The sequence below is a fragment of the Nicotiana tomentosiformis genome, chromosome 4, assembly GCF_000390325.3.
Source record: "Nicotiana tomentosiformis chromosome 4, ASM39032v3, whole genome shotgun sequence".
In the NCBI taxonomy this organism is placed as follows: domain Eukaryota; kingdom Viridiplantae; phylum Streptophyta; class Magnoliopsida; order Solanales; family Solanaceae; genus Nicotiana; species Nicotiana tomentosiformis.
The window spans coordinates 98364040-98429172 of NC_090815.1; the positions used below are offsets into that span (position 1 = coordinate 98364040).

The window sequence follows — 65133 nt, forward strand, 5'->3', positions numbered from 1 at the left end:
AAACATTGGGGTTTGAAGTACCGCTACACCAGTGTGTAATTCGTTCTATCCTGGGAGGAAATAATCCATAACCTTGGGTACTATGAGGGGATTAAATTCCTTAAGGAAACACTGTGAATTCAGTGGGCTCGAATTAATTACTGTTTCATTACGATAACTTATATTTCCCAGAATTATTATTTACAAATACAGCAATATTGGCGGGACTAGCACGATCAAGCTAGGCATAAATATATTTAAATAATGATGAAGGACGAGCATTATATGGAATGTTGATGTATCACATAGACGGACGAAAGTAAAAGATTGTGATCAGATTCCTTTTCATAAACGAACGAGGCGTTTTACCAAAAATCCCTAAGCCCTAAAAGAAAGGAAAAGAAAACCTTTCAGAAATCTCATCCTACAATACTAGATTTAGTACTCTATTTACATAATTGAAACATCACCTAAAATGGGGAAAATTGAGCCCCATTGCCATTAGTATATCCTATAATTATTCAAAATACTTACTATTCTTGTAAATCGTGATTAACAACAAGCTTATAATTTATATCAAGTTGGTAGTGTTTGTTGTTAAAAGAGTTATGCAGGCATAACTTGGTAATGAATTTTGATTACTTTAAGGTTCTATGCTCTCGAAGATTTCAGTCATCATATGAATATTAAGATGTCAATGTCCCACATTTCACGTGAGATTAAATTTTATTGACACTAAAACTAGGATTCCACTAGTTTTATACATTAGCATGCATGATCATTTAATTTAAAATTAAAATTTAAATATTCAAAAATTATACAAAAAGTACAAGTTACAATTCTTCTCATATATTAATATAAAAAGGAAACACATTTTAAAATATTTGTCAAAGTTCACATCATTTGACTCTCGAGAAGCGAAATATGACAATTAATTTGGAATATGGGGAGTAAGATGCTTGAGCAACTTTACTCATTTGGCAGTTATCTACTGTAATAAAGCATGGGGAAATAAAATTGCTACAACTTAGCTACATTGTCAAGCAATGAACGAATAAACTCTCGGACAAATTCATATAACTTTAAACACCATATAAATTCGTTGATGATAGTAATGAACTTCATCATAAACGATACATTTGTGTATAAAATTATCCTAAAGATGTAATTGAGCTTCAACAGGAAACAAGTTGTTCCGTAAGAGAAAGGCCATCAAGTCACTGTCCCAGAATACAGAAGCCTATCATACACAAAATTCAATGTTCTATACAACCAACGATAGCTCGTGCCTCTTTCAGCAACATCCAAGTGCGTCTGAACTAAAGTCTAGGATATTTAAACATTCAGGACTATAGACAACCCCGAGATAAGGACAGTTCATCGAAGTATTGAGATTGAACCTATCAGCTTTATGTTCAATTCTGCGATGCAATCATGTGGTCACTGCATCTGGAGCTGGGACATATGTTTACGGATGTTGATGGGCACGCTGATGAATCTGGCACTGGCAGCAGTCTCGTAGCTATTTAAAAGCAAACAAATGCTCACATGAAGTTATCTAGGATCAACTTCTTTAATTCCTCCATTTTCTGAATTATTTTAGGGTTCATCAAGTCTCTGGCTTCTTTTATAAGTGTGCCTTCTCTACTGAAATGATATGCATCCACCACTGTCCCAATCCAGTTGTATAGCTGCTCTGGGGTCCTGTAAGGAGTTAAAAGTGAATATGGAAAAGAAACCAAAAATGAAAGTGAAAGGCAAAGCCTCCAAAACATGTAAAATTTCAGAGTGATATACATCTGATAGAGAGGAAATGATCAAAATGGTCCTTAATGTATAGGGGTTGGATTATTTTGGTCCTTATTATATATCAAGTGATAGTAATAGTCCTTAATGTATACAAAAGATGTATGGTTTTAGTCCCAGCCCTAAAAACTAATGGTACAAAGCAAATATACTGTTAAACTTAGCTCCTCTCCTCTGCTGCTTTCTTTCACCGTTTTTCTGAAACAAATTTCTGTTAGCATCAAATTTGATAATCATCTAATCCCTCTTGCCCCCCTCCCCCAGGCTAGCTTGTTGGGGTGAGTATTATCCGAGTTTTGTCTTCTCTTGCAACACAAACTAATTCTAGTCTCAGATTCTTGATTTAACTTAGTGGGTTACCAAGTATTAAAATTTGCTTCACATGTACTCGCATTATATGCTTGAAATTTCTTCTACCAAATGCACTGGTTAACAGGCCATCTTCTTAAACTCAGGGGGACATGGTCTAAACACCCAGTTAAGAAATTTTCCCGGTCAAGTTCCTCGGCATAGAAACGATCACTCAGCCATTACACAATCGACTTGACTCAGTGTCATGTACTTTACTGAAATTTCTCCGTATTTTGCGACCCACTATGGGCTCGGCACTTTCATTCGCTTTCTTACTGAAATCAAGAATTAGTTCATGTCAAAAGTAGATATTGCTTTATTTTCTCAGTAGCTTTGAAAGAGTTTCAAGAGCGGGTTGTTCTCTTCAGCAATTTTTATTATAAAAATAAATAGACTTTGACAGAAATATGAATAGAAGGTTGGATTTTGAGGTGAGTTGGAACCTAGAAGAGTCTGCTGAATAATTTGAGTTGATGGACAGTAACATTTTCAACTACATGAACCACAATGAGATCGTTCATGGCTCTGGTGCTTCTTTTGTATAGGGAGCTCGATCGCTCTTTCTTTGCAATGCATGTAGAAATAAAAATTTGGATTTGTATGGCACGAATTAGTGGGAGAAGAAAGGGGTTTTTTGGAAGGGAAGTGATGAGAACACACCAACAGGGGGACTGTAAGACGATTCACTTTGATCTAATTTGCTTTCTACGCTAGCTGGAGTGTTTTCAAAGCTTTGTGAATGCTGAAAGAGAGAAGAAGAGGGGTCTGTCAGGCTTTTCTTTTGATGGGTCCAGAACCTCTAGGTTAAGTTTAACAGTATATTTGCTTTGTACCGTTAGTTTTTAGGGCTGGGACTAAAACCATACACCTTTTGTATACATTAAGGACTATTACTATCACTTGATATATAATAAGGACCAAAATAATCCAACCCCTATACATTAAGGACCATTTTGATCATTTCCTCTCTGATAGAAGTGCTTCGATGTCAAGGCAACGGGTTAAAGATAGAATGCTGCGAGAAATTCTACGTAAAGAGAACAATGATTAAATATTAGATTTAATACATACGTGTATAAGCAATCTACATCTTTCCCTTCAAGTTCTTCCCCCGGTGTGAAGGCGTCTTTCAAAGTGCACAGTCGCTCCTCAGGATCCTCAATTGTGAGTAGATATTTCAGAATTCTGATTTCTTTTGGCATAAGCCTCTGAAGATTTCCTCTTGCTGTCGTATACAAGTGATAAAGAACATCCTTTACCTGAAAAAGCCAGAAAAGATTTGAAAAGCCTAACCATTTGCATGTTAGAAAAATGAATTCCTCGTTGGTGAGACGGAGAAAGAGGAGGGGGGGGGGGGGAAGCTGTGGTGAAATACCATACTTATAAAGAACTGCGTATGGCCTTGTGAAAGTTTCATCAAAACACTAGAGATTGAAACATGAAGTCATGTAGTAACTTAGATAAGAACAGAACAGCCAAATGAATATTATCTTTTACCCCTACAGCTAGGTCTATCTGTCCTGAAATCCTAAGGCATAAAACTACCACATCTAAGTTGCAGACCCTGCTATACTACCTGTAAAATTCCAATAGTAACTTCAACATAAAGGCATTCCAACAATAAGTTCTCTTCAAATGCAAGATCAAATAAGCTACGTCACAAGAGTAACGCAGTTTGGTGCATGAGCTCACAGAAGCTACTAACTATGCACTATCTTAAGAGTTTAAAATGGACATAAGCATTTTAGTCAACTTGGAGAATAACAATCACTATTCCACTATACCGACATTTGCTAAACATCATCAGTAGCACTATTGTATAAAATAATGAGAGAAATTCCCATCATTCATATCAATTAGTCATAAATATTCTGTCCCCTTTGCCTCAAACTTCTTTGTTTCTATAGTCTCACAAGTGGAGAACCAAAGAAACTTCAGAGCTGAGAGGAAAAATTTCCAACAAAATCTCAAATAGCTCCAAAAAAAAAAAAATTGTTTGGATATCACTAAAAATTGTGTCATTTCGAATACCATCACTTCGGTAAGCATCCCTCTTCTTAATTAAGTTAATGCTAAGACAAAGAAAAATTGCTGCAATAAGTGAGATGCGGATGTGTGTCTGAAGAAAAGAATGATCTTGCCTCATCTTTTGTCATGTCCGACTCCTTGGCTGCTGACCATGCTTTTGTAATCATGAGCACCAATGCTGAATCAAGTTGATTTTTCTGGGCCAGATCATCTATTTTCTTGCAAGCCGCATCCACTGACGGAGAATTTATTATATCTTGGAATTTCAACTCTGCGGCATTTAACGCTTCTATACTTTCAGTTGCCGTATCATAAGCTTGCACAGCTGCCAAACACGTATTCCCTAGTTTTGCCACAGCTAATTATTAAGAAAAAGGAAGATCTTGTCAGTGAAACCTATCAAATGCAGATAAATTATTATGAAAATCAAGGAAGTGATGTTTATTGAACTCGTGGATTTTAATTTCTAAATTTACAGTAAGAGAAACTTCATACTCCCAAAGTCAAAGGTTCTACAAAGCTTCTTCTATCTCATTAACCTATCAAATGCAGATAATTATTATGAAAATCAAGGAAGTGATGTTTATTGAACTCGTGGATTTTAATTTCTAAATTTACAGTAAGAGAAACTTCATACTCCCAAAGTCAAAGGTTCTACAAAGCTTCTTCTATCTCATTGTATATTATATTGTAGCATTTGTTTACCAAAGCAAAAAAGATTTTTTTAGTTGATATTATATTCACTTCTTTCGGTTGGAACTTTGGGGTAATTTCACATGTGGCAAGGTTGTGGGGAAGAGTAAACGAGTTGATATATGGGAAGCAACATTTCTAGAATGTATATATTGCAAAAGAGTGTCTTAATGCAAAAACTAAACTGAAAGTAGTCAGCAGTACGATCGCAAAAATTATAGGAAACAGAAGAACCACATTATTTATTTTCCAGGCAGAAGGTACCATTCTGTTCCGCTACATCATCATAATAGGATTCTGCTACGGTGTGAAGATGAGCAAAAAACTCTTTTGTAAAATCTTTACGACGCCTGGCAACAATATCACCAACCTCGGATGGTGACCGCCTGATTACCTCAAGAAGTTCATTATGCCTCTTAACATCATCATCGACCTAGAAAAGAAAGTTACTGGTTGAAGTTCAATAAAAAACATACCAAGCTCAAACAAAATCCAAAAACTGTATCTTAACACGAGAAAAATATTGCAAGAAATCCTCTAATAATCCTTAATCATCCTCAATCCTTTGACCTGTAATATGTAAATTGATCATAGAAGTTCACCTCAGCCCAATGTACTGCAATTAGCAGCAACTAGACAAAAAATAATTGACTAAGTTGAGTATTTATGATTCAACTGAGCCCTTGCTTGGACTTACTTAAAGAGGAACCTCACTAAATACAAAAGAATAAGGTCTGGTCTATCATGGAATTGAAACTATTCCAAGACGAGTTTGGCATAATTGGGTCTCTTTGGAAATTGAAAGCAGTTACTAAATCATGATCTGGCATGTAGAGAATGAAAACTTCATGCTCGCTAAGGAAGCTAGCTACCTCTCTCATCTTTCTTTGAAGCCTGAGTAGCTTGTGCTTCATTCCAGGATCACTCTCACTGTCTGCTCGGTTCTGACACCGGTTATAGAAGTGGGGTCGGATATTGTTCCATTCTTTACTGAATGCTAGTAATCTTCTCCAATCAGTAGGATTGGGCTTGTCAACCAAGAAGACCTCAATTAACTTGTCGCATACTCTGATCATTTTATTCTCATCCAACCCTTCAGAAGAATCTTTCCCGTCTTCTCCATTTTCCATATCAGTTTCTTGACTAGTAACTGAATCAGACAGCTTCACAGAGGGAATTTGCTCGTTAACAGCACCATTTGGTACTGCAGTTGTATCACCCATTACAGCGCCAAGACATGACAGTCGCAACCTCACTCCATTCAGAGATAAGACAGAACCTAAAAGTTTCACAGACATCATTATTATCCAAATGGCTTCACAGAACCAATAAGAAAATTCTACTACTCCTTCTATCCCATTTTATATGAAGTTTGACTACTCACAGCGTTTAAGCTGTTAATCTGACTTATTTATTATATTAGTGATAGTGGAAGGAAATTATTAAGGGCTCGTTAGTTGCAAATAATCTTACATAATTTTGCAAGTTGAAGTGTGTTTCATAAGTTTAGGAAAGAATTTGAACCCAGTGGCTCGAATGTATATTTCAACTCAAATAAAGTTTTCCCAACTTCCATTCACAAATGTGCAACTTTTGCGAACCTCTTTTTTTTTGCAACTATCCGAACACAACTTCAACTTCCGCAAAGTTTTTTCAACTTCAACTCGAATTTTGTCCAAGGGAATACTAATTACAAGTTCAAAAACTTAGTTTGACAGAAATAAATTACATCTAAGCTAAAATTTTAAATAGCTAGATGAATTAGAGTTCTGGAAGTTATATAAATAATATAAAATAACATTCGTAATAGAAATTTTTACGTGCATTTTTGGTACTCCTTTCAATGGAAAGAGTGTCAGGAGTAATTAGCTAACAGAAATCAATTGACAAATTCTCCAAGTTGCAGAAGCACAAAAAAAAAAACAGAGATAAAATAAATGGTAACATTTGGCAGAAATAAGTATCGGTGGCTGGAAGAAAGTTTCTTACCTACGGAATTAGCTCCGGCGAGGTGCAGTTGACGATGTCGTTGTCGTTGAATTGGATATTGGATAAGCGAAAGTGGCGGAAGAGGAGAGAAGTTTCTAGAAGTAGAAGTGGACGGCCGTACAGAGAAGGCATAGCAAGGGCTAATACAAGCTGCTAACTCCATTCAACAATACAATCCCCAGTTCCTTTTTCTGTTAGATATTTTAGGGTTTAAAAAATTTAGAGGGAATGCTCAACTTGCGTACAAGGAACAAGTTTTCCTAATAAGAAAGCAGGAGAAAGAACCAGAAAATGACCAAAACTACGGACGCCGTCTGTGGTATGTCATAATTCGTACAAATATATGTTCATGTTCCTATTAATAAGAGCTGCCTCCGGTTAGAAGAAAGCTGCATCCGGTTATTCGGGTCAAAAAGGGTAACTAAGAATAAAATGATTGTATTGGCTGGCAAACGGACTTAGAAGTTGTTTGGCTAAGATTATAAACGGATGAAACTAGCTTATAAGTACTTTTCGGCTTATCTATGCATTTGGTAAAGTTAAAAGTGTTTATAAGTCAAGTGATTATAAGCCAGAAATAAATTAAAAGCCATAAACTGATCACCCCCACCTTATGGATTTTTAGTTCATAAGCACTTTAAGTTTGACCAAAATTTTTACTATTTTATCCCTAAAATATTCTTTTTCAAAACAAAACTGCTACATCGATACTCATTGTCTCACGTATTTTTTCAACCTAAATCCCACGTCTCTTCAGGTCTGCAATTCTCATTGGCTATTTGAGGTAAGCAAATTCTCTATTCCTTTGCATATTTGTATCTATGTGATTTTGTGTTAATTTTTGAACTGTATATAATAAACGATGACATATCAAATTTTTGGTGTATTGGTTTCAAAGGGTTGTGGTGATGAAGATAGTGTTTCTCTTCAAATATATTATCCTATTTAGATTTTTTGTTTTTACTGAGAAACTTTTGTAAATTTATTAATTACTATAATTTATGATTATATGCTTATCATAAAATAAATTATATTTATCATAAAAATTATCTTATTTAATTACAGTTGCATTTAAAATAAAATAATAAATATAATATTTTGTATTTGAATCGATATGGAATCTAAAATTTTGAAGAGATTACGCCCTTATAAGTGTAAACATTTCTAAGGTTATTCAAGTCATTTTAACAGAAAAGGAGCTTATCAACACTTTTTTATCAAATATTGCAGCAGTTTATTATCAATTTCAGCACTTGTATCCAAACATGTAACTTTTATTTATTAAATATATTTCAGCACTTAAAAATACTTTTCAGAATGTTTATCAGCTACTTCAAATCAGCTAATCCAAATGGGCTCTTACTGTAGCCACTAGTTAAAAATTAATGGGAAAAGGGCCAAATATAACCCTTTACTTTCATATATTGTTTACATTTAACCTCTGTTATACTGTCGGACCAAATTTACCCCTGTCGTTATACTATCTTTCCAAATTTACCCCTACAATCAGCAAACTTTTAAAAATACTCCTTGATCTGTTAAGTAATCCAAAATCTTCCAAATTTCTTTTATTTAAATCATTTGTTATTCTTCTTGGTCCACTATTTTTAAAAATTACTATTGATGTGAATGCTAAAGTTACTAGACTAAACAAATTATTCATAATTTTTGTTAATTATCAATGCACCCATTTCTCTTTTTGTAATAAATAAAATTGGTTTAAAATTTAATTTATTTTTCAATCATGTACACACTATAGAATTTAGTGGGTCTATTTATTGTGTATTATATGCAGCTGATCATCATATATGTACATGTATATTCAAATATATTTTGTCATTGCATGGTTAGTATAGAGTTCGAACGACTAACTTAAGAGTGCACAATGTGTAGGCATTTAATTAAAGCAAAGTTGAATTAGACAATGTAAAGTCTTTGAGGAACTTCAACTTCAATCACTAATACTTGCAAAGTTTTCATACATTTGATGCAACGAATTCATTAAAATTAGGATGTTGTAAATACTTTTAGAACTTAGAAAAGCTACCTAATTTAGATTTTTCAATTTATTATATTCTGTTTATTCGATTGTATTATTTAATATTTTTTTCTTTTATTTTTTTCTCTAATTCGGAAAGTAGGTAAATGCCAATTATTTCAAAAATAGTGGACCAAGAAGAACAATAAGTAATTTAAATAAAGTAAATTTGGGAGATTTTGGATTACTTAACAGATCAATGAGTATTTTTTAAAGTTCTGTGATTGTAAGGGTAAATTTGACCCTATAATATAATGATAGAGATAAATTTTGTCCGAAAATATAACGAAGGTTAAATGTAGATAATATATGAAAGTAAAAAAATATATTTGACCATTTTCCCAAAATTAATTTGGGTGTGCTGACCAATGAGCCTTGCATTAACTTTTTGCGGGTAACGTGAGTGTGATATGATCTTTTTTGTGAGTCCATTATTGTCCTTATCTTATTTATTAATTAAGTTGGTCCATGCAATATGGTAAATACAATGAACTTTATGGTCTTATGATATAATGCACTAGCTCTTTTGTAACATGGACCATGTTTGCCTCATTTATTTGGATGAATCCTAATTATTCAGATCTCATACATCAATTGCTTTATTTTTAAAATCTGAATCGTAATTATTCGGATTTTAATCATTAAGTATATTTATTTATTTTTACTTCACAATCACTTAATGAGTCCGAATATATCTGTATGATTAAGATCTATAATAAAGATTTAATTTCATTAAGATGTTATCATCCACATTTATTATTAATTGTTGTCATTACCTACCATTATCAACTACCATCACAACTATCCTTTACCATAGCCGCCACCACTACCACCACCCATCACCCTTACCACCATCATCCTCAACCATAATCACACAATCACTCGCCTCAACTACCATCACTAGCCACCCCATCACTATCAATAACTATAGTCGGCACCAATCACCTTATATATATATATATATATATATATATATATATATATATATATATATATATATATATATATATATATATATATATATATATTTAAATTAATATTTATTAGTTTTAAAATAAAGATAAATTCTATATATTCAGATGTTTAAAAAACAAACAGTCTTAATTATTTAATATTCAAATCTTAAAATATATTTTAATATTTAGATGTGTATTCAGATATATTAATCTTAAAACATATTTTGATATTCAAATGTATATTCACATTCATACGTCTTAATTATAAAAAAAAAAATGAGACCTAACTCTTCATTTGAGATATTGCTATCAATTTGCTCGGTTTGATAGACACGTTTCCTAATAAATATGGGTAACAGCAAAAGTTGAAGTATTTATTTTCTTGCTTCTTTTTATTGGGTTTCACTTGTTCTTATATTTGTAAGAGTATGAAAATATTTGCATTTCCAACTTAATAAAATAAAAATAAATGTAAATAATTTCAACGGAATATACTATTGCAAGAGCTTTTATGAAAATTTTCATAAAGTGAAGAAAAAGAAATAGTAAGGATTTTGAAAATTTTTACATAGTGAATTAAAGAAAAAAAGCTAGCAGATGCTTTACTTCATTCAGTTTTCAAAGAAAATGAATCATAAATAAAAAGAAGAGGAAAAAAAAAAACGTAATTTGAGTAATTAAACTGACAGAAAATAAATTCAAATCACAATATATACATGAAGTTTTTTCCCAAGTTGTCAACCAATGCTTTGTTGTTGTGAAGAATTATTTGGAATTATTTTTAACGTAGCTGAACTAATTGTCTACATATAGAACTTAGTCTCATATTACTATTTCAAAAACTATATAGATTAGTTATAAGAAAAAGAAAAGTAATTGAAGCCTTTAGTTTCTTTGAAAATATCTTGTAGATATAAGCAACCTTTTTGGTTAAGAAATTGTTATATCATTTTTTGAGATTACTTATACACAAACTTTTACCATGGTTGAAATGAATAAAAAATATTCCATTCATAAAATTGTTAAAATGAGATCAGGAATCAATTTGGAAAAGGGAGATTATCATAAAATAGTATCGCAGAAGACTATTCCTCTTTTTTAACGTATTCACTAAAATTGAAAGGGGTTAGAGTATTACGGTTTCAATTTTTAATGTAATTTTATCTTTATTATTTTTTGTTGAGTTAGTAATTAATAAAGGTCATTATTATTAATATTATTTATCCGTAAAACGTTACAGTTGAATTTATATGTGGTTTTAGATAAGTGAATTAATTTGATCCTGAAATAAATAAATAATTGAAGAGTTACGCAATACTTAGCCTTAAGATATAGACGAAACAACAGAAGCAACAATTCCAGGAATAAGGTTTCCGGGCACAACAACAGAAGAATCGAGAAATCAGAAGATAAAATTAGATTGAGCTTTGTATAAAATATAGTATAAGTTTGCCGAAAAATTCCCCTCTTACAATGACAACTAAGCTCACTATTTATAGCTATGAAGAAAGTCTTAGGCTCGTGCCCTTCTTTAATGTCAATTATGAGGGACATTTATGAAGATGTAACCGTGAACATAAATGTCAAATTCCTTATAACGGATAACTGCTCTTAATGCTATGAATATTCTCTGTTGAATGCTACCGGGAGAAGAGCATTTATTACATCTTTATGAGCATTATTCTTCCTAGTGACAAACGAAACAATTGTCTTCAGTCTTCAGTTATCTCTCTGTCTTGGGCTTCATGTATCCTTTCTCGGACGGCCACGTGTCATAACATATTTTACCCAATACAAATAGTCCATCTGCTTTCCGGTGACAAAACTTTGTGCTAGCGGGAAGTTGGTAGAAACACTTTTTGGTGGGAATTACTATAATTTCATCTGAAGGCTTCTGACAGTTGATTAGACGCATATCTCTCCGCATTTAATGCCCCGAACACGTGTCTTCCCATACATTTTTTGCCGATTATCGAGGTAATTCTGTCCATGAATTTAGCCGCTAAAACTTTTACTTATATGTATCAACTTCCACCCTTATATTTCATAATTGTTCGAACTCTCTTCATCTAACTTGCATATTGTTTCTTCGTCTTTTTTCTAATTCTCTTCAAAAAAAAACCCTTCTTTCCTACAATGGCTTCTTCTTCGAAATGTACCGGTTCCTCAAAAAACAAAAACAAAGCCGAGGAGATTGCTCCTCCAACAGTGGGCTCCATCATCCCTAGAAGTCTTATTACCACAGAAGACTTCGAAGAGAAATTCCCTAATGCTAATTCTCGTACATGGGCCGTTAGCAGGTATCCTTCTTCTATATGTCCTTCGAGCATTCCTGCTGTGAAGGAAGACTGTCGCTGTCATGACTTAGAAATTATCGCATTTTATCTATCGGAGTGAGTCACCCTTCCCAATGAGGGTTTTACATATGTTTACACGTATCCCTTTACTTTGGGTATATTTTTTTTTAGCGGAGAGCTTGACTCCATGATTGCGGATTTTTGCCTCCGTTACTAGATGTGCTTGGCACAAGTAAGTCCTTCTGTGTGGAGGACGGTTGCTTGCCTTCGACGTTTGTTCCAGGAAACTGGAGAGGAATTATCCTTAGCTCACATGATGAATCTTTGTTCTCCCAAAATCTTCCGCGGGGAATGATAAATCTCTACAAGCGTGGCCACCATGTTTTATTGTCTAGCATGGATGATGACAACGATCGTCGGTGGATGGAATGATTCGTTGCAATTGCCACCGATGATATCATTCCAAAAACGACTTCATCCTTTCCAGCCGCTTGGAACCGCACTCGTAAGCTCTTTGTTTAGTATTTCCTTTGACTAAAAATTTTTTATGGTCATATTGATCCTTCATCCTTCGTTTGTTTCAGCAACTCGATGGGTCCCATATGTGATTGAAGATTTGTACCGGTGGGTACAAAAAATCTTGGATGTTACGACGTCCGAGATTCTTTTGTGGAAAGAACTGGCCCCTAAATATGGGTGGAAGGCCAAGAATCATGGTAATTCAAACCCATCTTATTTCAATTTTTCATGTAAAGAACTTTATTAATATCTTCTAACCTGTCTATGAAATTAGGTCTACCCGCATGCTCTGTTACTGTTCCCGAGGAGGATGTCTTGGCTGACCCTACTGATGCGGCGAGGCTGCTTCAGTAGGCGCTTACTCGAACAGGTGGATCCGGGCCTGCTTCGAGAGCAAATACTTCTTTTTGGAGTCCTCGACTGGAAGACAAATAACCAAAGAGAAGACGCTCTTATGCAGCCGGGGAAAAGAATAAAAGGGCGAGGACCGATGCCCCCGAGTCATCTCCAGTAGCGATGGTGACTGACCCTCATTCCGGGCCGGTCATAGACTCCGTGTTGATCGATGATGATGAAGAAGCTAGTGATGAGGGAGCTTCTCTACATAGAAGACGATGATCTTCATTATCTCAACAGGATGCTCAACCTGTTGAGAGAGTTACACCATCCGAGGACGATGTCTCGGTACTTTGGGGAGAATTTGATTTAGTAGATAATGTCGACTCCTATTTTTGGGCCCCAATTATTATGTCCGGTACTGCGGAGTTGAGTACCGGACCCTTGTCGTCTTTGGTTTGCGAGCATCCAACAACCAGTACTACACTTGACGCAGCTTCTTCTCACTTTTCAACTCTATCAGCTTTATCTCCATCTTCACCAACACCAGCAACTGCTATATCATCTCCGTCGTCTGCGTCTGACCACGAAGAAGATGTTCCTCTTCCACAGTCCTCAATTCATGGGAATTTGGGGCAAAATTATGCTGCCCCTTCTGAAGATCCACAAAGGAGGAGGAACGTTACTCTTTCGGTCTCTACCGGATGCAACTTTCTATCCCGGACGGTGGAAATTGCTAATTATCTGAAGTCTTTGACTTCAGAGAAAGACTGGGAAAAGATTCAAGCACTCTCGGGAGAGTGTTTGTTGAACAACGTTATGCATAACACCGCATCGGTACGTTCATTTCTTCCTTTATTATTTCTTCTATTTTTGGATGTGAACTTCTCTTGAATTTTACCCTTATTTCTTTGTAGGCCAACTTTCTTGCTTCTGAGGGCCTTCAGAGGTTGATACATGAAAAAGAAGAGATTATCTCTGCACGCGATCAGCTTTTGGCAGAGCAAGAACAACATGTCGCTCGCCTTTCGGAACTGGAAGCCAAAGCTGTTGAGGTTGTTGTATTGGAAGCTTGTTTGCGGCAGAGTGAACAAGAAGTAGTAACCCTTAGCCAAGAGATTGGCCCTCTAAGGGTTAGATTTGACGAAGCCAGGGCCAAATGGGTTGAAGTCCATAACGACGTTCTTGCTGCAACCAAATGTGAGGCTGCCTCTACTGAAAGAGTGATTAACTTAGAGGCAGCCTTGAACTCCAAAATTGAAGAGCTTGCTGTAGTGGGAACGAGACATGCCCAGCTGGAAGAGAAGTACAAAAAAACTATCGAGCATAGTAGGCTATTTAGTTCAACTGTTCGCGACCTTGATGTCAGCCTCAAATCTGTTAGGTCTGCTTAGGAAAACCATTCTACCGAGGTAACCCAACTCAAAGAAGAACTCAAGCGTCGATCGACTTCCCTCGTTGATGAAAAAACTTATGTCATGTACAACATGAGGAGAAAAACCTTGGAAGAGGCCAAAGCTGGTGTCATTGATTTTGATGCCAAAATTGCTAAGGCCCGCGAACTTGAGTTAGCTGCTAAAAGTGAACTCCCATCGAGGTCTGATGCACCTGGTCCTTTTGGTTCCGGTTCCGAGTTTTCGGGAACTGAAGAAGAATCGGAGGATGATGATGCTGAAGGCCAAACTGGTAAAAATATTGAGCCATCAGTGGATCCATCTACTTCTTCCGAAGGCGCGGACACTTCTCTTCCTCATGGTTCCGGAGACAATGCAGTTTAGCTTTTCTTTTCTTTTTCCAGTTCTCCTATCTATGCCATTTTGTCATATTTTTGTAAATAAAAACATCTTTTGCTCAAGTATTGTTTGAGTCTTCTCATTGTTAGAATATTCATACAAGCCTTTAATCTTTGCATTTTCTTTAAGAATTTTGCACAAACTTTTTTGCATCTTATTATGTGAAACTTTTGTGTGTATTCTCCCCGAAAGCATATTTGGCTCCGGGCATCAGCCTTTTCCGTGAGAGCTTTGATAAGTATTTTCGCAAGTTTACTTTTTGCGTCCTTTTCGTGGCGGCTTCGGGTGTATTTTTTTCCGATGGTATTTTTGATTTCGGGCATAAATTCTTCCAGAACTAGCCCTTTACCATGAGGGTTTTTATAAGAGAGGACCCTTTTATGTTTACGGTGCTCTTGAAGCGGACGTCTCCTATTTTATTACGACACTAGCATTTAAAGTACTTGTTAATGACAAAGTTAATTCATCGTTCAGACAAGAAACAAGATAAAAATAAAATAATTTTATTTTATTCCTTCTATTTTCAAAAAATACATAAGCATTTGCTATGCTGAAAAGAAATTGCCATTACTTGTGGCTAACTTGTACAACTTGTTTCTACGGGGTTGTTCACACATTCCCCGGTCCCAATGATATAATTACATTTTCGGTTTTTTGTTCTCGGTCGATGTGGCAGTCATTGTTGTCGTATCCTCATTTCATTCCCCCCAAGTGTTCGAATGCGAATTGGAACACTAGAAGTCTTGTATCTTCGAAGATTTCACTAATGCATTGCTAGATAATCCTTGACTTGGTAACACACTTTACTTCCCCTTAGGAATTTATGCTATCGAGCGAAGAGCTATCTAACAACCCTCTAGTGGTTTGTGCTCGTGTATGATCAGATAACCTTTGCTCAATAGCAAACTTAACTTCCCGGTGGGAATTTGCTATAGAGTAAAAGATTATCTAACCATCCCCAAGTGGATCTCTTATTGTGTTCCTTTCTATTAAAGGTCTTATTGTTGCTGTCTTCGTAGTATGCTTTCTTTTGCTGCCTCATTAAAAACCTTGCTAGAAAGACCCAATTGGGACAAAAACTGAACGAAGGGAAAAATAGTGCAACACATACTTTCTGATCGGATAATATTGATCAGCAATAGTATCTTTCGCGGTGTATCGTGTTCCAATTGTTGGGCAACTTCTCTCCATTTTGGTTTTCCAACTCGTATGAACCTTTTTCGAAGATAGATGAAACCCGGTAGGGGCCTTCCCACGTTAGACCTAGCTTCCCCGTGTTGAGCTCCCGGGTATTGTGAGTTACTTTCCTTAGGATCAAGTCACCTACTTTGAAATAACGGAGGTTGACTCTTCGATTATACCACTCCATTCTTTGCTTTTGAGCTGCCATTCTTACATATGCCAATTCCCTGCGTTCATCGAGCAGTTCCAAGTTGACAAGCATTGCTTCGTTGTTCGATTTTTCTTCTGCCTGGAAGTATCTCCAGGTCAGTTCCCCTACTTCCACTAGGATTAAAGCTTTTGCACTGTACACGAGGGAAAATGGGATTTCCCTTGTGCTCGACTTGGCCATAGTTTGGAATGCCCATAGAACTTCGGGTAATTCCTCGGGTCAATTTCCTTTAGTCGCTTCCAACCTTTTCTTGAGGCTTTGAATAATTACTTTGTTCGTCGACTCCGCTTGACCGTTTGCACTCGGATGATAAGGGGAAGATATGATCCTCTTTGTTTTCAGATCTTGGAGGAACTTTGTAACTTTTGCACCGATAAATTGTGGCCCATTGTCACATGCTATCTCTTTTGGTATTCCGAACCTGCAAATTATATTTTTCCACAAAAAATCCACCACTTCGCGTTCTCTGATTTTCTGATAAGGACCTGCTTCCACCCACTTAGAACAATAGTCAGATAAAATTAAAAAAAATCTTACCTTTCTGGGAGCCGGTGGTAATGGTCCGACGATGTCCATTCTCCATTTCATGAACGACCACTGAGATAGGACCGAATGCAAGGGTTCTGCTGGTTGATGCACTAGTGGCGCGTAACGTTGACACTTATCATATTGCCGTACGAAGTCCTTGGCGTCTTGTTCCATGCGGGGCCAGTAATATCCTGCCCTTATCAACTTCAACACCAAGGAATCTGCGCCCGAGTAGTTGCCGCATATCCCTTCGTGAACCTCTTTCGTGACATAGTTAGCTTCAGACGCTCCTAATCATCGAGCCAGCGGGGCTTGAAAATTTTTTCTATACAATTGGCCGACCTTGAATCTATATCGAGTTGCTTTGGCACGCAACGCTTGGGATATTTTGGGGTGTTTAGGTAGCTTCCCATGTTCGAGATAATAGATAATTTCATTCCTCGAGTCCCAGACTAGACTAGTTGAATTTGCCTCGTAGTAACCATTTGTATCCAGGACTGAGTTCGTCAGTTATACTATCGAGCCAGACTCCGATCCCTTTGTTTCTGTTGATGATCCTAGGTTTGCCAACGCGTCTGTTTCTACATTTTCTTCCCTTGGGATATGGGTAAATGACCACTTTCGGAATCGCGCAAGTAGAGCTTGAACCTTTACCACAAATTGTTGCATGTGCTCTTATTTGGTCTTGAAGATCCCGTAGACCTGATTTACCACCAGTTTTGAGTCACATTTGATTTCTATGACCTCGGAGTCAAGTCCCCAGGCCAACTCGAGTCCTGCATTCAAAGCTTCATATGCTGCTTCATTGTTAGTTAAGTGGACCGTCCTGGTGGCTTGCCTCAGGGTTTCCCCCGAAGGTCTGATTAAGACTATACCGAGCCCGGAACCTTTCACGTTGGAAGCTTCGTCATTAAATAAGGTCCAAACCCCTGATATCGATTCTGATATCATCATTGCTTCATTGGTTTCCTGAGGCAATAATCCCGAACTGAAATCGGCCGCTAAGTTAGCCAAGACTTGCGATTTAATTGCAGTCCTCAGCTTATATTCTATGTCAAACTCACTCATTTCGACGGCCCATTTGGCCAATCTACCTGAGAGCTCGAGTTTATGGAAGATATTTCGCAAAGGGAAAGTAGACACCATGGCTATCACGTGGCATTGGAAATAGGGCCTCAACTTTCGAGCGGCGACTACGAGAGCTAAGGCCAGTTTTCCAAAAGTGCGTAATGAGTTTATGCTCCCGCTAAAACTTTACTAACATAATAAATGAGAGATTGCGTACCTTCGCCTTCTCAGACTAAAACCGCACTTACCGCAACTTCCGAGACCGCGAGGTAAACCAACAACGTTTACCCTTCTTTTGGTTTTGAAAGCAATGGAGGGCTTGACAAGTACTTATTTAAATCCCTCAAAGCCTGCTGGCACTCCGAAGTCCATTCGAAATTATTTTTCTTTTTGAGCAATGCGAAGAAACGATGACACTTTTCTGACGATCGAGAAATGAATCTGCTCAAAGCTGTCAATATCCCCATAAGCCTTTGGACTTCCTTCACGCTTGTCAGTTGGTCCGGGATATCCTATATGGCCTTGATCTTATCATGGTTTACTTTAATCCCCCTTTGTGATACCATAAATCCCAGAAACTTACCAGAGCTGACCCCATACGCGTATTTCTCGGGATTAAGCTTCATATTATGCTTCCTTAAAATGTCGAAATCCTCTTGCAAATGTTAAAGATGATCACCTGCATTTGAAGACTTAACGAGCATATCGTTTATATAAACTTCCATAGTTTTTCCTATTTGATTTTCAAATATTTTGTTCACGAGTCGTTGATAAGTGGCTCCAGCGTTTTTCAAACCGAAGGGCATCACATTGTAACAATATATACCGAAACTCGTTATAAACAAAGTTTTTTCCTGATCTTCCGGGTTCATCTTAATTTAGTTGTACCCGGAATAAGCATCGAGGGAACTCATTAACTCGTGCCCGTCTGTGGCATCAATCATTTGATCGATGTTTGACAGTGGGAATAAGTCTTTCGGGCACGCCTTATTAAGATCTTTATAATCTACGCACATGCGAAAGTTATTGTTCTTTTTAAGATCTACTACTACATTAGCTAGCCAGTCTGGATATCTTACCTCCCGGATCGAACCAATATTAAGTACACGAGTTACCTCTTCTTTGACGAATATATTCCAAGCTTCGGCGATCGGGCGCTTCTTTTATCTTATCAGAGGTATGTTAGGATCCAAGCTTAACTTGTGTACGGCTACCTCTGTCGGGATACCTGTCATATCCTCATGCGACCATGCAAAATAATCAGCGTTAGATTTAAGGAATTTAATAAAGTCAGACCTGAGTTCCGAGTGCAGTCCTGTCCCCAGGTGGAATTTTCTTTCTAGGAATTCCTTGAACAATGCCACTTGCTCCAGCTCTTCCGTTGTGGACTTCGTCGCATCGGTCTCTTCTGAAACTTGGAAATATCTCGGCACCTGATTATCTTCCGACGCTTGGCTAATTTCATCTAGTTCAAGAGTAGGTATCGGGCCATGTAATTGCTATGCCACGTGTTCCCTTCCTTTGATACTGGAGACCAAAATTGCATTCATCTCCCTTGCCACCGATTGGTCACCCCTTATCTGCTTGATTCCCTAGGTGTTGGAAACTTCAGCAATTGATGGTATGTTGATGGTACAACTTTCATCTCGCGCAACCATGGCCTTCCCAGAATGGTGTTGTATCCCATATCACCATCTACCACTTTGAAAAGAGTTATTTTCATTACTACTTACGCATTTGTGAGTAATAAAATTTCTCCCTAAGTTGTCACACTTGCGAGGTTGAATCCGATGAGGAGCTTTGTGGCCGGAATAATGCTTCCGGTGAGTTTAGCTTTGCTCCAATACTCTCAATTGTATGATATTAGCTGAACTCCTTGGATCTACTAAAACATGTTTAATCTTAAAATCTAGCACATTTAAATAAATTACAATGCGTCATTGTATGGTAGCAGCAATCTGTCTGCGTCCTCCTTCGTAAAAGTAATGTCGTCTTCCCGGATCCTTTTGCTATGCGTTATTGATATTTTTGTCTTCTTTGCTGCTGAAAAGGTAACCCCCTTAATCTCGTTCCCTCCGACGATCATGTTGATTGTTTGACGCAGGGGATATTCTCCCTCTTTCAAGGGGTTCATGTTGTCTCGGTTACGACCATAATTGTTCTTAGCTTGGTCACTCAAGAATTCTCTGAGGTGATCATTCTTTAGTAACGTTTCCACTTCCTCCCGGAGATGTCGACAGTCCCCTGTCCGGTGGCCATTCGTCCCGTGGTATTCACACCACAAGTTGGGATCCCTCTGGTTAGAATTAGATCTTATCGGTCTTATGAACCATGCTTCTTTTATGTTTCTCATGGCCAATACCAGTTCCACTATACTAACGTTGAAGTTGTATTCTGATAATTTGGGGTAGGAAGGATCCGTGATCCTGCTACTTCTTTATCTTATAATGATCGATTATTCCGACTGTGATCGGTTCTCATGTCGATTGCGAACCTATCCATTGTCCCAAAACCTCTTCTACGGCCTTCGGTTCGTTCGTAAGGCAAGAACCGGCCCCTCGAATTCCGCATGTCCGCGTCATAATCATCTTTTGATTTTTTCTTATTCTTTTCCCGTCCTTTGGTCGACGATGGAAAACCAATATGATCATTTTTATCCTTATTTTTTATTCATACTGGTTGTGGACGTCCGCCCAGGTCGTTGCTTGAAACTCGAGTAGGCTCTCTTTAAATTTCTGGGAAGCGTCTGAACTCCTCTGATTCAATCCTTTGGTGAACGCCTTAGCCGCCTATTCATACGGGGCAACTGGGAGAAACCTTCTCTAATTCTGGAATTGGGTAGCGAACTCTCGTAGCAGCTCGGACTCTCCTTGCGCTATCCTAAATATGTCAGTCTTTCGGGTCTTTACTTTTCTTGCCCCGACATGAGCCTTGATGAAAGAATCCGCAAGCATTTTGAAAGAATCTATGGAATGCTCAGGTAATAGTGAATACCACGTCAAGGCCCCCCTCGTGAGGGTTTCTCCAAATTTCTTGAGCAACATAGATTCAATTTCACGAGGAGCTAAATCATTCCCTTTTATCGTTGTTGTGTAGGTGGTAATATGCTCATGGGGGTCTGAAGTTCTATCATACTTTGGCATTTCAGGCATTTTGAACCGCTTCGGGATTAACTCTAGTGCCACACTTGGCTTGTACGGCAATTGAGTACACTTCTTCGAGTCTGGGCCTTTCAGCACTGCTGGTGCGCCCGGGATCTAGTCCATACGGGCGTTTACCTCCCTCATGAACTGTAAAAGTTCATTCTTTAAAGAATCGTTCTCGTTGTTGAGACCGGATCCGTTCCCCCTACCCCACCAGAGCCAATTTCACCCCTAAGAGTGTTGTTGTCGATCATCCGCGTTGTTTGATTCGTGGGAATCCCGGGAGGAATCAGATCTCGTCTGTTTGCATTATTTGAAGCTCCCGACAGCTTGCTTCAAATCCGTCATAACTCTATCTTGTCGCGTGAGGTGGTCTAGAATGATCGCTTGTTGCTCTTGCAAGACCCTTACCGCGTCGACAACATGCTCTTCATCAGTGTCATCGGGAGTGGTTCCCCGAACTTATCGAGGATATTGCATGTCATGCACTGGTGTAGCGTCACTCCCTTTGTTATAGGTATCACTGATTGAGTCCTCGGAATGAGGCTGATCCCCTCAAATCTCGGGGTTGTGAATGTCGTTAACAGTATTATCTGCCATTTCTTATGATTTTTTCAAAGAAAAACGATCTAAACACGTTAGTAAAAAATGCAAGGGTCAATTTAATTACACGACTATCTAGTCCCCACAGTGGGGGTCAAACTGTTTACCCGTAAAATAATATAGTTGAATTTATACGTGGTTTCTAGATAAGTGAATTAATTTGATCCTGAAATAAATAAATAATTGAAGAGTTACGCAATACTTAGCCTTAAGATATAGACGAAACAAGAAAAGCAACAATTTCGGGAATAAGGTTTTCGGGCACAACAACAAAAGAATCAAGAAATGAGAAGATAAAATTGGATTGAGCTTTGTATAAAATATAGTATAAGTTTGCCAGAAAATTCCCCCTTACAATGACAACTGAGCTCACTATTTATAGTTATGAAGAAAGTCCTAGGGTCTTGCCTTTCTTTAATGTCAATTATGAGGGGCATTTATGAAGATGTAAAGGTGAACATAAATGTCAAATTCCTTGTAACGGATAACTGCTCTTAATGCTATGAATATTCTGTATTGAATGCCACCGGAAGAAGAGCATTTATCACATCTTTATGAGCATTATTCTTCCTGGTGACAAACGAAACAGTTGTCTTCAGTCTTCAGCCATCTCCCTGTCTTGAACTCCACGTATCCCTTTCTCGGACGGCCACATGTCATAACTTATTTTACATAATACAAATATTCTTTGACGAAGGAGCTATAATACCCTAAGTTTGACATAACGAATATTAGAAGCTGTAATTTATATACCTTATATTTTTCTTGATTGCCGGAATATATTTGTAGAAAAATTAACTAATTGATGTTGGATTAATTAGTTCATAAAAGAATCTTAGTATTATACTAAATGATATAACTTAATTTTTAGCTTCAAGAGAATTGTCGTAGATTACAATAGCATTTTTAAAGAGATTTTGTTTCATGAAAAGAATACAAAAGAAAAAAGCAAGACCCGGAAAAAGCAACAAAATATTACTCTATCGATTTTAACTTATATAAATGACCTAGTTGACTTGCCATAAAGGTTAAAAAAGTCTTCTGAAGCTTAAATATGCTACTCCATGTGTCCTTAAATATTTCATTAAGGGTACACTAAATAATTTATTGTTAAATTATTAGTACTAAATATAAAAAGATGTGATTCTTTTTTGAACTGATTAAAAAAAAAGAATATTCATATAAATTAAGACGACAAGAGTATAACTTTTGTGTAACTATAGAAATTTTTGAAACTTATGGTCTTGTGATATCATTCGTATGTTTATAAAAAAAATTCATTAAAGTTAAAATGAAAAGTTAAAGTTAAATTTGTTTTAAATATAAAATATGTCATCTGTTTAAAATCAAGTAATAAAAAAACTTTGCTGCAACAATTATTTTATCAGATTTCTGATATTTATTCTCAAATAAAATGAGATATGTGTTAAGCTTGCGCTAGTGCTAGCATAGCACGGGCCAGCCTCTTACTAGTAGAATTATAATATCGAAATTGTTTTTATTAGATTTGATCTTTTGTATTCAAAATTAGTACAGCGTGTGATTAAAATAGGTTTTCTAACACTCTACTTTTTTAACCCCCCAAAAAGATTAATTACTGTTTACTTTAAAATATATATATTTTTCAATTTAGTTATTTAATTCATATACTACTAAAATTTCTTTTTTTATTTCACATATTATATTCTGCATGAATAAATATTACTCTCTTCGTCCACTTTTATTTGTCCACAATGGATAAGAAATAATAGATGAAATACATATTTTACTATATTACCCATAATAATGATAGTATTTTGAGATTGAGCTTTTTTCACTTTTAGCCCGCGCTAGAAACTATTTATATTCGGTAGCCAAAAAAATGTATAATTTTTGTATATAATATATATAATATATATATTCGGTTATTATTTTGAGATCAACTATACAATGTCATTTTTTCAAAATAGATTTGTGAAATGAGTAATTAATGATAAGGGTAAAATAAGAAAAAAAATATGATCTTCTCTTGATTTGTTAATTTTGACAAGTAAAAGTAAAAATAAATGTTAATTATGAACAATACATAAATGTTCACCCAATTTATGAACAATATTAATTATGCCAAAAAGACAAACAAGAATCAAACAATGTATTAACGATGCTAAGTTTAGAATAACTACCAACCAAGCGTCGCCGATGGTTGGAATAAATTTATTTCTCAGGTATTACAATAACTATAAAACATCCTCCAAACATGAAATTTTTGTTCATTTAACATCATTTCCCTGCTTCCCCACATCAATCTTCTACAAAAACAATTACTGTTCAATGTGAAATACGGCTCTTTATTCTCACTTGAAACTTTGAAGTCCAAAGCTATGACTTCACCAGAACTGAGACCTTATGCTCAAGTCTTTCCTATTAATTTAATCACCATCTATCTATCTCCTACATTTTTTTCTCTTTAATAGTGATTGTGCCGGGTCAGCTCTATTCCACTGAATACATGTTACCTTTTACCAGCACAAATACAGATAATTCTATCAATCACGAATTAGGTATATGGAAAGAAATCATTATTTTTTTTTTGTCGTTGCTAGAATTTGTACCTCGGTTTCCAAATAGTATAGTTACTTCATTGATTACTAAACCACTCTTTTGGGTGCATCTTTCTTTGCTTACTTTTGAAGAGGTGACTAATAATGTTATGTATTTGAAAAAAGCCTAAAACCAAAATAACACTCTACGACTTCTCATTTGCTTATGGGAAGATAGATAAAAGTAGAATGCAAAATTGCCTGGTACTCAACTGGACTGAAAAATGTCAAAAGAATTTACATGTAGAAACTTTAATAGTTGGACAAAAAGTCTAAAGTGCTAAATTGCTTACTTGGAGAACATTTTATGATTACTGTAATATTTTAGGAGTGAGTTTAGTCCAACCCGTAAACTTGAGGGATGGTTTTTATGGTCAGTAATGAATTCAGCTAAGTGTTGTGAAATGCATTCAGTTCCCTTAAAAACATAGCCATAAATTTATTCAAGAGAATGTTATCTCCTAAAACTGAAGTAACTATTGGGATATCAAACCCCTTGTTCTCAGGCCTGTCACCCAAAATCTTTAAAAAAGAATTGCATTTTACAAGATACTGTCATACATAACCACATCAGGCACGTGATAACACCAGGAATCCAGGATGAGAGATACAGGCAACAACCGAGCGAGCAGCGGAGAATGAAAAACTAGACATATGTTTCTGTTGATAACCTCCATAATCTGTAGAATACAATCATTTGAAAAGATTTGACTTCGCCAAATGGAAGTGCAAGAATCATTTGAAAAGTTCAACACTATCACGATGTTTTCTCAAGAATGACGCACCAATTTGATTTGTCATAGAATCTATCAACGAGAATGGCATTATCCAGACCAGACACCAACCTATCGAAGAACAGAACATGTCAACTAGTGCAGCTCATTGTTACAAATTGGTCAAACTTCTAATTTTGCGAAACTACATAACAGAGAAGTACTGCCTCATCTTGCCACTCCCCACCCCCCACCCCAAATACTCAAAAGCCTTTCCCTTCAGTCCATAAGGGGGTATGAAAGAAGCAATAAAAGAACTTCAGAAATGACTCAGAGACAAACAAGCACAACCTATTTTTACTTATCAAGAAAAGCTGATCAACTGGATTTGTTTTGTTTCATTCATTCATCTATATGCACGCACTTCAGTTTATTGGGAGAGAACAGTAACACGTCAAAATTACTTCTGAATAAGGATGAAAGAGACTCCTAGCATCGCCTATAATCAGATAATCAGAACTCTAAAACTCATTGCTCTTTTGAGGTCAATACAATTTCAAAAGCTCACATGTGACCTCCCAAATATCATATGTTTTTAAGAGATTCAAACTCTATGAACATATTATTGCCAGAGCATTGATTGTACACTAAATTTCTACTCAAAGAATGACACAAACTGTTTACACTTTCCTAGCCACAAAAAAAAAACATAATGGAACAATTGCGAGAAGTGTAACGACATTCAGTCATCATGTTATAGATTATAAAATTTAACAACCATGATATGCATTTGTTAACATATAGCGACTTGACAGAATGAAATCAGTCAAACAAGAAAATTAGGGGAAATTCTTTACTTTTCTTATATAAAATAGAAAAGGAATTACCTTTCAAGTTCACCTTCACTAAAAACATGGTAATATCTATTATACACCACAGAGCCCTTCTTATCATCTTTCTTTGCCAAACCACTAGCTAAGGCAACAGCTGAAGCCCCACTTACTTCAGCTCTATGATAAGGTAAGTGCCAAGGAACAAAGAATTCCTGTTGCTCTGCATAACCTTTTCCAGATCCAGTAAGCAAAGAACGGCCTTTATCCTGAGAGGTTGAGTCCATAACTTCAGCTGATTTTACTTTTGAAGACTTTGCATATTGTAGGTCTTTCAACTGCTCCCCAGCACCATTTTCCTCTGCCTCTGGGATGCTTTCAAGGGTGCGAGGAGATGAAGGGTTGCGAACTCGAGGACTTCCTGGTCCTATCCACTCTGCTATATACCTTTGGTTAAGTGGTGTCCATTTTTCAACTAACGACGTGTCTTCTTGTTCCCTGGCCCAGACTGTAATTAAAATACACCCACCCTTTTTAACAACACGGACGAGCTCCTCCACCGCTTTCCTCCTCCTATCTTCAGTACTTAAGTGATGCAACACAGCAATAGAAATCGCTGCATCACCATAACCAGTCCTATATGGTAGGTTCACAGCGTCTGCAACCAAAACTTCATGTCCTCTATCTGCACATATATTAATAAGAGCAGCACTAATGTCACAGCCAATAAAGAAACAATCAGGATTTAACCCCAAGTATTTCCCATTTCCACATCCAGCATCTAAGATGAGTGAACCGGGAGATAATGAGTTCAAGAAAGCTGACACTTTAGGCCACTTTGCAAACCGAGTGGAACTGAAATGGGGAGCAATGGCATCATAAACACCATGGACATACTTCTTTTCGATTTCTGGGGTTGATTGAACATTTGAAGAACATTTTGCTCTGACAGACACATGACGTAGAACAGGAGCCTCTCCCACAGATTCCGATGTAAGCAAACTCGAGGCATTATCAGTTCCAACTTCTTTCATTGTACTAAAACTTCTTCTACTGAAAATATTACCAACTATAATAGTAGAGTTAATATATACTCCTTTGAAACAAAATGACCTTGCCGTTCCAACACCAAAGAGCATCAGCTACAGAAATAGTACATAACAATAATCTGTTCAGACAAACGAAGAAAAGCAATAGCAGCTGAGGTTCACAACAAAGAAATTTATCAACCAAGTAATCTTTCAATACATAAATGGAATATTTTCTTCACTCGGCTTACACTCTTAATATAATTAAAGCATCTTTCTTTCTTTTTGTTTCTTTTCATTTCTAAGTTTGAAACCTATACAAAAACATTCTAATCCATGGCATAATAACATTTAACTCAAAGGACCTACTGCATACACTAACTAGGACAGGATTTAACCTAATGGAGCAATTCAGATTACAGTAATTAGGATTAGAAAAGGGTATTTCTCTAATAAATTGACTTAAAACTGTAACGAGAAAAGAAAATCCCTTTTAGTATATTAGGATTATTTGGTGGATGTATTGAAACTAAAGACTTAAGTCCCAAGAACTAGAACTCCTAATTCTATCATATATATTTGTCTTTAATGAAATAAACATACAAAAATCATTGAAAAAGTATTTGGGAAAAAGGGAATTTAGGGTTATTACACAGAAATAAAGAGAGAAATTAGGAACTTACACAGCTGGGGATATTGGTCAGAGAGGAGAAGAGCAAGTGGTGGTGGTAACTCAATCGATTTTGAAATTGGCGGGCGGGCCGAATATCCGCTACTTGGGCTTTTTAGTCTCAACTGGGTTGCTATTCTAAGCATTTCTGTCTTAATCTACTAACAATGGAAACCCTAATTCAATGATTTTAGTAATTTTTAGCAACGACTTGAATTATACATACATATTTTATTATTCTTTTTATGTCATCTCCATCATATTGTGACAATGATTATATTTTCATTTTTAATGGGGTCACAATTTGTTAGGTGGGGTTTGGGAATTTGTTTCATCCTCTTTTAAAAATGTTTGCAAAGTAAAACCTACTTAGAAAAAAAAAACTTTATATTTTATCATTTGTGTCTTTTTTTTTTCTTTTTTTCTTTTTGCTGTTGCACATTCACCGAAGTTCCAAACTTTTTAAGTGTAAAAGCTGGTCTAATGTCATTTTCGTTAAATGAGTACTCCTACGGTCCTACTAAGTACTAATAAGTAGTTCAATGTCATTCTTGTTAAATAAGTCTACAACCGACAGATAACCAGAAAATGATAATGAAGTAATTGATTATCATCAGTTGAGGTTTCTTCCATATTTGGTTATCATGTTATAACATCGGTTAGTTTCAAAAAATAGATAAACAGCCCATCATTCTATCAGTTTTCGATGTTCTAGTTTCACACTTGATGACAACCGCTCTTTGTTTTCTATTATACTAACACTTGTCAAGCAATCACATACTGTGTAACGCCTAAATAAATAAATCAAACTGGAAACTTTTTAACTTAAACCTAGCAGCAGTATATACTAAAGATATAATTCTTCAAAGCTAGAATTTTGTATACGGTCGAAATAAATTTCGGCCTTCATATGATTGATCGAGCTCGAAACATAATGGATCGAAGAAAGGTTTCGTAATATCAAGATGGGTTCCGAAGATGGTATAAACGAGTTTTGGATTTCAGGTATAGGTCAAACACCGAGTTCGAAGTCGTTATCGAGCTCGGGTACGAATCGAACTATGATGAGATGATCTCGAGCTTAAGAGGCAGAGGTCAACCGATACCGAGCTTGAATCATCATCTGATTCCGAGTCCACATCGAGCTCTAGAAGCAATACCGACCGGTATCGAAGCCAATCGAGTTCGAGCTCACAGACAAGAGCCGTTGCAAACAATCTCGGCGGAAACTAAGGAAAAACTGATTTATCATGGGTTCTCCACTATGTATTTTTAAATATATCTAAAGTAGGATCCTCCACTATAAAGAGGATGGCTACATTTTTGTACAGTGGAGTTTTTTAGTTTACATTGTAATTCAAACACCATTTTCTCATATAGAGAAGAGTTGTTCTTCTAAGCTTCATAAATTGGTTCAACCCGTTCATTCCTAAAAATCATCTTCTTTACAACCGTATTTATTTTGTACTATTTGCAATTCATATTTGATATTTCTATTTATCCTTGCGGTTTGTATTAAGCTATACCACATATCCTTAGAACTACGTACAAATTTAACTCTATCCGTTTTTCGGGTGAAACAGTTTGGCGCCCACTGTGGGGCTAAGGATAACAGTGGTTATTTGATACGAATCTACAAAAACACACCGTGTTGCGCTTGTTTCCGAAAGTATCTTGGATTTCGAATTAGCAACGGCTAATTACCAATCAAATGGCCTCACCTATCGACAACGAAGTCGGTCTTCAAGATGAGAACAACAACTTGACACCCGGTACCGAAAGACCACTTGTCAACGCCGTTGGAGCTTGAATCGAAGTGCCGATAGATATCAATTCGCATGTGGCCATTAAGGCGAACCTACATTCTGAACCTGAAAATAGCATTCATGGTGACGCTCGGTCTGCAGCCCGAGATACCCATAACGTCGAGGAAAACGGCGTCAGCTTGCGTATGATTTTCGAAATGTTGCAAGCTCAACAGGCAACAATAACTCAGTTGCAGAGCCAAACCCAGCTACCGAGCAGGCCGAAGCTCAGTCCACTTCGAGAAATCGCCCACAGAACGGAGCCAACCATAGTGAGGTCAAATGAGCAAGAATCGGGGACTAATTCAGGAGTTGTTAAGATGTTCGAAGAACTGACAAAACGGATCGAAGAAAACAACAAAAAGGTAGAAGCATACAACTCCAGGGATGATCAAATCCCGGGGGCACCCCCGATATTGAAAGGTTTAGATTCCAAAAAATTCGTACAAAAGCCTTTCCCCCAAGCGCGGCCCCTAAACCAATCCCAAAGAAGTTTCGCATGCTCGAAATTCCTAAGTATAATGGGACGACCGACCCCAACGAACATGTCACCTCTTACACATGTGCCATTAAAGAAAACGATCTAGAACATGATGAGATCAAATCTGTATTATTGAAAAAATTCAGTGAAACTCTGTCAAAAAGGGCAATGATATGTTATCATAATTTACCATCTAACTCTATTGATTCTTTTGCTATGCTTGTAGATTGCTTCGTAAAATCACATGCCGAGGCCATAAAGGCCGAGACTAGAAAGTCATACTTGTTCGAGGTAATACAAAAGGATAACGAGACGCTAAGGAAGTTCGTATCTCGTTTTCAAATGGAACGAATGGATCTGCCACCAGTCATAAACGATTGGGCTATTCAAGCTTTCACTCAAGGTCTAAACGAACGAAGCTCGATGGCTTCACGGCGGCTGAAGCATAATCTGATCAAGTACCCAGCTATTACTTAGACCGATGTGCACAATCGATATCAATCCAAAATAAGAGTCAAAGACGACCAGTTGGTTTCTAGGTCCGTTACTAAAAGAACTACCAACCAAAGGTCGACCAGAGACCGATACCGGTCATATAGCAAAAATCCTACAAGCTCGGTCTGATAAAATGGCAATCAACTACCAAGCAATTGGAACGTGTAATGCCTAAAACGATACTACTGCTAAGGCACCCCCCCTCCCCCTCCCCCTTCAATCATATTTCGAAACTAACCCTTGCAAGTGTTCGACCAAAGATGGACAGATTATTCAACTCGAAGCCTTTAGGCCAGAGAGCATGGTTTTGTCCCAAATAGGTTTTTTGGCAAGATTTTTAATGAGACAACCATTGATCGTGCTAACCTAGAACAATTCAACAGTATCCGAGGCCTCCTTACAATCAACCTCGGATACTGGGGGGCATTGCCATTGAACATATCTGCGATGATTATCAAGTTTAGCGCAAAGGAAGTTACTTCGTTATTTCTTGGCAATAGTGTCTCGACATGAAAAATTGTAAGGGCCAAATGGTCAAACGAGCCATGCCCATATAGTTGGCCTGAGCCTTGACACAAAACATGAATACATGTATAATGATTTACAAAGAAAAATTTCTTCTTTACCAATATCTTATATCCTAGAAACAATCCTCTATTTTCGAGATCTATTATACTAAGCCTACGGGCTACTTTTATTTCGAGTTAGAGCAATCACTCACTCTACCATTACGCCTACGGGCTACATTACTTCGAGTTCGAATCATTCACTCGACTACTAAGCCTACGGGCTACTTTTATTTCGAGTTCGAGCAAGCACTCACTCGACCATTACGCCTACGGGGTTCATTACTTCGAGTTCGAATCATTCACTCGACTACTAAGTCTATGAGCTACTTTTATTTCAAGTTCGAGCAAGTACTCACTCGAACATTATGCCTATGGGCTACATTACGTCGAGTTCAAATCATTCACTCGACTACTAAGCCTACAAGCTACTTTTATTTCGAGTTCGAGCAAGCACTCACTCGACCATTACGCCTACGGGCTACATTACTTCGAGTTCGAATCATTCACTCGACTACTAAGCCTACATGCTACTTTTATTTCGAGTTCGAGCAAGCACTCACTCGACCATTACGCCTACGGGCTACATTACGTCGAGTTCGAATCATTCACTCGACTACTAAGCCGACATGCTACTTTTATTTCGAGTTCGAAACATTCACTAGACTACTAAGCCTACGGGCTACTTTTATTTCGAGTTCGAGTAAACACTCACTCGACCATTATGCCTACGGGCTACATTACTTCGAGTTTGAATCATTCACTTGACTACTAAGCCCACGAGCTACTTTTATTTCGAGTTCGAGCAAGCATTCACTCGACCATTATGCCTACGGGCCACATTACTTCGAGTAAGTTACTCATTACTTCGAGTTCAAATGAACACTCGACTGTTTAAGGCTGAAGACTGTTCGAGCTAAGGGGACTACCCACAAAGCCTGAAGGCAACAATGATCATAAAAAACTATCTATTTAGCTTAAAAGGCCATTTTGCTTCAAAAGGAAGAAAGATTTATATTTACAAATTTTTGTACAAAGGCAACTCAACCAAAAGGAAGTTCTTTATACAAAGACCGGAAGCAGTATCAAAAGAACGCAACAAACTACCCAAGGCCCTAAAAGGCACAATCTTCATCAGAGGCCGTGTTCTCGGTATCTTCCTCATCTTCAGACTCACCCGAGTCATCGGTGTCCTCCTCAGGAAAGGCCAACTTTCGAGCTTTGTTCTCCTCCGCCTTGGCGACTTCAATCTCGGCCCCAATATCGAAGCCCTGAGCTCTGACCTCCTCGAGAGCTTCTCTCCGAGCTTGCCATTTTGCATGTTCGACTATGCTCTTAGCTTTGGCTTGGCTAACCTCAACATCGATCCTGAACTGAGCCACTTTGGCATCGGCTCTTGTATTGGCCTCGATCACCTCAGATCTGGCCACTTCAAGTTCATTAGCCAAATCTGCTTTGTCTGAAGTGGCCAAATCCAACTGATGCTGAAGCTCTTTCATCTTTTTGATCAGCCCCGAAGCATTTTCTTTCGCAGATCAAAGTTGGGCATCAGACAGCTCCAACTGAGCTTGAACGACTTCCTTTTTCGAGGCAAGGATATCCATACACTTTTTAAATTCTTCTGCCTCGGCCAGTAGCGCATCTACCTATGAGTTAAGGCGTCCAATCTGCTCGATCCTCTGCCGAACCTGCAGAATCGGATCGTTAGTGGTTATCACTTTTTCATCTTCACTATCATGGAACATTCGGAATACCTGCTCAGCCATCTCCTCGTGTTCTTCTCGAGCTGCTGTCAAATTTGCTCGAAGTTTTTCACTAAGGAGCTTGTACGAATCACTCTTCTCAGTAAGACTCTGAAACTCGGCATCTTGCTCCTCCTGGATTCGAAGAAAGGCCTCGTGATGCAACACCGAAGCCTACAAACAGAAGGAGAAATGTTAGAATTACCTACAACTCTAAGTATAAAAGAAGCGGCAAAAATACCATCAGTGTTACCCGATTCAAAACATGTTAGGCCTCGTTGAAGAGACAAGCGGACCCCACCGCATTCATTACCGATTGATCTTCTTCGGTCACCAAGGACCGAAGGTAACTAGCAATTCCCACAGGGGGAGAAAAAATTCGGGTATCCTCAGGTACGGAGAGCACTATCTTCCGCCTACGATCGGGATCGACACTCGGGGCTGGGAATCGGTCCACCAGTTTGTGAACCGATGAAGGCTCGGTAGAACCCGACCATGATGCTTTTTTGGGTACCGGCATTCCACCAAAACCGGTAACCTCCTCTGAGGCACCTGACTCAAGCCCCTCCAGAAAACCGTGAATATCCGCCGACTCCTGAATGCCCTCACAGGACCAATTCTCCAACATGCTGGCCTCTCGAATCATGGCGTCCGAAATTTGAGGGGATCCGCAAATATCAACTATCCCGAACTCATCCTTTGAAATATCTTCTACTGCCCGAGAAGACCCACCCTCGGTATCCCTTTCAATCATCCTAGATCGAGGAGGGATAATCTCGGTTTCTTCTTATTCTGGGATTATGGCCAGGGTTCCCTAATTTGCTTCCACCAAATTGGAAGACTATTGAATCACAACATTAGCCCGTACACAGGCTAAATTGTCCTCTCCTTCTTCGGGCTCGTCCCTTAAATGGCGGACCACTTCCGAAGACATAACATCAGATCCCCATTCGGCTTTCGAGATCTCTTAGCTGGTTTCTTCTTTTCCGAGCTCGGGGAGCCCGGTACGCCTTTTCTCTTCCTTTCTTTTACCTGTTTCAGGGCAGGAACTTCTTCACCACCAGATGAGGGCCTCATGACTACATCTTTCCCGAGTCCTACAAAGGAGAAAATGGGAGATTTACCAGACAAACCAATAAAGAGACAAATCGATAAAAAGATTTACCATGACTGCGGGCCTTCCATCGGCCCTTTGATAATTCAACCCAAGCACACTTAGAGTACGGTCTTTGCAACACCAGACCTTCGACCCATTGTTTAAGATCCGGGATCGGTTCCGGCATCCGAGCTACGGCTGCGATAAGAAAAGAAAAATGGATCAACAAAATGAAAGGCAATCACAAAATCAAAACGGGCAAAGAGAAACGTTTACTCATAGCTCATATTCCATTTCTCGGGAAATGGCAAGTCATCGGCATGGATCAGGTCCGAGGTTTTGATTCGAACAAAACAACCCATCCAACCCCGATCCTAAGTCTCGTCTATGCTCGAGAATGGCTTTTGGTTGCTCGGCGAGCAAGATTGATCAACCCTCCTTGATAAAGTCGGAGACTATAAAGGCACATAAGATGATCGATGGTAAAGATACGCCCTTCGACCTTGCTCGAGAAAAATCGACAAAGAATCACTATCCTCCAAAAAGAAGGGTGGATCTGGCCGAGGGTCACATCGTACCTCTTACAGAAGGCAACGATGACAGGGTCTAGAGGGCCCAACGTGAAAGGATAAGTGTAAACACTTAAGAACCCTTCGACGTGGGTAGTAATTGATTCATCAAGTGTTGGGATTACTACGGGTTTATTATCCCAGTTGCATTCTTGTATGAATTTCTCGACAACTTTCTCGGTAATTGAACATTGGTACCTCGACATCGGCTCACATCTACCCGGTATCGGAGAAGGCTTTTCAATTTTAAAATCGCCTACGGTCGAGCATCCTACCGAAGCGAATTCCTCAGGGCGGGGCTCTTTCACATCCTCGCCGCTGGCGGGTCGAGATGAAGAAGCGGTCTCTTTTTGCGGAACAATTTTAAACGTTTTTGCCATCTAAAAATTCCGTGAACAAAGAAAGGGAGTATTTGATGTTTTAAGAAAGAATTTGCAGTAAAATTCACAGATTTGCAGACGGAAAACTCAGAAAAAATTAAAAGGAACTTAGAAAATTTGGAGGTTGAAGACGTGAAAGTGATGAATGATGGAAGGAAGGGCTATTTATAGATTGAAGCAATGACAGTTCAATATCAGCGGTGGCCAACCACCGTCTGACACACATTAAATGCCTTGGTAAAACTGAACCGATGGGACATCTATCACTTACGTCATGGTCGGGATCAATGCAAATGTCAGCGTATATCTGATCGAGCTGTTGGAAAATCATATCATTTCTCGCCACATCCTTTCCCGAGAAACGAGGGGACTATCTCTATACGGTCGAAATAGATTTCGGCCTTCATATGATTGATCGAGGTCGAAACATAATGGATCGAAGAAAGGCTTCATAATATCAAGATGGGTTCCGAAGATGGTATGAACGAGCTTCATATTTCAGGTATAGGTCAAACACCGAGTTTGAAGTCGTTATCCTGCTCGGGTACGAATCGAACTATGATGAGATGATCTCGAGCTTAAGAGGCAGAGGTCAACCGATACCGAGCCTGAATCATCATCTGATTCCGAGTCTACATCGAGCTCTAGAAGCAATACCGACCGGCATCGAAGCCAATCGAGTTCGAGCTCACAGACAATAGCCGTTACAAACACACTAAGGGAGCACTAAGGGAGAGAATCTCGGCGAAAACTAGGGAAAAGTTGATTTATCATGGGTTCTCCACTATGTATTTTTGAATATATCTAAAGTAGGATCCTCCACTATAAAGAGGATGACTACATTTCTGTACAACGAAGTTTTTTAGTTTACATTGTAATTCAAGCACCATATTCTCATATAGAGAAGAGTTGTTCTTCTAAGCTTCATAAATTGGTTCAGCCCGTTCATTCCTAAAAATCTTCTTTACAACCGTGTTTACTTTGTACTCTTTGCAATCCCTATTTGATATTTCTATTTATCCTTCCGGTTTGTATTAAGCTATACCACATATCCTTAGAACTACGTACAAATTTAACTCTGTTTTTCGGGTAAAACAAATTTAAAGCTTATGAGTTCAAGATTTTGATCATTTTAAGTTACCGAATTTTAAATGAATAATTTGTATATATTCGATAGATTTAAGACAAATACAAGGTTTAAACCAAAATTACTGTTTTTGACCAAACCCGCAACACAAGAGCTAGCTCTGCCCCGTCTCCAACCAAATAGCTAAACTCAGAGAACAATATATGAGAATGCTTCAATAGAGCAATTGAATGGTTTACAAGAGGAGTTTTAACTTATATACATTGCCGGTATAAAAAAATATTTATATTATCCGATCACCTAAATGAAAACTGCATGTAAAGTCAAGTAGCAAGTTACCACTATTACAATATATTAAAATTCACTGTTTCTTCTATTTTCCTTTATGGAGGAGGTTTTGGGGGGTGGGGGGGACAACACATGATTAATGACTCACATGACAATATATAAGTAGAAAACAATTGGGAACCAGCAGATATAAGATGTGTCTATTTTAAATTACTTCTGCTATTTATGAGGCAATTTTCCTAAGTCATCAGATTCCAGCTACAAGAGCCTATGAGAGGTTGGGTTGGAAGTTGGAACCAAAGAAACATGAAATTCTCTTATATATGAGAATGAGATCATGTCAAATTTTCTTGCAACAGCATATCAGGAACTCTGAACAAGGTAGAATCTAGCGCTAGTGATTCAGTCCCCAGTCATAAGGCTGGTACACCACCTTCAACTGGCTGTTGGCGAGCAACTCTAGTAAAGCTTGAGATTCCGATGACTCCAAGTAATTTGCAGCGTGTTTCAATACTTCAACCTCGTTCTTTCCAAAATCAACACTAAACCTGAGCATTATCAATTGTATTAGCACTTCCTTAATATGGTGTTCTTGAAACTTTATGTTCTGAAACTCAAATTATAAGAGATCCACTGTCCAGAGCATTGCTGCATAGGTTTGATGTCTTCGAACCAGAGGTTCAACTGGGGATTACAGAAATTTAACAACTTACCATCTCAAGATTTTACTAACATATGCAACCTTGGTTGTAAGATCAACAATTAGTCCTCCAAATCTCAAGAAATCATGGGCAGCCTCCACGAGCTCTTTATCTATGTTTCCAGGTGAATAGCTTCGAAGAGCAGGCCCAGATCGCGTACCATTAACCAGAGCAAAATGAATAAGAGGCTCTGGATAAGGAAGAGCCACCTGAATGAAAGCCAGAGGTGAGTTATGAGGGATTAGACAGATAGTCATTCAAGAGACGGTACATAATAATTTTGAAAAGATTTCCAAATACAACCACTAATTGCTGCAGCTCCTACTCTATAACCACTTGTGCTATCAACATTTTCCACAAGTCATGGAAGCAAATACTTGAACTAGTATATATCAAGTCGAATTTATAAGCAGTCCGTTACAACAGCTGCTTCATGGTAAACCCACAAGAACAGAAACAGCAATTGGTTCTGAAGCAAGAACACTCTTAAGCACCAATATATGCAGCCAGCCCTCTCTAGATGAAGACTGGATGAAAAGCATTAGTTACATTATTTTCCTTCCAAAAAAGGTAACAGTTAGAAGCAGAAGACAGAATAAGTTATATTCTTTCTCTATCCGAGAAAAGCTCAAAATCTGTTACTCCAGTGTTTTGATAAGGAACAAATTGCTAATTGCTAGTTGCTAGTTGCTAGTTGCTAGAAGTACTTCATGTCTATGTATCGTTCCAATTTTATCTGATGTCCCCGAAAGGACTGCTAGTTGCTAGAAGTACTTCATGTACTAGAAACTTAACCAAATAAAGCACAATAAATTATAATAGAGTTGCCTATTGTCAAGGATCTCATCTATTAGTTGCTACTCCAGTTGTGGACCTTGCTATTTGTGCTAGCTACACTTTAGCTCATAATTAGATGGGGATAATGCTTGGCAATACAATAACTGGATCTAGTTAAAGGTACTGCAGTAAACATAGATGTCCAAGTTTTCCAAATTTTCATTTCAACCCACTTGCCTATTTTGGTTCAATGAAACAAGACAAGGAAAATGACACTAATTGACCCATTAAAATAAAGTACCCTTGTTTACTGAAAAAGATAGAAATTAGAAAATTTGCCTTCTACTTTTTATGCAATTTTAAGGGTCAAAATAAATGAGGGGAGAACCTCACCTCTCATCTTTAAAATCCCCTCCACCTTGATTTCCCCTTTTAACCATAACCTAACATACTAAAGTCTAATCTCATCAAATTAAAACTTCACATTTGGTCAACAAGAGGAAACTTATGGAAGACTATTTATTAGTTTGCCACCCATTCTAGGATACACTATGCTGAGTGATGTTACATTTTAGCCAAAGTAGGATTAAATAAAATGCCGTTTAAATTAAATTTGGTCTAAGAAGAACCAAATGAGAACTCAGTCACACAACAACCATATCCAGCCAGTTCCAAGAAACAAGTGGAGACCTAATCAGAGCTAGGTCTTCATGTCCGGAATTATTTAGCGGTGCTAGTGCAAAACCTAAAGCTTAATATGAATTGATTCACAGATTGACGCTAAAATACAAAAGCCTGAAAAGAAAACAGACAACAGACTTTCATTTTATCATCTGGATATGATCAAATGGAATATCCTACGGCTAAGAAGAGTAAATTACTGCCCGAACAAATGTCCAGTTCCACAATTCTACATATGCAGGAATCCAAAATGTAACACAGACAAAGTAAACACAGTCTTACCTTAAGACGTTTGTCGTTAACTCCAAATGGTTTGATTAGATTGTATGGTGGTCTCTGATTACCCCTTAAGATTCCATTCTGGATAGCTGATAGTGAATATGTGCACCCACCAATGACATATTTGAACTCCCCAAACAATTTTCTTCTCTCCATTGGTCCAGAGGGATGCCCCCAAACCAATATTGCATGAATGGCCATCATGTTGTAGAGATTAATAAAAAAGGCAAGCTTCTCCTCCCTAGGCATGTCTTTCAAGTTCACTCTTTGAAGCTCCTCAGTTATTCTCAAGTACCTAGAATAGCATCATTCCGTCAATACCAAGACATAATATTACAAGCATAGCTTATCTAAGTACAAACACATTAGATGGCGTCTTGTCAGTTTATGGAACCCCAGAAACCAACCTTGCAAATTCCTCGCTGACGTGGATGCTTCTATAGTCAACATGCCTCCCATCTTCTGATGCATAAGCTTCAAAAATTGCACGAGACAAAAATCTCAACCTAGATGAAATTTCTATTATGGGTTTGGGCTTAACTTCTGTTAAACCCCTTGGGATGTTTTGACAGTGAGATACAAAGGGATCATCATCGAGGAAACGATACAAATGGTTGCCATCTTCAAACACATTTTCACTGGAAAATAAGGAACAGACAGAGCAGATGGATAAGATACTGAGATATAGCAGCCAAAAGCTCACACACGATGTAGAGATAGAAGAAAAGAATAATCAGACACTTACTCAAGTACATGTTGGAAGAAAAGATTGCTTTCAAGCTTCCTACCAAATTCAACAGCCTAAAGGACAAAAGCAATGAGAGAAAGTGTTAAGATCCACAGCACACAATGTTTTCAAAAGCGAAAAGCGCAAATAAGCAACAAGGTCCATGGGGCTGTTAAGCAGAAGGCAAGAAGCGAAGCACATGCTTGTTTGAAGTGAAAAGCACAATTTACTGAAAATACACATTCCCTAGCAAATACACATTTATAACTTTTAACATTAGATTGCAATTAAAATACCAATTCCAGCATATATGCATTTACGACTTATAACATCAAATTGTAATTTTTTTATTTATTTTGAGATGGTACCATAACATAAGATTGCAATTAAAATACTAATTTCAACATCTAGTATAAAATCATGACAATACTATCATGAATGAAGAAATTGATTAAATACTCAAGAACGCTGAAACTTACGTGGAGACTAGAGAGGAGAATCCTGGTACTTAAATAGCAAAAGGCCATTTCTTCATCCTTTTTCTCCTTTTCCTTGTCATCGTTTAAAGTCATACTCAAAGAATTAAAGTTTTGCACCTCACTGTCTGAAGCGATAAACTTTGGGAGCGCATCACTTCAGCCATGAAGCGATAACTCCTTCGGATTGCTGATTTGCTCCATCGCTTTAACTTTTAAGTGATGAAGAGATGACTTGTAATAGCACAGAACGCATCTACTGAAAGTGTGGACTCACTAAATGGGTTTCTTCATACTTCTTATGATTCTTTTGTATTTTGATTTCAACAGTAAATGCTCCAGTTTCTTATCAGAAAAATGTGAACATAGATACTCGCAGTCCACATATATTTCAATTAAAAGTAACGAAGGAAAAGTTTCAGGTCTAAAAGGGAAAATCACCTCAAATATGTGTGTGTGCGCGCGCGTAAAGTCAATGTACAATTTTGCAAGGTTTAACACAATGCATACATTGAACCAGTATGTTCCAGATTTCTATCCAATAATTTCTGGTCATGGAATGAACAGTGTTCTATAACGATATATAAAATACAATTCCAAGAACAGTTGAAGCCAACTATTTCTTTACACATAAGATTAGTATATATCATCAAGACGCAAGAAAAGAATGAGTTGTCGTCAGGAAAGGAAGTATTTGAATACAGTACATGAATAATTGTAAAGAGTAATGTCAACATGATTATTGAGTACTAATGTTACCATTCTCAAAAACATGATTATTGAGTACTAACCAGGTGAATTAACCAGATAATATATACAGTGATTTCAAGGAAAATTTTCACGGCTCGGCTGACCATGAAGAATAGAATAATTGTTATAGAGAAGAACAAGAACAAGACATGGAATATTATCTTCATACACCAAAATTGATAAACTATGATCTGTTGTGTATTTTAAGTACCCAATTCAAAGTCAAAGTAGACATGTATGCCATAATCCACATGTTGCGAAACTAAGCCATGGTGACCACATGCTGAAGTCAATATGCTGCCTTAGAAGATCCTCTAGGTTTAATTAGTTTGTTTTCAACTAATTTCAAGTAGTCTTAAGAATTGAAAAGAATAAAACAATAGAGTACCTCGCTTATAGAATATTACTAAGGAGCCAACAATTATATGCAAAACTTATTTTGATTCGGTTTTTTACCCATATTTTGGACCCGGCTTACCATAAGCTAATTTTTATGTAACTGGAAAAACTGACCTCTTCTCTTTCCAAGTACTGATCTTCGGACAGGAAATCCACAGCTTCTGATCCCAAGAAACAATTGGTGAATCTGCGCAGCTTATAAAACCGGTCCTTTACAACAATAGACTGTTTCATTTTCTTAACAATAATAGCTAGCTCATCAATGGACCCACTACTGGACAAATCATCTTCACCAGAAAGAGGTGGTAGAGGAGCTTCAAATGATGGTGCTTCATCAACAACATATTCAATCTTCTCCGAGAGCTTTCCAGACTCATCCAAGCTCTTTAACTCACTCCATCCACCCATTAAAACTTCATTAAAGAATACTAGAGGAACAGCAGAATCACCAGAAATTTTCTCCAGTTCCATCTTTCTACTAGGATACACATCAATGTTTACCTCAACGTATCCGAGTCTTTTCCTGTGTAGAAAAAGTCTTACCTCTCTACTTTCCTGGCATCCCAACCTTGTATACAATATAATCCGTCCCTTCATGTCTATTGGTAAAACTGCTTCTTGTGAGACCTCCTTCTCTTCTGTTATGTTTCCGGTATCATCACGTAAAATCCCAATTAAGCTGAGGGGATTCCACCGAGGTCGTTCTGCAGTTTTCTCTGACACGGCTTGCATTTCACATTCTTCTGATGCAGCAATGTTCTTCTCGTTGCATTTACTCTTATCTTCTTCATCGGTAACATCTTGACCATCATCACTTTTACCAGAAAGACGACGTAGAACAGTACTGACCGCAACTGTACTCTTTGATCTAACAAAGTTTGTAATAGCCACTGCTTTCTCAGGCCAAACAGATCCATGTGCCTCTAAGTCACGATGTACAGAACGGGCTGATAAACTCCTATTAACACCCATCCCAGGTTCTTCTGTTCCATCAAAGACAGGTTCTGCTTCCTCCTCATCAAGAGCTTCGTCAAGATTCTTGCTAGATTCCCCGAGACTTTTCAAGTCCCCTTTCACAGAATCAGCCTTCTTTTCATTCAAACCAGACATCTCTGGTTCAGAACTTTCCTCTCCACTATTAGCCGATTTCAGTTCCCCTGTGGAGAGAACTTGATTTAAGTCGGGTTTATCAATCTCGTTTTCATTAGCAAGTGAAGAACTTGGCGTGCTTTCACCAAAAGAATTCTCCTTTCCCTGCTCATTATTTGTATTAACCTGACTCTTCACAGCATTGCAATATAAAATAGAATTATCTTCGGAGATTTTCTTTTCCTGTTCATCTATTCGAGCATTCACCTTATCTGCCTCCCGCAGTTCGGCTGGTGTACTCCCTAAATTCCTCTGGCTAGAAACTTCATTTTTAAAGGGTTCGTTGTCAACAATTGGTTTAGTTTCTCCCTTTCCGGCAGCGGAATGATTGACTGCAGCTTCTGCAACAGCAACTTCTTTTTCCATGATGCGAATCTACTATCATGGGAATGCTTAACAACCACAGTGAGTTCCTAAATTTAGCAGCCGCCCGTAACTAACCAAATCAAAAAAAAAAATTGCAAGTTTCAAGAAATCTATAAAAAAAAAAAAACAGACAGGGGCAAATGTAGGATTTAAGATATGAATTCTAGCTTTGGCTCAAACTATGTGTATGAGCTACAAATCACCAAATATGTAGTACAAAAATTGAATTCAAAACCTAGTTACTAGCACTTGACATGATGACGTCGCTGTCCTAGAATCAAGAACTCATAAAGTTTAAATCTTGGATATTGCAACATATTAATCTCAGCAAGAAATTCGTGCGCAAAACTATCCACATAAACTTCCAGTAGCAAAACAGCGAAGAACAAACATAAAGGCCCTTGTAAAACTAATGTTTTCCACTAAAGTTAAAGTTTACTGTTTTCATCACTTACACTGTACTAGACATTCTACGCTACCTCATCTAAGAAAAACAATCTTCAATCTTCTAATAATCAAGATTAAAAACATTATTCAACTTAAATATTCTAGCATAAACAACTAATCAAAACCTCCGGAAAACGAGAATAAATAATAAAAAAAAAATAAGAGGAACACCTATCAACAGTAAAATTAATTTGGATAAGAAAAAGAATTAAGCATAAAATGATCAATTCACCAAATGATAAAAAAATAAGGAAGAAAAAATAATAATTAAATGTTTAATCTAAGACACATGCAGGGATAACACAGGAGGAAGATAGAAAAAAAAAAGGAAAAGAACTTACAGATCTGTAGAAACGATAAAATTGGGGAACAGAGAGAAAATGAAGGAAAATTTAAGGAGAAAGTTAGGGGGTAATAAATGTGAAATGTAAGAAAAATTAAGGACTTTGAATAGAAACCGTCGTCGTTAAGAAGGGAGGCTTTGATAGGAGAGAGATATGGGGAAGAAATTTTGACCGAGAAGCGGGAACTTCTTTTTATTGATTCAAGGATTGGTTTTTGCACATAAGGACCTTCATTCTTTTCCTAATTGTGTTTTATGGGGTAGGAAATTCTTTCTTTCTTTTTCGGGTCCTTTTGTTTGCTTCCGTATGTGATAAGGCACTATATAAGGCGACTTCAGCTTACCGAGGACATGACTCTTGATAAGAGGGTATGAAAATCGAAAATTAAGGTAGAAGAGTAATAGGTCGTCGTGTGTTTTTCTGATTTGTTCTAGGTTTATTAGGGCTAGCTAACTAGTACATTGTCTTCGATTCTTAGAATGTCAGTATTAGGATTGTTTTAGTACTATCTCCCGGTTCGATTTTTTAGTACCCTGTCGTGTTACTGCTTGTGGCTATTACTTTTGCTATTGCTATTGATACTGTTTTCTTTTATTTATTTTTTCTCCGGTCCTTACATTATTGATATCATTTTCATGGCCTTGTTGTTATTTATTTGTTCCTATTCTTCCTCTTGAGTCGAGGGCCTTTCGGAAACAGGCTCTCTATCCTTCAAGGTCTGGGTAAGGTATGCGTATACATTACCCTCTCTAGATCCTACTTGTAGAATCCCACTAGGTTGTTGTTGTTTGCTTCCGTTCTTGAGCAAATTTGGCACAAAACAAAGGAGTAGTTTGTTTTGGAAAACTATGTAATATGTTGAAGAGAGAGGGAGTGAGTATCTTTTAGATTTTTCGATGAGAAAAAAACAGGCGAAGCCTCTGAATTTATAATCAACGAGAATAAGTTTCAACAAGTGCAAAGATACTTGTTCATTTGACAAGGTGTCTATTCAACATAAATTATTTAAATTTTTGTTAAGTTTTATTTAGTCGCGAAATGACTGTTGGAAAAATAACTGTAAATTTTTTAAATTAAAATATTGCGTGGAAATATCAGAAAATAAAAAAAAAATAACAGAAAAGGAACATAAATCTAGTCCAAAATATATCAAACAAATTCGAAGCCGAGTAACGACTGTGCGAGGCTTGCTCTCTTTTCGACTCTTTAAGAGATAGAAGAAGTACTTCTCTATACATATATAAGCACAACAGTCTTGCTCATTTTCTATCCAATAATGGACAAAGTTTCTTTGTAAAAGAAACTAATTCAAAATTTTATTTTTCTTAATTTCTCATTCACACCTTTACTCAAAATCCAACAACGTAACTATATATGTCAATCCAGATTTATACAGAAAAAATATAGCTAGATTTTTTTTGCCTCCGATAGAATTTGCATCCTGATCTTCCATGATCTATTCCAAATTCGTTGAGCGTTACGACACAACCATTTGGCGCACGACTAAAAAATCAGTATATATCTTGTAACACAACACATCCAAATTAATAATTTACTTGAAATGTACATTCAAATAAGTATTTGAATGTTTCTCTAATTCAAATTTTGAATTTAATGTTTTGTATATTCATGGCCAGACAAGTTTCTGCAGATTTTGTATTTACAAATACTAAAACAACATTGAGTGACTTTTAAATAAAAAGACAAAAACATATGAAATAAGTACTCCGTAGTATTAGTTTAACTTTCGTAGAACGAATGATTTTAAAATTGAATAAGATTTGTTTGTGCTTTACTTGTCAACAAGCTAACAGCGCGATGGCTATACAATGTAATCAAGGACAAAGTCAATCTCTTAATCTTGGGTTGAAAGTTTAGTCTAATTCAAGGAAAGATATGACATTAGAAAATATTGGGAAGCAGGTTACCTAATCGCTTTTTTTCTTATTTTTATTTTTGCATTCTTATATTTTTTTTTTAAAAGTGTGTGGACAGTCGAAGATCACAATGATTTTATTTTAGATTAAGTAATTTGCACCCATAACTGATAAATGCGAAAAGTTTTGTACATTTTAAAAAGAGTAATCCATTTAGAATTCCAATAACACATTGGTCTAGTGATTATCAAAATTAAGGTAAACATGTTTATAGTATAAATATTGTAAATATCATCTTACTATAAGAAAACAAATTTCTTTTCAAACTATCCCTCTCCTAAGTGTATTGGTGGAAAAAAGTCATAATACATGGGTTGATAATATAATGACAGGTGGCATCATGGACAGATCTATGTAGGGGATTGGGGGTGGTACGCCACCCGGTCGCTAGAGTAAAATCGTATACATATACTAGTATTTTCCTCAAAATATTGAACATATAAAACGAGTGGCACCCCAAGTCAGAAAATGATTGAAGGTGTCACGGTTAAAGCATTGAAACTCCACAGAAAATGTCCAGGATCGAGACCTTGTTGTGGTCCTATTTGTTTTGTTGTTATCTTTTTCCCTTCCCTTTCTTTTTTTTATGCTCCTTCTTTTAATTTCTTCACCTATGTTATTTACTCTATTTGTACAATCTCCTTTTTATTATTTATTTAATTGTATATTTGCTTCCTTTTTTTTCTAGATCTTCAATTTATTTGAATGTGATTTTAATTATTTCCTCTTTTTATCCATCTAATATTATTTTATTAATTTTAGAAATTAGAGTGATGCATCAAAGACATAATATTAATGGAGCTATATGTAGATTGAAGTGGTGTATTTCCTAATTTAAAATTTTATTTTTTAAATATTTTTTAATCATATTAATCGAATTTAAAACTAGAGAATTAAATCAAATTGGACAGAACTTATTCGAGTTTGTGATCACATATTCATTTATGCATAAAATAATTTTAAATTGAATTGAATTGAATCAATTCAAAATGGACATAATATTAATGGAGCTATATGTAGATTGAAGTGGTGTATTTCCTAATTTAAAATTTTATTTTTTAAATATTTTTTAATCATATTAATCGAATTTAAAACTAGAGAATTAAATCAAATTGGACAGAACTTATTCGAGTTTGTGATCACATATTCATTTATGCATAAAATAATTTTAAATTGAATTGAATTGAATCAATTCAAAATGGACTGAACAAACCGAATTAATCAAAAATGGATCGAACCGACTAAATGTATACCCAAGTTCAATCTCTTCACTGTGGTCGGTTTGCATTAAAAATAGTGGCACCAGGGGCATTCGCAGAACTTTTGTAAGCGGTGTCAAAATTTATAAAAGAATGGGAATAATAACTTTAATTATCATACTTCTATACAAGAAATATGTTTAGTCTATTAGTTTTGTTGAGTCTTAAGTCAGAAAAAATCTTAAATTAAATTCTACTTCATCACAATTTTTAACCACATAAATTCTCTCAAATATTTGCAAAAAGGATGTTGTTAGTTGAGGTTCGAACCTCTGACCTCTTAGAGCAAAATCAAGCTGAAACCAATACGCCAAGAGACAACTTATGCCAAGTGGTGTCATTTTTTCCTACTTATCTGCTTCCTCACAGTATTAATACATATATTTAACAAAAAAATTCGACGAAGCAGTGTCGCGTGATACTGCTTCGATAAATGTGCATCCCTGTATGATACCCGTAACCATCAAATCATGGATCCGCCTCTGGGTGGAATTCATATCGGGTCAATAAAAAAAGTTAATGAGGCATGGATAAAATATCCATGGTGTTTTATCAAAGGAAATACTATACCTAATAGCTGAGAAAGAAGAAATGAGCACGAGATGTATGAATACCATAAAATGGGAAGACTCATAAATCAGTTATAAATATGAAAAAAGAATCTGCATCAACCCTGAATATTTGTGATTACCTATTATTACCATAATCGTTACGAGTAGATTTAGTAACGGGCAATCAATGCAATTAGTGTTAGTAAGGAGTGAGAATAAACTAAGGTAATTGTTACAACTATAATTCCTTATATAAGGACCCATACATTGTTTTGTACGATCATTTGAATATTCTCAAATATGCGCAATCAGTCTTTTACTTTTACTTGATTTAAAATTCCAATTTGTAATTCTGGGAGAAATCAACGATCTACAATAAGCTTTTTCCTTTATTTATCATTTCAATAGTATATTTTATTCTTGCATTTTTGGAAAAGTAAAGTAAATTTGGTTACTAGAATCCCATTTTTTTTAAAATATTGGCTTTGACCACAAAAACTATTTTTTGGTTAAATAAATTAATTCCGTTAACGGAAACTCTGATAATCAGTTCACTTTCCAAATTTTATTTTTAGCAACAAAATATGTCTACTACTAACGAAATTGATCGGGTGGGTAAGAGAGGACAACAATGTGGAACTCCACCACACCACACCCACAACAACTCCGCAGCGCTCACGAGAAAGCTCACCTGAAAGGTCTACTACTCGAACTGATAGGCAACAAATAGGCGAGCAAGCCAACGAGCAAGATAATTTGAAGCAAATGATTGCACAACACATTAGTGATGCTTTGCGTGCTTTTGCAAGTGAGTTGCCCAATGTTGTGCAGACTCCTCCACCAGTAAATACAACTCTGGAAAATCCACATTCAGGGCTTGACAACTCAGGAAGTGGAGAAATACCATTTGAATCCAAAGACGGAGTATCAGATACACCAAATGATTTTAATTTACAAAGTTTGGTACTAACCTTGCAGAAACAGCTCGAAGAACAAAATGAGCGGATAGAATAGATACTTGATGTATCGCCAATAATCAAAGGAGTGGATATCGACAAATATTCACAACAGCCCTGAAATTCAAGTGCAACACCTTTATCAATTCCCAAGAAATTCAATATGCATGATATCCCAAAATATGATGGGACCTTTAACCCACGAGACCACGTTATCACATTCACCACTGGGTTAAAGGAAATGATTTAACCAAGCATAAAATTGAATCACTCTTGGTGAAAAAATTTGGTGAAACCCTCACGAAAGGGGCATTAACATGATACTCATTATTACCTGAAAATCCTATTGACTCTTTTGCTAAGCTTGCAGATTCATATATAGAAGCACATTCGCAAGCCAAAAAGGTAGAGAAGAGGATGGAAGATATCTTTAAAGTAAAACAGGAAAGCACGGAATTGCTCAGGGAACTTGTGGATAGATTCCAGCAGGAAAGGATGGTATTGCCACGAGTCCCTGATAACTGTGCAGTTATGGCATTGTCAAGTAACTTGAATGAAAAAAGTTCAGAAGCCATGGGAAGATTGAAAGAAAGTTTGCGAGAATTTCCTGCAACTACTTGGAATGACATGTACAACAGGTACAATACAAAGTTACGAATAGAAGAAGATACGGTCACCTAGCCAAAAGCAAAAGAAAGGCATGAACTAGGACGTCCTCCTTATGGTCAAGCTGAGGCCCCACTATGGGTGCTGCTGTTGCTCGTGCTCTAGGCTGAGCTCTGCCTCGGCCCTTACCCCTGGTAGTGGCTGCAACAGGAGGCTCTGGCTCCTGTCCGGTTGCAGACGTTGTGCGAGTTCTCACCATCTGTGAAAGAATAAGAGTAGAATGGTTCAAATTTCAATAATGGAAATAAACTGCACGATAGAGAAAGAAAGAAGTGAAAAATTCCTAAAGCCTTATAGCCTCTGAAATATAAGTATAGACGTCTCCGTACCGATCCTCCAAACTCTACTAATTTTTCTCATGACTCATGAGACCTAGGCAATTTAGTGCTTTGATACCAATTTGTCACGGCCCAGAATTTCCACCCTCGAGACCGTGATGACGCCTAACGTTTCACTTGCTAGGCCAGCCAATATTAGCTACATTCATTAGCCATTTTTTAACAATTTAAATCAAATGATAACAGTAAAGCTGAATAGTCTGAAATAAAGTGATAAAACTAATAAACAACATAATCCAAATACAATCTCAGAACTGGTGTCACGAATACATGAGCGTCTAGAGTACTACAAATAATAGTCTGAATAAAAACATTATTGTATGAATCAAAATAAGATGATATAGAAGGGGAATTCAGGGTTACGGACGATGTGCAACTATACCTCAAGTCTCCACTGATAGCTAGATTCGAGCAAATCTCACTCAATGCTAATGGGACCAATTCCGGTATCTGCATAAGAAGTGCAGAGTATAGTATGAGTATAACCGACTCCATGTACTCTATAAGTGTCGAGGGTAAGGTGGGTCACTGATAATAACCTGCACACAATAGTAGTAGTAATAATAATAATAATAATAATAATAATAATAATAATAATAATAATAATAATAATAATAAGAAATAAAAATAAAGCAGTTAACTCGCAAAAACAAACTCGAAATCCAAATATCAGAGAGCCCAGAATAACAAGTCTTATAAACTCATCTCAAATACTGAGGCAAATCCAATAGTCACAAACAAATACAACATAAACAATTCGTTGTGGCGCGCAACCCGATCCCACCATATCATAATTTGTCAATTTCATAATTTGTCCTTATTCCGCCATTCTAACTCATTACCTATAAATTTCCGTTACGGCCTGCAACTCGCTCCCCAAATAATTTCAATCAACAATAACAATTCAACAACCAAAATCTACAATAATTTCTACATCAAGAGAGTAAATGTACGAGGCGATGAAGAATCACATAGTGATCAAAAAATCTCTAACATCTCGAATGTCTCGACTTTACCAACTCATCGGTATCTACCAATTTAACAACTTATACAGGTGAAACTATGTTATAGAAGGCAGCAAATATTACAAAATTATAAGGCAAGTAAGACATATGACAATTTAGAAATGCAAGTAAGGCAAGTAGAGACAAGTAGCAAATAAGCATGGGATCATGGAAGTGATGGAAAATTTAATAGAAGGATAACAAAATGACAAGTAACAACTATGGCATATAAGTCAAATAAGCATGTAGCAATTAAGGCACTAAACAAGGTATATCATGAAGTAACGAAGACATGGAAGCAAGAACCACAACGACGTATATACACTCGTCACCTCGCATATACGTCGTTTCCCACATAATTCACATAACATGTAGTTCAAGGTTTCCTAATTCCCTCAAATCAAGGTTAGACTTAACACTTACCTCACTCCGCGACTCAAGAAATCAATCAACCAAGACCTTTCCTTTCGAACAAGCCTTCAACCAATCAAATCTAGCAAATTATTGACCAAATGATTCAAAATAAGCTTTAGAAACTACCCACAAATGAAAGAGGTTCAATTTTGATCATTTTTAAAAAAGCCAACACAAGTCAAACCCATGCCCTCTTGGTCAAAACCTAAGATTCGAACCAAAACCTGATTACCCATTCACCATCGAGCCCGGTTATGTTGTTTGTTTCGAAATCCGATATCAATTCGAGGTCTAAATATCAATTTTATAAAAAATTTTAATTCTACCCAAATCCCTAATTTCTACCATAAAAATCCTAAATTTGATATTGAAATATCATAAAATGTAATGGGTAATTGAAAGAAAATGGATTCAAGTCACTTACCAATAAATTTGGGAAGAAAAGCCTCTTGAAAAATCGCCTCTAGAGTGTTTAGGGTTGATAAATGCATGAAATGAGCTAAGTCTAGTTTTCCCCATCTTTTACCTAGTTGCAAATGTCGCAATTGCGATGTCTTTTTCTCATATGCGAGCTTCGCAAATGTGAGACAGAGGTCGCAAATGCGAATCATGTCTCAGAGCCACAGAAGTCGCAAATGCGACAATATGATTGCAAATGTGAAGTTCCCACCTTCTCAAATGCGACCACTACATTCATAATTGCAAATGAGTACAATTTTCCCACGCATCACAAATGCGCCCAAGTGATCGCAAATGAGATCCTGAGCTGTTCGTAATTGAGCACCATTTTCTCGCAAATGCGAGGTTACCCAATCCCAGGCCTTGCTCACAAATGCGAACTCTTGTTCGCAAAAGTGAGGCTCGTAATTGTGAGCCAAAACCTCGCAAACGTGAGATCTGCAGCAGATACCAGAATTGGTGTTGCACCAGCAATCCTAGCATTAGCCAAACTATGAATCAATCCCCAAAACGAATGAAATTTCAAAGTGAAGCTCAAGAACACTAGAATCACATTTAAGCATCCGAATCATGTCAAATCAATTTGAATTGAACCAAATTTTGCAGACAAATTTCAAATAGCAATATAGAACTATTCCAAGTTTCAACATCAAAATTCGAACACGTTAGTTATGAAGTCAACTTACTGTCAAACTTAGTAAATTCTCAAACTTTCAAAATGTTAGATTTCAGCAAAATAAGTCAAATCAAGTTAGGGACCTCTAATTTCAATTGCGGGCATACGCCTAAGTCCAGAATCACGATATGGACCTACCAAAATTGCCAAAACATCGATCTGAGGTCGCTTTCACAAAATATTGACTGTGGTCAACTCAAGTTATTTTTAAAGCCAAAATTCATGTTTCTTCAAAATTTTCACATAAAAGCTTTTCAAATAGTGACACGGACCACGCATGCAAACCCAGAAATATCAAACAAAGCTAACGAAGATCTCATAATACGGAATTAAAGGCTAATACTCAAAATGACCTATCAGGTCATCACATAATATGAGGGTGTGAATGTCGAGGATTAGGGTAGAAGGGTAGTAGGTAGTTGAGAGTTTCCTCCTTTCTTACCAGTAGTACTAGTAGCACGTATAAACTTTCCTATTTTTAAGATTTATATTACATCATGTTGTTTAGTAGGGGTGGGCGTAGTTTGGACAAATCTTAAATCCAAACTGAAATCCGAATTTTTTAAATTTTTGGTTTGGATTTTCGGATTACGGATTGGATTTTGGATTTAACTTTTAAAATTTTTGGATTTAAAATTGGATATTGGATTTGATGCTTCGGATTTTTGGATATCCAAAAATTTGAATTTTTTATACTTTATATTTAATCCATTATCCAATCCAAACTGCCAGAACGCCCACCCTCTATTGTTTAGTTTATTTCAGTTATCATATTCTCATGTGGTTACTATTTTGGTAATATTTATTCTTCCCCTCTCCCTTCTCCTCTCTCTTTATTTCTTTTTCTTCTTCTCTTTCTCCCTCTGCTTCTTATTATTATTCTTCCTCTTTTCCTCCTTCCTACCGTTCTGAGCTGAGGATCTATTAGAAATAGTATCTTTACCTTCAATAGGTAAGGATAAGGTATGCGTACACATTACCCTCCCCAAACCTCACATGTGAGAATATATTGGGTATGTTGTTGATATTTATAATATTTGCAATTTAAAAAAATGAAAAATAAGATTAAATTACATAAATCATGTAATTTATACATTGTTAATTTGTACAACTGATCAATTTAGTAGTATTTACAAAAATGTTACATAAATATATGTGAAAGAAAAAGACCAGCTAGCCACCTTTTAGAATAGTCAAATAACCAAATTAACGAGCCTTAGGTCTTTTTGCGGTAGGAATGTTTCACGGCCGAAAACTCAACATATTGTGATGGCGCCTATCATGATATTAGGCAAGCCGACAACTCACACATACCAACACTTTCAATTTAAATATATACTAAAACATGTTTAAATAAGTGAAAATCTCACAAAAAATGGATGGAAACACCTCAACTTATTACAAAAGTTTTTTCCAAAACCTGGGTGTCACTGAGTACATGAGCATCTATAGAGTAACACAATCTAATACACTGTCTAAGAAAGTAGAACAAAATAATCAAAAAAACTAAGAGATAAGGGAAGAGAATCAAGGTCTACGGACGCCAAAGCATCTACCTCGATAATCCCCGAACAGGTAAAACTCCACGGTCAACAACCATCGTGCCCGAAAATGCCTAGATCTACACACGGGGTGCGGGGTATAGTGTGAGTACAACCAACTCAATAAATATTGCAAATAAACAAGGCAACGTAAGAGAAGCTTAAATTATTGAGGATACTAGTTATTTCGATGTAATTCTGCCCTTTTAGACCAACACAACACAATATTTAAAACTAACTCATAAAGCTTCGTGAGAAGAATATCCATGTGTGCATGTGCACTGTTTCTCAATTACCCTGCTCAAATAGTATTATGGCATGTAAAGGAAGGGAACAGGTAAATCAGATAAATGATCAAGAAAATACAAGTTCCACACATTGCACAGACAACTCACGTGCTGTATGGACAACTCACGTGCTAATAATAGAACATGTACGGACAACTCACGTGCGAAATGGACAACTCACATGTCAATATTATCAATATATGCACAAACAACTCACTTGCTATAAGGACAACTCACTTGCCAATAATATCAATACATGGATCCGCACGGACAACTCATGTGATGCCCGAATAATCCATGTGCCAATAACATAATTCGACTGGCATAGCCACATGCCCCAGTCCAAACATATCATACGAAAGACATAAATCAAATATAGAGGTATATGATAAATGAAATAAGATTCTCATATCCCTGGACGGGTATAAATGACATGCTAAAGTGTAGACATGTGCAAAATGTACTATCGTAGCTCAAACCGGCAATTTCATCAATGGAAAGTATTTATCAAGTTCATTCAGGGGTTAAACCTCTAAGTAGTCTCGGCATGGCTCAAATAGATCACATAAACTGTTACAACACGTGAGATATAATAACTTAAAGCTTAAAAGTCAATTCTAGGCTTATAAGAGCCCGAACACAACCCGAACATGAATAGATAACCTCGGTGACCGCACACGGGCATATCCACGTATGTGCACACCCAAAAGTATGTGGCTATCACAACAATTCAGGCAACTAGTGCCTCAACCAAGTTTAAATATGATATGTACCTCAAGCTAATCGAATCACTTCGCTAAAAAGCCTTTGCCTAGCGAATCGGCCTCCGAACGCCTCGAATCTAGCCACAAACAATTCAATACAATCAACTCAAGCTATTGGAATTAATTCCATATGAAAATGTTAAATTCTTAATCATAAGTCAAAAAGTCAACTCAAAAGTCAACCCCTGGTCCCACATCTTGGAATCCAATAAAAGTCACAAAATCTAAAAGACCATTCAACCACGAGTCCAATCGTACTAAATTTATCAAATTCCGATACCAAATCATTACCTAAATCCTCAAATTTAACTCTCCAATCCCTGCCTCACTAGGCCTCATTTCGCTTCTGCGATGCTCCTTCCGCATCAGCGAACTCGCAGGTGCAAAAATTACCTTTGCACCTGTGCAACTCCCCAACTCACCCAAATCCGCTCCTGCGATGACTCCTTCACTTCTGTGGTCGCGCACCTACGACCAAATTCTTCGCAGGTGCGATCGCACCAGACCTGGTGCACTTCAGGAATCCTTCAATTCCAAACTTCGATCCTTTAACCATCCTAACTCCACCCGAGACCCCCGGGACCTCAACTAAACATACCAACAAGTCCTAAAACACAATATGAACTTAGTCAAAGCCTCAAATCACATCAACCAACATCAAAAACATTAATAACACCTCAACTCAAGCCTAACAAAAGCTAAGAAATTCTAACTTCTACAATCGATGCCGAAACCTATCAAATCACATTCGATTGACCTCAAATTTTGCACACAAGTCATAAATGACACAACGGACCTATTCCAACTCCCGAAATCAAAATCCTATCTCGGTAACCACAACTTCAACTCTCGGTCAAACTTTAATCTTTCCAAAACTTCTAATTTTCCAACTTTTGTCATTTCAAGCTTAAATCAACTATGGACCTCCAAATCACTATCTAGACACATTCATAAGTCCAAAATCATCCAACGGAGCTATCAGAACCATTAAAACTCTATTTCGGAGCCATAAGTCAATATCTGGTCAACCTTTTTAACTTAAGCTTCTAACCTTGAGACTAAGTATTTTAACTTATTTCGAAACATCCCCGGAATCGAACCAACTACCCTAATAAGTCAACTAACAACAATTTAGCATAAAATAAGCAGTAAATGGGGAAACAGAGCTACAACACTCAAAACGACCGCCCGGGTCACTACAGAATGCTTAGCATATATCAAAAACCCTTTTACCAACTTTCCAATGGTGAAGACCAGGGTTACTTTGATATCTGCCAAGAATTCCTATAGCAAAAGCAATATCAGGTCTAGTATATACCTCTGTATACATAAGGCTCCCAACAAGCAAAGCATGGGGAATGTCTTTTATTTACTCCTTTTCTAATGCATTTTGTTGACATTGATTCAATAATAATTTGTCACCTTTAATTATGGGTGTTGCTATAGGTGAACAGTTTTTCATTCCGTATCTTTCCAGAATTCTTTCAGTGTAGGCCCTTTGAGACAGTCCAAGTAATCTTTGGGATCTATCTCTGTGAATCTCTATGTCAATGACATAAGAGGCTTCACTCATATCCTTCATCTCAAAATTCTGGATAAGTAACTGTTTAGTCTCATGCAACAATCCCAAATCACTGCTTGCAAGAAAAATTTCATCCATATATAAGACTAGAAAAATATATTTGCCCCCACTTATCTTAAGGTATATACATTGATCAGTGATGTTCTCCATAAATCCAAATGAATAAACAACATTATGAAGTTTAATATACCATTGGCGGGAAGCTTGCTTTAGCCTATAAATGGATTTATTCAACTTGCAAACAAGGTGACTTTTGTCCTTAAAACAAAATCCTATAGGCTGACACATGTATGCCCTCTTGTTCAAGATCTCCATTCAAGAAAATTATTTTCACATCCATTTGATGTAACTCTAAATCAAAATGAGCTACTAATGCCATGATTATTCTCAATGAATCCTTCTTTGCTACTATAGAGAAGGTTCCATAGTAGTCAATGCCTTCCCTTTGAGTAAAACCCTTGTCTACAAGTCTGGCTTTATATCGTTCGATATTACCAAATGAGTCTCTTTTAGTTTTAAAGACCCATTTGGAACCTATAGTAGAGGCTCCCTTTGGTAATTCAACGAGATCCCATACTTTATTTTTAGCCATAGATTCTAACTCTTCTTTTATGGCATCATACCAAAGTGTGGAGTTTTCTCCACTCATGGTTTGTGAAAACGAACATGGATCATCTTTTAGTCCAATATCATAATCAGACTCTTAGAGATATACAATGTAGTCACTAAAAATTGTTGGTTTTCGAACTCTTGAGTTTTTTCTTACTCCCACTGGTTCAGACACTTCTTCAATGGGTTCAGGTAAAACGGGATGATCTTCATATGGCCCCTCAAGTGGTGGTGGCTCTTGAACATGTTGTTGTTAAAATAATTCATGAGAATTTTTTCGAGCAACATTCAAGATCCCAATAAATAAAGGTACCACATATGATTCTCTTATTTTTTTCAAGTTCCACCTTTTGAGTCAAACCACTCCCACTTTCTTCATGTTCCTCAAGAAATTTAGCATTTCTAGCCTCAACAATTTTAGGAGAATGAGAAGGACAATAAAACCTAAATCCCTTAGAGTTAACCGCATAGCCTATAAAATAATCGTGTATTGTTCATTCATCCAACTTCTTTAGTTGTGGGTTATAAACCCTCACTTAAGTTGGACATTCCCAAACGTGTAAATAGTTAAAACTAGGTTTTCATCCTTTTCCTAACTCAAAAGGTGTCTTGGGGACAACCTTGGATGGAACCCTGTTTAAAATATACACAGTGGTTTTTAAGGCTTCACTCCATAAGGATAAAAGTAAACTTGATATACTAATCATGCTTCTTACAATGCTCATTAATGTCTGATTTCTTCTTTCTGCCACACCATTTTGTTGTGATGTTCCTAGCATGGTATATTGGGAATTATACCTTCACTTTCAAGGAACTCAGCAAATGGACCCTTAATTTGTCCCTTATCTATGTGCCTACCATAATATTCCCCCTCTCAAATCTTACAATTTTGATCTGAGCACCAGTTTGTTTCTCTACTTCTGTTTTGTAGACTTTAAAAACATCAAGTGCTTCTGATTTGTTAAACATAAAATAGAGATACATATATCTTGAATAGTTATCAATAAATGAAATAAAATATCTATCATCATTCAAGCAAGGGGTAGGAAAAGATCCACATATGTCTGATGTGTGATCTCAAGCAATTAAGAACTCCTTTTGGCACATTTAGTTGATTTGTTGGTCTGCTTACCCTTTATGCAGTCCACACAAGTCGCAAAGTCAAAAAGAAATCAAGAGCTTTTAGAACTACATCATTAACTAACCTTTTGACTCTATCAATAGAGATGTGTCCCAATCGCTTGTGCCAAAGATTTTATGCGTTCTCATTGATAATACATCGCTTAGTATAAATTTCTTTGTCATGCAAAGTTAAAATATTATGTTCAAATGTGGGTTCTAGCTCAAGTTTATATAGATTTCCATTCAAATTTCCAAAATCAATAACTTTATTATCTTTCAAACATTTCACAGAAGGATAATAAAAATTCAAATCATATCCACTAATCGATAGTCTTGAAAGAAAAATTAAATTTCTAGAATATTTTGGAACATAAAAAGTATTTTCTAAATCTAAGTGAAAACCATCCTTCAAAATGATCTTATAAGTCCCCATGCCTTCCACACGTGAACACATCTTATTGCCAGAATAGACGTATTGTTCACTTCTTATCGGTTTCGTCCGAGTTAGAAAGCCCTGCCTGATTTTGGCAATGTGAATTTTGTAGCACCAGAATCAATCCAACATGTATTATCAGAAATTTCAGTAAAATTAGATTCATAACATACAAAGGTAAAATTACTTTTTTTCTCAAGCTATTTCTTGTATTTCAAGCAGTCTTTCTTCTAGTGTCCCTTCTTCTTACAAAAACGGCAAGCATCTTTGTCAAAAGTGTTTTTAATTTTCATGGGAACACTTTTGCCCTTATTTTCATTTTTCTTCCCATGAGTCACCAAATTAACACTTTCAGGTATCTTATGCTTCAACCTCCCTTCTTCTTGAACACACATGGTCAAAAGTTCATTGATTGACCATTATCCTTATGTGTGTTGTAAGAAATCTTGAATGGACCATATTCCGCAAGAAGTAAGTTGAGAATGAAATGCACAAGAAATGGTTCAGACATATCAACCTCAAGGGACTTGAGTTTAGCAGCAATGTCTCTCATCTCCATAATGTGCTCGAGCACTGTACGACTTCTATCAAAAGTCATAGTTGACAGCCTCTTCATGTCACGACCCAAAATCCCACCACAGGCGTCGTGATGGCACCTAGTCTCTAAGATTAGGTAAGCCGATTTCAATTACTTTTTGAAGCCTCTTTTTTGAATTAAATAAATAATCAAAACCGACAGCGGAACAAATATGAATATACAACCTCCCAAGACTGGTCGTACTGAGTCACGAACTCTAACTGAATACATAGAATGATCACGAGGACCGAATATACAATACTGTTTGATTACAATTTAACAGTACAATAAAATGAAAAGACTCCAAGAGACTGCGACGACCAAGCAGCTCTACATTGAATCCTTACGATCCCGCTTTAACTCTGCTCAAGACTGTTATCTTCAATACATGGCTCTGCACAAAAATATGCAGAAGTGTAGTATGAGTACGCCACAGTCGGTACCCAGTAAGTATCAAGACTAACCTCAATGGAGTAGAGACGAGGTACAGTCAAGACACTCACTAGTCTAATAACCTATGCAATATAATATACAAAATAATAGGAAACAAATAACAATAAGGGCAACATAAAACAACCAGTGATGTGCACAGTAAGACAATAAAATCACCATTAATATCGCTCAACAATTGATAAATATATTTACACCCAGTTAATTCAAGTTCTTCAATTACATATCTTTCACACATAATTCTTACAAATAAAACTCTTTTTCAAATATAATTTCCTCAAATAAACATCTTTCGAATATAAAATTCTTTCAATAAATATCTTCAAATATAATTTTCTTAAATAAGTATCTTTCAAATACAATTCTTTCATATAATTCTTTTTGAATAAAAATCTTTCTAAATAAATATTTTGAATATAATTATTTCAATTAAAAGTCACCACGTGACACCTTATTTCAAAATCATAAAAATACGGGTCTCGACCCATTTTTATATTTTTCGTAAACACGGGTCTCAGCCCATTTTTCATGTTTTCACGGCATCTCGTGCCCATAATTAAATCATCATATTTTTTCGGCACCTCGTACCCTCATTTCTTATCACAACTGCACGGACAACTCACGTGCCAAATATCATTATCATTTTATCACAACACCTCGTGCCCACATTTCATATCTCAACTGCACGGATAACTCACATGCCAAATATCCTCATTATTTACTCACGGCACCTCGTGCCTACATTTCATTTTATAATCCGCATGGCCATAGCCACAGACTCTCAATTTCAACATAAATCAGATTGTTATCAATTTACCAACAACAAGATAAATTGCACAAGGTATAAAAATAAACACAAGAAAATCACAAACATCACATGCAAATTATCAACACCACAATCCCACATCATCACATATCATCCCTGACAATAGCCACCCTTATCGCTCATATTGCCATCCTTATCGCTCCTATAGCCACCCTTATCGCTCCTATAGCCACCCTTATCACTCCTATAGCCACCCTTATCGCTCCTATAGCCACCCTTATCGCTCCTATAGCCACCCTTATCGCTCTGCCCAGACAATATCAATAGCCACCCTTATCGCTCATATTGCCACCCTTATCGCTCCTATAGCCACCCTTATCGCTCCTATAGCTACCCTTATCGCTCCGCCCAGATAATATTCCAACAAATACAATAACAGTGAAATGCTACCCGTATACCCACATAATATCGACGGTGAAATGCCACCCTTATCTCCCCAAAATAATAACTCACACAACATAATAATTTACACGGAAAATAATCACAACAACATAACAAAAATCAATTCGTATCACAATTTGCCCAATGGCCACAACCAAATTCCAAAGCTACAACCAAGTCAATTAATTTCACAACAAATAGCCAAAAACTCCACACAATGCGTATAACACCCAAAAACAATTAATAGAGATAGAAATTACTCAACATAAAGCAAAGTCTTCATAAAATTTAAATTTTCAATAATTATATAAACACCTCTTCTTAAGCTCATTTAATTAATTGTTTGCAGGGGGAAAAGTCCAAAATAAAATAAAATTCCAATAATTATCAAACCAACAAATTCACGAAATTTCATAAATAATCAAATAACAATCACATCAAATTGTCATATAACAACAGAGTCAACAACAAGGATTTAGGCACGACAAGTAGATGATTAAATATATACCAATAGTTGTCCAATTTACTACACAATATGCTCAAGACTTTAACTCAATAAAATTTGCACATATAAACCAAGTACGTACTCGTCACCTCGCGTACATGGTTTTCAATTACACAAATTGCACATAAGACTCAATGCCTAAGGGAAAATTCCCCCACTCGAGGTTAAGCAAGACACTTACCTCTTTGAAATTATGCCGATATTCCAAAATCGCCTTCTTGCTTGAATTGACCTCCAGGCCGTTCAAATCTATTCAAATTAATTATATAACTTCATTAAAATTCATCGGAAATAATTCCGGATAATAATACGTCGACTTAAAATTTTATTTCAAAAAGTCAACAAAAGTCAATGCGGGGCCTGCCTCTCGGAACCCGATAAAATTTTCATGAAATCCGAACACCCATTCCGATACGAGTTCAACCATATCAATTTTATCAAATTTCGATACCATTTCGTCCCTCAAATCGTGATTTTTCATTTTGAAAATTTTCTTCAAAAATCACCCTTTTCTTCAACTCAAAACACAATTTAAATGATAAATATAAAGATAGAATCATGAAAATAAATAGATTCTAGGTGAAGAACACTTACCCAATCGATTTGCTTGAAAAACCCACAAAGAATCTCTCAAAACCGAGCTCTACAAGTCAAAATGTGATCAAAATGGCCTAACCCTCGATTTGAAAACCTTATATTCTGCCTAGGTGATTGTGCATCGCGAACGCGGAGAAAGGATCGCGTTCGCGAAGAAGAAAAATGAACTGTCCAGTTGTGCTTCGCGAACGCGATGGGTTGTTCGCGAACGCGGAGAGGAAAAATCTAATGGCCCATGACTGACTTACGCGAACGCGAGCAAAGGGCCGCGAACCCGAAGAATAAGAACAGGAAACCTTCGTGAACGCGAGATGCTCTTCGCGACTGCGAAGAAGAAACATGAGGCTGCCATGAAGAGCTTCGCAAACGTGAGTGTCTAATCGCGAACACGGTGAAGGAAAAGACAAATCTTCGCGAATGCGATGGGCTGAACGCGAAGAAAAAGTATAAGGTGGTCAACAGTAATACTTCGCGAACGCGAGGTGATCTTCGCGAACGCGAAGAAGAACACCAGAAAACAGAAACAACAGTTCAAAAATAGAAGAAAATGGTCCATAGCCCATCCGAAACACATCTGAGGCCCCCGGGACCCCGTCTAAACATACCAACAAGTTCCACGACCTAACACGGACTCGCTCGAGGTCTCAAATCACATCAAATAACGCCGAAAATACAAATCGCACCACGAATCGAACTTATGAACTTTCAAAACTTCCAACTTCTAAAACTCGTGCCGAAACCTATCAAACCAACCCGGAATGACGTCAAATTTTGCAGGCAAGTCCCAAATAACATAACGGAGTTGTTCCAACTCTCGGGATCGCATTCCGACCCCGATATCAAAAAGTCCACTTCCGGTCCAATTCTCCAAAAATTTGACTTTCGCCATTTCAAGCCTAAATTGGCTACAGGCCTTAGATTCACAGTCCGGACATGCTCCTAAATCCAAAATCATCCAACGGAGCTAACGAAACTGAAGAAACTCCATTCCGGAGTCGATTTTACATAGTTCCGACTACGATAAAAATCCTAAGATTTAAGCTTCTATCTTAGGGACTAAGTGTCCCAAATCTCTCTGAATCATCCGTAAATCAAACTCGACCACACACGCGGGTCATAATACATATTGCGAGGCTGCTCAAGACCTTAAATCACTGAACGAGGCGTAAATTCTTAAAACGACAAGTCAGATCGTTATACTTCATAAGGGTGCTGGCTAATGCCTTGTGAGAGCTTACAAATTGTTTATCAATTGCCTTCATGTAAGCTCTGGCCTTATTTCTATTAGGGATAGAACCCCTAATGCTTGGCTTATGCAGACTTCTATGATCATTAAACTTAGACGATTAGATCGCTCCCACTGCTCATAATTAGCCTTAGCCTCTAGCGTACTTGATTACGTGAGAATAGGTGGTTCTTCCACACGGAGTGCCAGGTCCAAATCATAGCACCCTAAAGTGAGAAGGACTTTCTCTTTTTATTTAGTATAATTATCTCTAGAAAATATTGGAATTCAAGCATTCTCATTAAAAATAGCGGTAGAAAAAGCTGTAAAGACTGCAAAACAAGGATACACATACATAAGTTATAAAACACAATCCATCAAAAGGTGAATCGAGTAAAATACCGATTTTTAGTAAATTCTAGACCTTCCTGTGGGCAGAGGTTGCAACCCATGCATAGAATTTACTAACTTTATTAGATTAATAAACAAAAATACATAAAAATTAATATGTACATGTGATAATTTTAACTTAAAGATTTACTATCTCATTCCAATTAATCTTAGCAAAATGGTTACCTCCGTGTAGGGCCGAGTTACCATTTTAATAAGAAAATCGGACTAAATAGATGTCATTATAATGTTAATCACTTTTTCTATCAAGTACTCAAGATGTCGTGTCTACTCCTAAGTACATCATATAAAAGAAAACTCAAATGACATCTCAAATAATTAACCATAATTAATCAACTTAAACAAGATGTTGATTAACTTTTGAATGGGCATGCTGGATATCAGCATAGCGTTATATAATACTCCAAGGTTAATTATTATAAATAATATTTTAAGAACTTAAACAGTAGTATAGATGTAGAACATTCAGCTATTCCTTTCCTTATAACTTAAGGTCAAAACCAAACAAATTTGGTAAAATATGAAGAGGAAAACTTAAGTTCAGAATCACGCACTTAATTACCCAAAGGTTAGTTCATATAAATCAATTCAAATATTATAAAATAAATATGTGTAAAAGAATTAGAAAAGAACAAAACTCCAAACATAATGGAGTATTGTTCAGTCAAATTCCCTTTCGTAGAGAAACAAATACATCTAATCAATGGATTCAACTTTAATCCAAAATAAAGTTGAAACAGAGACTTGTAAACAAATAAATCAGATCATAACTTCTGTACTTAAATCACTGCCACAAATCTAATAATTTGTGATTTAAAAAATAGTGAAGTATAATACGAGAATCAGTCAGTGGCCCCACTTCTGTTTTAGAGGATATATCATTGCCAAGTAACTTCCAAATTACTGAAAAGAGAATAGTTAGAACCACAAGATGAATCAGGATTTGAGCACGATGGGGTACCACTGTATGCTAATCACTAGTGATAAAATTTGGTGTGCAACTCTTTAAAAATTTAACGATTATGATAACTTATCATCCAAATATTATTAAAAAAAGTTCTAAAGAAAAAAAAACACGAGAGAGGGAGAGAGGGAGAAAAAGAGATTTTTTCGCAAAATAGGTGCTATGGGAAGAGAAGAAATAAAATTAATTAAGTTGACTATTGTGTATTAGTACTAAACTATAAATAAATTTTTTTAAAAAGATAAAAGTAAAAAATAAAGCAATTTGCTATTAAATATAAATTACATTGTATTCAAAGAACTAAAATATTAATTAAGTTGACTATTATATATTAGTACTAAATTATAATTGAATTTAAAAAAAAGAGATAAAAGTAAAAGATAAAGTAATTTGCTATTAAATATAAATTACATTGTACTCAAAGAATAAAAATAGAAAGGAGGAGAAAAAAGCTAAACGTTGGTTTCGAACTTGCGTCACCAGCAAAGTTGGGAATTTAAGTGCCAAAAGCAACGAGTTCTCCCATCCGCCTCTTTGTTTTTGGGTTACACTTAAAATATTTAAGGGGTCCCATATAAATGTACAAATATATATAATATGTATATAAAGGCTTTTTATAGAGGCTAACGGAGTCACATGACCCCTCAACCCATAACGTAGGTCCGCCTCCAGCTAGAACCTCAACATATAGATGTATTATAAAGTGACTAAAGCACCAATCAAATAGAATTACCTAGATCTGTTTTGAATCATCAGAACAGACAAAGAGTATTCTCTTGCTCTTAAAACATGAAATTAGAACATGTCTATAGAGGGTGGCATATGGGCCGGTCCGGGCCCTAAACATGTTAAGTGGGCCGGTTCAAACGGTCCCGGTCCTGTCACGACCCAAAATCCATAAAGGTTGTGATGGCGTCGTACACCGCTGTCAGACAAGCCAACAATAGATACTATATAAATTCTCATTTTAATATTTTTGAAGTCATAGTTGTTCCCCTCAATTAAATAGCAGAAGATGAAGTTTATAAAATACGTAATAATATCTTTAAAAATTTCCAATACAGTGCAACCCATAATCATCCCAAAATTCGGTGTCACAAGTGCATGAGCATTTACTAGAGAATTAAAAATAAAATACAGCATCTGTCCAGAATACAAATTAGACAGGTTAATATAATATTTCTGAAGGAGACTCTGTTGGCTGCGGATCGTAATACAGAATGCAGCTCACCTATGTCCCCACAATTATTAACCACGCCTCTACACCCACAAGGCCGCTAGACAAACATGTACCTGCACAATAAAATATGCAGCAAGTGCAGTATGAGTACGAAAACAACGTATACCCAGTAAGTATCAAGCCTAATCTCGAAGAGGTAGAGACGAGATGACCGACTTTGACACTCACTATGGGTCAATAATATTAAATAATTATGAAAATAGAAATATTTATATCAACGTGATTCACATAGTTAACAATAATTTTATTGAACTAGCAGAAGTAATTAAATTCCTTCAATTCCAATAAATTTCCAGTTTATCAATTAGCCTCATTTACAGGAATAACAATAATTCCTTAACAAGCAAAGATAATTAAATTCTTTAAATTCCAATAATTTTCAAATTTCAATTAGCTTCACAAGCTGGAATAGAC

The 65133-nt window shown here is 36.7% G+C and overlaps 3 protein-coding genes across 8 annotated transcripts; all 3 read right to left on the reverse strand.

The window, feature by feature from the left end:
• Window positions 1-1026: 1026 nt before the first annotated feature.
• Window positions 1027-7174, reverse strand: LOC104097472 (uncharacterized protein At4g37920-like). The gene is made up of 6 exons (XM_009604029.4): window positions 6847-7174; window positions 5730-6136; window positions 5122-5290; window positions 4278-4522; window positions 3208-3395; window positions 1027-1683 (listed from the first exon to the last, which is right to left on the reverse strand). Exons 1-6 carry the CDS (start codon window positions 7007-7009, stop codon window positions 1524-1526), a joined length of 1332 nt encoding a protein of 443 aa, XP_009602324.1. The 5' UTR covers window positions 7010-7174; the 3' UTR covers window positions 1027-1523.
• A 17320-nt stretch (window positions 7175-24494) lies between these two features.
• Window positions 24495-27500, reverse strand: LOC104097471 (tRNA (carboxymethyluridine(34)-5-O)-methyltransferase-like). Of its 5 annotated transcripts, none has more exons than XM_070200056.1 (3): window positions 27354-27500; window positions 25700-26784; window positions 24495-24779 (listed from the first exon to the last, which is right to left on the reverse strand). In XM_070200056.1, the coding sequence occupies exons 2-3, from the start codon at window positions 26779-26781 to the stop codon at window positions 24746-24748; spliced, it is 1116 nt and encodes a 371-aa protein (XP_070056157.1). In that variant the 5' UTR covers window positions 26782-26784; window positions 27354-27500; the 3' UTR covers window positions 24495-24745. The 5 variants fall into 5 exon arrangements, with proteins under 5 accessions (XP_070056157.1, XP_018626784.1, XP_009602323.1 ...); XM_018771268.3 differs by having other exon boundaries at window positions 24495-24944; window positions 25700-26810; XM_009604028.3 differs by having other exon boundaries at window positions 24495-24944; window positions 27354-27486.
• Window positions 27501-35804: 8304 nt separating this feature from the next.
• On the reverse strand, window positions 35805-43103 carry LOC104097470 (uncharacterized). 2 transcript variants are annotated; one of them, XM_009604027.4, is made up of 7 exons: window positions 42943-43103; window positions 40754-42201; window positions 39033-39088; window positions 38695-38925; window positions 38291-38582; window positions 36563-36759; window positions 35805-36397 (listed from the first exon to the last, which is right to left on the reverse strand). In XM_009604027.4, the coding sequence occupies exons 2-7, from the start codon at window positions 42152-42154 to the stop codon at window positions 36244-36246; spliced, it is 2331 nt and encodes a 776-aa protein (XP_009602322.1). In that variant the 5' UTR covers window positions 42155-42201; window positions 42943-43103; the 3' UTR covers window positions 35805-36243. The 2 variants fall into 2 exon arrangements, with proteins under 2 accessions (XP_009602322.1, XP_009602320.1); XM_009604025.4 differs by having other exon boundaries at window positions 40754-42224.
• Window positions 43104-65133: the final 22030 nt, after the last annotated feature.

Bases quoted from the DNA above. Each gene is read 5' to 3' on its own strand.
- LOC104097472 (XM_009604029.4), bottom strand. From the start codon at position 7,009: ATGGAGTTAGCAGCTTGTATTAGCCCTTGCTATGCCTTCTCTGTACGG. The intron at 3,396-4,277 runs GCAAGATCATTC...TGGCTTTTTCAG, and splicing joins CGGACATGACAAAAGATGAG to GTAAAGGATGTTCTTTATCA. The intron at 1,684-3,207 runs GTATGTATTAAA...AACTCCTTACAG, and splicing joins GATGTAGATTGCTTATACAC to GACCCCAGAGCAGCTATACA.
- LOC104097471 (XM_018771268.3), bottom strand. From the start codon at position 26,781: ATGCTCTTTGGTGTTGGAACGGCAAGGTCATTTTGTTTCAAAGGAGTA. The intron at 24,945-25,699 runs GTAATTCCTTTT...GTTCTTCGATAG, and splicing joins AGTGAAGGTGAACTTGAAAG to GTTGGTGTCTGGTCTGGATA.
- LOC104097470 (XM_009604027.4), bottom strand. From the start codon at position 42,154: ATGGAAAAAGAAGTTGCTGTTGCAGAAGCTGCAGTCAATCATTCCGCT. The intron at 38,583-38,694 runs GTTGGTTTCTGG...ATGCTATTCTAG, and splicing joins GTCAGCGAGGAATTTGCAAG to GTACTTGAGAATAACTGAGG. The intron at 36,760-38,290 runs GTAAGACTGTGT...GCTTTCATTCAG, and splicing joins TTAACGACAAACGTCTTAAG to GTGGCTCTTCCTTATCCAGA.